General features: G+C 54.4%; 2 protein-coding genes across 2 annotated transcripts in view; one reads left to right on the top strand and one right to left on the bottom strand.

The window, feature by feature from the left end:
• The first annotated feature begins 13,993 nt into the window (after positions 1–13,993).
• Positions 13,994–51,387, top strand: SHISA4 (shisa family member 4). Its single transcript, XM_038380030.2, has 5 exons — positions 13,994–14,323; positions 32,655–32,826; positions 37,568–37,701; positions 44,041–44,220; positions 47,059–51,387. Exons 1-5 carry the CDS (start codon positions 14,251–14,253, stop codon positions 47,103–47,105), a joined length of 606 nt encoding a protein of 201 aa, XP_038235958.1. The 5' UTR covers positions 13,994–14,250; the 3' UTR covers positions 47,106–51,387.
• A 10,982-nt stretch (positions 51,388–62,369) lies between these two features.
• Positions 62,370–67,898, bottom strand: part of LOC119846561 (myb-related transcription factor, partner of profilin-like) — a 14,430-nt gene continuing 8,901 nt past the window's right edge. Inside the window, exon 2 of the mRNA XM_038380384.2 lies at positions 62,370–63,127. Within this exon, the coding sequence (XP_038236312.1) occupies positions 62,562–63,127 (566 nt within the window). The 3' untranslated portion in view covers positions 62,370–62,561. The remainder of the gene's footprint in view (positions 63,128–67,898) is intronic.

Below are 67,898 nucleotides of genomic sequence, written 5' to 3'. Positions count from 1 at the left end.
CACGCTAGGCAGGTACACACACATGGGGAGACACATTGGGCACACACACACACACACTGGGGAGACACACTGGGTTCACACACACATTAGGGGCACACACACACTGGGGGGACACTCGCTAGGCACCCACACACACACATAAGGGGCACACACACACACTGCGGGGACACATGCTAGGCATGCACACACACACTAGGGACTCACACACACATTAGGGGGACACATGCTACGCATGCACACACACACTAGGGGAGACACACTGGGCACACACAGACACAATGGGGGAGACATACTGGGTGCACACACACAATAGGGGCACACGCACACACACACACACTGGGGACAGACACTAGGAATGCACACACACACTAGGGGCTCACACACACACACTGGGGAGACAAACTGGGCACACACACATATTAGGGGCACACACACACACACTGGGGGAGATACACTGGGCGCGCACACACACATTAGGAGTGCACATACACACAAACACTGGGGGGACACATGCTAGACATGCACGCACACACTAGGGGTCACACAAACACACTGCGGGAGACACACTAGTCACACACATTGGGGCACACACATACACTGGGGGACACAAGGTAGGCATGCACACACACACTAAGGGCTCACACACACACATTAGGGGCACACACACACACACTGTGGGAGACACACTGGGTAGACACACATATTAGGGGCACAAACACACACTGCGGAGACACACTAGTCAGGCACACACACACAGGGGGAGACACACTGGGCACACACACACATACTAGGGAGATACACTGGGCGCACATACATACACAAACATTGGGGCACACACACACACTGCAGGGACACATGCTAGACATGCACGCACACACTACGGGTGACACACTGGGCACACAAACACAATAGGGCGCACACACACACTGTGGGGACATATACAAGGCATGCACGCACATACTGAGGGAGACACACTGGGCATATACACAAACATATTAGGGGCACACACACACACTGCGGGGACAAACGCTAGGCACACAAGCACATAACAGGGGAGACACCCTGGGCGCGCACACACACACACACTGTGGGAGACACACAGGGCACACACACACACTGCGGGGACACACGCTAGGCACGCAAGCACATAATAGGGGAGACACCCTGGGCTCACACACACACACTGTGGGAGACACACTGGGCACAAACACACACTGCTGGGACATACGCTAGGCACGCAAGCACACAATACGGGAGACACACTGGGCACACACACACACACTGAGGGGACACATGCTAGGCACGCACACACACAATAGGGGAGACACACTGGGCACACACACACACACTGTGGGAGACACACAGGGCACACACACAGATATTAGGGGCACACACACACCCTATGGGGACACAAGCTAGGCACGCATGCACACAATAGGGGAGACACACTGGGCACACACACACACACGGGCACACACACACACTGTGGGGACACATGCGAGGCATGCAAGCACATACTGAAGGAGACACACTGGGCACATACACAAACACATTAGGGGCACACACACACATTGCGGGGACACACGCTAGGCACTCAAGCACACAATAGGGGAGACACACTGGGCACACACACACACTGTGGGAGGCAAACACACACAAATTGGGGAACACACAAACACTGAGGGTACACATGCTAGGCACGCAAGCACACAATAGGAAAGACACACTGGGCACACACACACTGTGGGAGACAAACAGGGCACACACACACACCTTAGGGGCACACACACCCACACACTGCAGGGACACATGCTAGGCATGCACGCACACACCAGGGGTGACAAACTAGGCACACACACACATTGGGGCACACACACACTGTGGGGACACATGCGAGGCATGCATGCACACACTGAGGGAGACACACTGGGCACATACACAAACACATTAGGGGCACACACACACATTGTGGGGACACATGCTAGGCACGCAAGCACACAATAGGGGAGACACACTTCGGCACACACACGCTAGGCACGCAAGCACACAATAGGGGAGACACACTGGACACACACACACACAAGCTAGGCACACAAGCACACAATAGGGGAAACACACTGGGCACACACACACACTAGGCACACAAGCACACAATAGGCGAGACACACTGGGCACACACACACACTGTGGGAGACACACTGGGCACACACATGCACACGCTAGGCACACAAGCACACAATAGGCGAGACACACTGGGCACACACATGCACACTGTAGGAGACACACTGGGCACACACACACACGCTAGGCACACAAGCACACAATAGGCGAGACACACTGGGAACACACATACACTGTAGGAGACACTGGGCACACACACACACACTCTAGGCACACAGGCACAGAATAGGGGAGACACACTGGGCACACACACACACACGCTAGGCACACAAGCACAGAATAGGGGAGACACACTGGGGACACACACACACACACATTGTGGGAGACACACTGGGCACACATACACACACGCTAGGCACACAAGCACACAATAGGGGAGACACACTGGGCACACACACACCCACTGTGGGAGACACACTGGGCACACACGCAGACCCACACACACACTGGGCACACACACACTGTGGGAGACACACTGGGCACACACACCCACTCGCACACTGGTTACACACACCCACACACGCTAGGCACACAAGCACAGAATAGGGGAGACACACTGGACACACACACACACAAGCTAGGCACACAAGCACACAATAGGGGAAACACACTGGGCACACACACACACTAGGCACACACGCACTGTGGGAGACACACTGGGCACACACACCCGCTCACGCATACTGGGCACACACGCACTGTGGGAGACACACTGGGCACACCCACCCGCTCACGCACACTGGGCACACACACACTGTGGGAGACACACTGGGCACACACACCCGCTCACGCACACTAGGCACACACGCACTGTGGGAGACACACTGGGCACACACACCCGCTCACGCACACTGGGCACACACACACTGTGGGAGACACACTGGGCACACCCACCCGCTCACGCACACTGGGCACACACGCACACCCACACGCACACTGGGCACACACACACGCACTGTGGGAGACACACTGGGCACACACACCCACTCACGCACACTGGGCACACACGCACTGTGGGAGACACACTGGGCACACCCACCCACACGCACACTGGGCACACACGCACTGTGGGAGACACACTGGGCACACACACCCGCACTGTGGGAGACACACTGGGCACACACACCCGCTCACGCACACTGGGCACACACGCACTGTGGGAGACACACTGGGCACACCCACCCGCTCACGCACACTGGGCACACACCCACACGCACACTGGGCACACACACACGCACTGTGGGAGACACACTGGGCACACCCACCCGCTCACGCACACTGGGCACACACGCACTGTGGGAGACACACTGGGCATACCCACCCGCTCACGCACACTGGGCACACACGCACACCCACACGCACACTGGGCACACACACACGCACTGTGGGAGACACACTGGGCACACCCAGCCACACGCACACTGGGCACACACACACGCACTGTGGGAGACACACTGGGCACACCCACCCGCTCACGCACACTGGGCACACACGCACACCCACACGCACACTGGGCACACACACACGCACTGTGGGAGACACACTGGGCACACCCACCCGCTCACGCACACTGGGCACACACCCACACGCACACTGGGCACACACACACGCACTGTGGGAGACACACTGGGCACACCCACCCGCTCACGCACACTGGGCACACACGCACTGTGGGTGACACACTGGGCATACCCACCCGCTCACGCACACTGGGCACACACGCACACCCACACGCACACTGGGCACACACACACGCACTGTGGGAGACACACTGGGCACACCCAGCCACACGCACACTGGGCACACACACACGCACTGTGGGAGACACACTGGGCACACCCACCCGCTCACGCACACTGGGCACACACGCACACCCACACGCACAATGGGCACACACACACGCACTGTGGGAGACACACTGGGCACACACACCCGCTCACGCACACTGGGCACACACGCACTGTGGGAGACACTCTGGGCACACCCACCCACACGCACACTGGGCACACACGCACTGTGGGAGACACACTGGGCACACACACCCGCTCACGCACACTGGGCACACACACACGCACTGTGGGAGACACACTGGGCACACACACCCGCTCACGCACACTGGGCACACACGCACTGTGGGAGACACACTGGGCACACCCACCCGCTCACGCACACTGGGCACACACCCACACGCACACTGGGCACACACACACGCACTGTGGGAGACACACTGGGCACACCCACCCGCTCACGCACACTGGGCACACACGCACTGTGGGAGACACACTGGGCACACCCACCCGCTCACGCACACTGGGCACACACGCACTGTGGGAGACACACTGGGCATACCCACCCGCTCACGCACACTGGGCACACACGCACACCCACACGCACACTGGGCACACACACACGCACTGTGGGAGACACACTGGGCACACCCACCCACACGCACACTGGGCACACACACACACACTGTGGGAGACACACTGGGCACACCCACCCACACGCACACTGGGCACACACACACGCACTGTGGGAGACACACTGGGCACACACGCACTGTGGGAGACACACTGGGCACACCCACCCACACGCACACTGGGCACACACGCACTGTGGGAGACACACTGGGCACACCCACCCACACGCACACTGGGCACACACACACGCACTGTGGGAGACACACTGGGCACACCCACCCACACGCACACTGGGCACACACACACTGTGGGAGACACACTGGGCACACCCACCCACACGCACACTGGGCACACACACACGCACTGTGGGAGACACACTGGGCACACCCACCCGCTCACGCACACTGGGCACACACGCACACCCACAAGCACACTGGGCACACACACACGCACTGTGGGAGACACACTGGGCACACACACCCGCTCACGCACACTGGGCACACACGCACTGTGGGAGACACTCTGGGCACACCCACCCACACGCACACTGGGCACACACGCACTGTGGGAGACACACTGGGCACACCCACCCACACGCACACTGGGCACACACACACGCACTGTGGGAGACACACTGGGCACACACACCCGCTCACGCACACTGGGCACACACGCACTGTGGGAGACACACTGGGCACACCCACCCGCTCACGCACACTGGGCACACACCCACACGCACACTGGGCACACACACACGCACTGTGGGAGACACACTGGGCACACCCACCCGCTCACGCACACTGGGCACACACGCACTGTGGGAGACACACTGGGCACACCCACCCGCTCACGCACACTGGGCACACACGCACTGTGGGAGACACACTGGGCATACCCACCCGCTCATGCACACTGGGCACACACGCACACCCACACGCACACTGGGCACACACACACGCACTGTGGGAGACACACTGGGCACACCCACCCACACGCACACTGGGCACACACACACGCACTGTGGGAGACACACTGGGCACACCCACCCACACGCACACTGGGCACACACACACGCACTGTGGGAGACACACTGGGCACACACGCACTGTGGGAGACACACTGGGCACACCCACCCACACGCACACTGGGCACACACGCACTGTGGGAGACACACTGGGCACACCCACCCACACGCACACTGGGCACACACACACGCACTGTGGGAGACACACTGGGCACACCCACCCACACGCACACTGGGCACACACACACTGTGGGAGACACACTGGGCACACCCACCCACACGCACACTGGGCACACACACACGCACTGTGGGAGACACACTGGGCACACACGCAATGTGGGACACACACTGGGCACACCCTCCCACACGCACACTGGGCACACACGCACTGTGGGAGACACACTGGGCACACCCACCCACACGCACACTGGGCACACACACACGCACTGTGGGAGACACACTGGGCACACCCACCCACACGCACACTGGGCACACACACACTGTGGGAGAAACACTGGGCACACCCACCCACACGCACACTGGGCACACCCAACCACACGCACACTGGGCACACACACACGCACTGTGGGAGACACACTGGGCACACCCACCCACACGCACACTGGGCACACACACACGCACTGTGGGAGACACACTGGGCACACCCACCCACACGCACACTGGGCACACACACACGCACTGTGGGAGACACACTGGGCACACACGCACTGTGGGAGACACACTGGGCACACCCACCCACACGCACACTGGGCACACACACACGCACTGTGGGAGACACACTGGGCACACACACCCGCTCACGCACACTGGGCACACACGCACTGTGGGAGACACTCTGGGCACACCCACCCACACGCACACTGGGCACACACGCACTGTGGGAGACACACTGGGCACACACACCCGCTCACGCACACTGGGCACACACACACGCACTGTGGGAGACACACTGGGCACACACACCCGCTCACGCACACTGGGCACACACGCACTGTGGGAGACACACTGGGCACACCCACCCGCTCACGCACACTGGGCACACACCCACACGCACACTGGGCACACACACACGCACTGTGGGAGACACACTGGGCACACCCACCCGCTCACGCACACTGGGCACACACGCACTGTGGGAGACACACTGGGCACACCCACCCGCTCACGCACACTGGGCACACACGCACTGTGGGAGACACACTGGGCATACCCACCCGCTCACGCACACTGGGCACACACGCACACCCACACGCACACTGGGCACACCCACACGCACTGTGGGAGACACACTGGGCACACCCACCCACACGCACACTGGGCACACACACACGCACTGTGGGAGACACACTGGGCACACCCACCCACACGCACACTGGGCACACACACACGCACTGTGGGAGACACACTGGGCACACACGCACTGTGGGAGACACACTGGGCACACCCACCCACACGCACACTGGGCACACACGCACTGTGGGAGACACACTGGGCACACCCACCCACACGCACACTGGGCACACACACACGCACTGTGGGAGACACACTGGGCACACCCACCCACACGCACACTGGGCACACACACACTGTGGGAGACACACTGGGCACACCCACCCACACGCACACTGGGCACACACACACGCACTGTGGGAGACACACTGGGCACACACGCACTGTGGGAGACACACTGGGCACACCCACCCACACGCACACTGGGCACACACGCACTGTGGGAGACACACTGGGCACACCCACCCACACGCACACTGGGCACACACACACGCACTGTGGGAGACACACTGGGCACACCCACCCACACGCACACTGGGCACACACACACTGTGGGAGACACACTGGGCACACCCACCCACACGCACACTGGGCACACCCACCCACACGCACACTGGGCACACACACACGCACTGTGGGAGACACACTGGGCACACCCATCCACACGCACACTGGGCACACACACACGCACTGTGGGAGACACACTGGGCACACCCACCCACACGCACACTGGGCACACACACACGCACTGTGGGAGACACACTGGGCACACCCACCCGCTCACGCACACTGGGCACACACGCACTGTGGGAGACACACTGGGCATACCCACCCGCTCACGCACACTGGGCACACACGCACACCCACATGCACACTGGGCACACACACACGCACTGTGGGAGACACACTGGGCACACCCAGCCACACGCACACTGGGCACACACACACGCACTGTGGGAGACACACTGGGCACACCCACCCGCTCACGCACACTGGGCACACACGCACACCCACACGCACACTGGGCACACACACACGCACTGTGGGAGACACACTGGGCACACCCACCCGCTCACGCACACTGGGCACACACCCACACGCACACTGGGCACACACACACGCACTGTGGGAGACACACTGGGCACACCCACCCGCTCACGCACACTGGGCACACACGCACTGTGGGAGACACACTGGGCATACCCACCCGCTCACGCACACTGGGCACACACGCACACCCACACGCACACTGGGCACACACACACGCACTTTGGGAGACACACTGGGCACACCCAGCCACACGCACACTGGGCACACACACACGCACTGTGGGAGACACACTGGGCACACCCACCCACTCACGCACACTGGGCACACGCGCACACCCACATGCACACTGGGCACACACACACGCACTGTGGGAGACACACTGGGCACACACACCCGCTCACGCACACTGGGCACACACGCACTGTGGGAGACACTCTGGGCACACCCACCCACACGCACACTGGGCACACACGCACTGTGGGAGACACACTGGGCACACACACCCGCTCACGCACACTGGGCACACACACACGCACTGTGGGAGACACACTGGGCACACACACCCGCTCACGCACACTGGACACACACGCACTGTGGGAGACACACTGGGCACACCCACCCGCTCACGCACACTGGGCACACACGCCCTGTGGGAGACACACTGGGCACACCCACCCGCTCACGCACACTGGGCACACACGCACTGTGGGAGACACACTGGGCATACCCACCCGCTCACGCACACTGGGCACACACGCACACCCACACGCACACTGGGCACACACACACGCACTGTGGGAGACACACTGGGCACACCCACCCACACGCACACTGGGCACACACACACGCACTGTGGGAGACACACTGGGCACACCCACCCACACGCACACTGGGCACACACACACGCACTGTGGGAGACACACTGGGCACACACGCACTGTGGGAGACACACTGGGCACACCCACCCACACGCACACTGGGCACACACGCACTGTGGGAGACACACTGGGCACACCCACCCACACGCACACTGGGCACACACACACGCACTGTGGGAGACACACTGGGCACACCCACCCACACGCACACTGGGCACACACACACTGTGGGAGACACACTGGGCACACCCACCCACACGCACACTGGGCACACACACACGCACTGTGGGAGACACACTGGGCACACCCACCCGCTCACGCACACTGGGCACACACGCACACCCACACGCACACTGGGCACACACACACGCACTGTGGGAGACACACTGGGCACACACACCCGCTCACGCTCACTGGGCACACACGCACTGTGGGAGACACTCTGGGCACACCCACCCACACGCACACTGGGCACACACGCACTGTGGGAGACACACTGGGCACACACACCCGCTCACGCACACTGGGCACACACACACGCACTGTGGGAGACACACTGGGCACACCCACCCACACGCACACTGGGCACACACACACGCACTGTGGGAGACACACTGGGCACACCCACCCACACGCACACTGGGCACACACACACGCACTGTGGGAGACACACTGGGCACACACGCACTGTGGGAGACACACTGGGCACACCCACCCACACGCACACTGGGCACACACGCACTGTGAGAGACACACTGGGCAAACCCACCCACACGCACACTGGGCACACACACACGCACTGTGGGAGACACACTGGGCACACCCACCCACACGCACACTGGGCACACACACACTGTGGGAGACACACTGGGCACACCCACCCACATGCACACTGGGCACACACACACGCACTGTGGGAGACACACTGGGCACACACGCACTGTGGGAGACACACTGGGCACACCCTCCCACACGCACACTCGGCACACACGCACTGTGGGAGACACACTGGGCACACCCACCCACACGCACACTGGGCACACACACACGCACTGTGGGAGACACACTGGGCACACCCACCCACACGCACACTGGGCACACACACACTGTGGGAGACACACTGGGCACACCCACCCACACGCACACTGGGCACACCCACCCACACGCACACTGGGCACACACACACGCACTGTGGGAGACACACTGGGCACACCCACCCACACGCACACTGGGCACACACACACGCACTGTGGGAGACACACTGGGCACACACGCACTGTGGGAGACACACTGGGCACACCCACCCACACGCACACTGGGCACACACACACGCACTGTGGGAGACACACTGGGCACACACACCCGCTCACGCACACTGGGCACACACGCACTGTGGGAGACACTCTGGGCACACCCACCCACACGCACACTGGGCACACACGCACTGTGGGAGACACACTGGGCACACACACCCGCTCACGCACACTGGGCACACACACGCACTGTGGGAGACACACTGGGCACACACACCCGCTCACGCACACTGGGCACACACGCACTGTGGGAGACACACTGGGCACACCCACCCGCTCACGCACACTGGGCACACACCCACACGCACACTGGGCACACACACACGCACTGTGGGAGACACACTGGGCACACCCACCCGCTCACGCACACTGGGCACACACGCACTGTGGGAGACACACTGGGCACACCCACCCGCTCACGCACACTGGGCACACACGCACTGTGGGAGACACACTGGGCATACCCACCCGCTCACGCACACTGGGCACACACGCACACCCACATGCACACTGGGCACACACACACGCACTGTGGGAGACACACTGGGCACACCCACCCACACGCACACTGGGCACACACACACGCACTGTGGGAGACACACTGGGCACACCCACCCACACGCACACTGGGCACACACACACGCACTGTGGGAGACACACTGGGCACACACGCACTGTGGGAGACACACTGGGCACACCCACCCACACGCACACTGGGCACACATGCACTGTGGGAGACACACTGGGCACACCCACCCACACGCACACTGGGCACACACACACGCACTGTGGGAGACACACTGGGCACACCCACCCACACGCACACTGGGCACACACACACTGTGGGAGACACACTGGGCACACCCACCCACACGCACCCTGGGCACACACACACGCACTGTGGGAGACACACTGGGCACACACGCACTGTGGGAGACACACTGGGCACACCCACCCACACGCACACTGGGCACACACGCACTGTGGGAGACACACTGGGCACACCCACCCACACGCACACTGGGCACACACACACGCACTGTGGGAGACACACTGGGCACACCCACCCACACGCACACTGGGCACACACACACTGTGGGAGACACACTGGGCACACCCACCCACACGCACACTGAGCACACCCACCCACACGCACACTGGGCACACACACACGCACTGTGGGAGACACACTGGGCACACCCACCCACACGCACACTGGGCACACACACACGCACTGTGGGAGACACACTGGGCACACCCACCCACACGCACACTGGGCACACACACACGCACTGTGGGAGACACACTGGGCACACCCACCCACACGCACACTGGGCACACACACACGCACTGATGGAGACACACTGGGCACACCCACCCACACGCACACTGGGCACACACACACGCACTGTGGGAGACACACTGGGCACACCCACCCACACGCACACTGGGCACACACACCGCACTGGGGAGACACACTGGCACACCACTCACTGTGGAGACACACTGGTACCACCCACCCACACGCACACTGGCACACACGCACGCACTGTGGGGACACACTGGGCACACACGCACTGTGGGAGCACACTGGGCACACCACCCACACGCACACTGGCACACACACACGCACTGTGGAGACACACTGGGCACACCCCCCACGCACACCTGGGCCCACACACGCACTGTGTACCACTGGGCACACACCCTGTGGGAGACACACTGGGCACACCACCCCCCCGCACACTGGCACACACGCACTGTGGAGACACCTGGCACACCCACCCACACGCACACTGGGCACACACCACGCACTGTGGGAGACACCTGGCACACCCACCCACACGCACACTGGGCACACACGCACTGTGGGAGACACACTGGGCACACCCACCCACACGCACACTGGGCACACCCACCAACACGCACACTGGGCACACACACACGCACTGTGGGAGACACACTGGGCACACCCACCCACACGCACACTGGGCACACACACACGCACTGTGGGAGACACACTGGGCACACCCACCCACACGCACACTGGGTACACACACACGCACTGTGGGAGACACACTGGGCACACCCACCCACACGCACACTGGGCACACACACACGCACTGTGGGAGACACACTGGGCACACCCACCCACACGCACACTGGGCACACACACACGCACTGTGGGAGACACACTGGGCACACCCACCCACACGCACACTGGGCACACACACACTGTGGGAGACACACTGGGCACACCCACCCACACGCACCCTGGGCACACACACACGCACTGTGGGAGACACACTGGGCACACACGCACTGTGGGAGACACACTGGGCACACCCACCCACACGCACACTGGGCACACACGCACTGTGGGAGACACACTGGGCACACCCACCCACACGCACACTGGGCACACACACATGCACTGTGGGAGACACACTGGGCACACCCACCCACACGCACACTGGGCACACACACACTGTGGGAGACACACTGGGCACACCCACCCACACGCACACTGGGCACACCCAGCCACACGCACACTGGGCACACACACACGCACTGTGGGAGACACACTGGGCACACCCACCCACACGCACACTGGGCACACACACACGCACTGTGGGAGACACACTGGGCACACCCACCCACACGCACACTGGGCACACACACACGCACTGGGGAGACACACTGGGCACACCCACCCACACGCACACTGGGCACACACACACGCACTGTGGGAGACACACTGGGCACACCCACCCACACGCACACTGGGCACACACACACGCACTGTGGGAGACACACTGGGCACACCCACCCACACGCACACTGGGCACACACACACGCACTGTGGGAGACACACTGGGCACACACGCACTGTGGGAGACACACTGGGTACACCCACCCACACGCACACTGGGCACACACGCACGCACTGTGGGAGACACACTGGGCACACACGCACTGTGGGAGACACACTGGGCACACCCACCCACACGCACACTGGGCACACACACACGCACTGGGAGACACACTGGGCACACCCACCCACACGCACACTGGGCACACACACACGCACTGTGGGAGACACACTGGGCACACACGCACTGTGGGAGACACACTGGGCACACCCACCCACACGCACACTGGGCACACACGCACTGTGGGAGACACACTGGGCACACCCACCCACACGCACACTGGGCACACACACACGCACTGTGGGAGACACACTGGGCACACCCACCCACACGCACACTGGGCACACACACACTGTGGGAGACACACTGGGCACACCCACCCACACGCACACTGGGCACACCCACCCACACGCACACTGGGCACACACACACGCACTGTGGGAGACACACTGGGCACACCCACCCACACGCACACTGGGCACATACACACGCACTGTGGGAGACACACTGGGCACACCCACCCTCACGCACACTGGGTACACACACACGCACTGTGGGAGACACACTGGGCACACCCACCCACACGCACACTGGGCACACACACACGCACTGTGGGAGACACACTGGGCACACCCACCCACACGCACACTGGGCACACACACACACACTGTGGGAGACACACTGGGCACACCCACCCACACGCACACTGGGCACACACACACGCACTGTGGGAGACACACTGGGCACACACGCACTGTGGGAGACACACTGGGTACACCCACCCACACGCACACTGGGCACACACGCACGCACTGTGGGAGACACACTGGGCACACACGCACTGTGGGAGACACACTGGGCACACCCACCCACACGCACACTGGGCACACACACACGCACTGTGGGAGACACACTGGGCACACACGCACTGACAGCGACAGCTCGCTTTGTTCGGGGTCTGACTCGGGACCGGGCTCGGGCACCGCCCGCGCCGGACCCGGCTCCCGCCGCCCTGCCGCAGGGGCTGGGTCAAGCCGGCCCAGGAGGAGCGAGTGCCGGGCCCAGGGCGGTTCGCTGCGCCCGGCCGCCGCGGCTCTGGCCCCACCGGCCTCCTGGGGCTTCCAGCGGGGCGGCAGGAGGATGGGGAGTGGGGCCCCCCGAACCGCCCGGCCCCTGCTGGCCATGGTGCTCCTCAGCCTGACCGCCTCTCTGGGTAAGAGCCTGGGCTGGGCGTGGGGCGATCTCAGAGCCGGGTGTGGGGCGGCTGGGGCTGGCGATCGGGAGTGAATTCAGACCGGGCAATGGGGCGGGCAGAGCGTGGGGTGGGGGAGGCAATAGGAGGGAGAGTTCTGCGCTGAGTGCACGGAGCGTGGGGGGTGCTGAGGTAACTGGGGGGGCATGAAGCAGGGTGCAGGGGAGAGAGCATGTGGGGGATGCTGCGGTAACAGAGGGGGGTATGGGGCTGGGTGCAGGAGGAGCCTCTGGGGGGGTGCTGAGGTAAATTCGGTGCAGGGGCGGGGAGCGTGGGGGGTGCTGAGGTAACGTGGGAACATGGGGCTGGGTGCGGGGAGGAGTGAGTAGCAGTGGTGGATTAGCCAGTGGGCTAATAGGGCCTATGCCCTGGGGCCCTGGCCAATTGGGGGGTCCTGGAAAAATGGGCGCCCTACGCCCTGAACCAGCTCCCTGGCAGGAGCGCTGGGTGGGATGGGGCATGCCTCCGTGCCTCAACCCTATTTCCCTGGCAGGAGCGCTGGGTGGGGGGGTGGGACGGGGCATGCCTCTGTGCCTCAACCCCATTTCCCTGGCAGGAGTACGGGGCGGGACTGCAGGCAGAAGGGCTGGGGAGGGCCCCCACTCGCTCTGGCCCAGGGCCTCACAAAACTGTAATCACCCTGTGGTGTATGCAGGGGTGTTGTAGTAACGGGGGAGCATGGGGCTGGGTGTGGGGGGGAGCATGTGTGGGGTGCTGAGGTAATGGGGGAATGTGGGGCTGGGTGTGGGGGGAGCGAGGGTGGTGCTGAGGTAACGTGGGGCTGGTGGTGTGTGGGGGGGAATGTGGGGCTGGGTTTGGGGGGAGTGTGTGTGGGGTGCTGAGGTAATGGGGAATGTGGGGCTGGGTGCAGGGGGCAGTGTGTCGGGTGCTGCGATAACAGGGGAATATGGGGATGGGTGCGGGGGGGGGCGTGTGTGGGGTGCTGAGATAACAGGGAGCATGGGACTGGGTGTGGAGCTCCCAAAGGGTGCCAGAAGTGGTGCTTCCTAGGGGGAACTGTCCCTAGCATCACCATGAGGCTGTGTATTTATCTGGCTCCTGTGGATTCAGCGACCCTGTAGACACCAGCCACCCCAGTCTGGGTGTTGTGGACCCAGCCCAGCCATGCTGCCCACTGAGGCACAACACACGGAACAGACTGTCCCATTGATCACAGGAGGGGTGGTGGGAGCAATGACTAATCCTCCCATATAGGGAAGGTCTTGTACCCCAGTTTCAGTATAAAACAAATCTTCAGTTTAGCGCTGGATTCTGCCTCATCTTCTGTAAACAGCCAGTATGACTTACAGTAAGAAAACAGTTACATACAGGGGTGTGCACAGGAATAAAAATTTGGCCAGTTTTGGAGGGGGACTTTCTGTGTCCCGCACAGCTGGAGGAGCTGGCTCTTCCCTCCCCGCAGCCGGAGGAGTTGGCTCTCCCCACCGTGTCCCCAGAGGACCTGGTTCTCCCCACCGCAGCACTGGGACTGGTGGAGCTGGCTCTCCTGCCCTCCTCCAGCCAGTGGAGCTCACTGTCCCCCAGCAGCTGGAGGAGCTGGATCTAGGGTGACCAGATGTCCCGATTTTACAGGGACAGTCCCGATTTTTGGGTCTTTTTCTTATATAGGCTTCTATTACCACAGGCGCCGACTCCATGGGCTTTCTCATGGGGAAAAATTGGTGGGTGCTCTGCAGCTCCCCCCCAGCCCCAGCTCGCCTTCGCTCTGCTCCACCTCCTCCCCTGAGCGTGCCACTGGGTCCTGATTTTCCCCCCTCCCTCCCAGCGCTTGTGCCGCGAAACAGCTGTTTTGTGCGGCAAGTCTGGGAGGGAGGGGGCAGGAGGAGGAACGCAGCGTGCTTGGGGAAGGAGGTGGGGCTGGGGCTGGGATTTGGGGAGGGATCCAATGGGGCTGGGAGGGGCGGAGTTGGGGCGGGGGTCTGGGCATGCGAGCACCCACTGGTGCTGACAAAAGTTTGTGCCTGTGCCTATTACCGCTCACCCCCGTCCCAATTTTTCATACTTGCTGTCTTGTCACCCTAGCTGGATCTCCTCCCCCATAGCCCCAGGAGCTGTCATCTCTCATCCTGGCCTGGGGCAGCTTGCTCTCCGTGCCCTGGCCCTGGAGGAGTTCTGTGCTCCCACTGATCCAGGGGCCCATGCCCCTGCTTGCATGGTTGAGCCCAGAGCATTGTGTATTCCATGTCCAGAAACTTGGAATAATCTGATTCCTACAGTATTCTTTGTACCTGTATGTGCTATTGCAAACCAGGAACTGTCGTCAGTAAGCCTATCATTCTTGCTCCTTATTCCCTTCATCAGAGAGAGTAAACCTTTAGCATGGTACAAGCTCTAGTCCCTCCATGGTGATCTGTCTCTCTTTCCTAATGAGGAGAACCTGTGGTCGGGCTGAACCTGGGACCTCTGGACCTAAATGCATGGCCCTCTACTGAATGAGCTAAAAGCCGACTCATTCATCTCTAAGTAGTCTCGGTTCCACTAGAGCAGTGGTTTTCAAACTGCAACTCCCTGAGGGGTCCCAACCCCCAGTTTGAGAACCTGCTGCTAGACTAAACAAGCCAAGCTCATCCAGTCTTCTCTCATAAAAGAGGCCTTCCATTTCCCTGATCGTCCTCGTAGCTCTTCTTTGCACCTGTTCCACTTTAAATTCATCTTTCTTGAACATGGGTGATCAGAATTGCACTCAGTATTCCAAATGAGATCTTACCTGGGCTTTCTACAATGGCATTAATACTTCTTTGTGTCTACTGGAAATGCCTCACCTGATACATCCTGGGATAGCATTTGCCTTTTCATGGCTGCATCACATTTATGGCTCATAGTCATCCTGGGATCAACTAATACACCCAGGTCTCTCTCCTCCTCTGTCAGATCCAACTGATGAGGCCACAGCTTACAGCAGAAATTCTTGTTATTAGTCCCTAGATGCATAACCTTGCACTTTGTACTATTGAATTTCATCCCATTTCTATTGCTCCAGTCCTTTAAGTCATCCAATTCTTCCTGTACAATATTTCGATCCTCCTCTGTACTGATGATGCCTCCCAACTTTGTGTCACCAGCAAATTTCATTAGCTCACGTCCTCTTTTTGTGCCAAGGTCATTAATTAAACGATTAAATAATCATAGAATCATAGAATCTCAGGGTTGGAAGGGACCTCAGGAGGCCATTTAGCCCAACCCCCTGCTCAAAGCAGGACCAATAAGATCTGTCCTAACTCCCTGAGGACCTCCATTAGAAATTTCGCTGTACCTTGATAGTTCTTCCCTTTAGCCAGTTCCTTACCCACCTTACAATGCTTGTACTAAGCCCCATATTCTCCATCTTAATTAATAATTTCCCATATTGTACTATATCAAATGTTTTACTGAAGTCTCGATAGATCAGATTCACTGCATTTCCCTTGGCTAAGAAATCAGGTATCTTATCAAAGAAAGACAGCAAGTTAGTCTGGCGTGATCTACTTTTGGTAAACCCATGTTGTATTTTATTCCATTTTCCATTTACCTCCGTGTCTAATTCTTTTTTTCCTTCAGAATTTGTTCTAAAGCCTTGCATACTATTTAGATCAGAGCCTGTAGTTTTCTGGATTACTTTTTTCTCCTCTTTCTTAAATGTAGGTGTACAACATTTGCAATTCTCCAATCATATGGTACTACCCCTGATTTGATCATTTATTACAAATCCTTGCCACTGGACTTGCACTTTCATGTGTCACTTCTTTCTGTATTCTAGTCTGGAGATCCCTCCAACTTGAATGCATTAAACTGATGGTTCTCAAACTTTTGTACTGATGACCTCTTTCACACAGAAAGCCTCTGAGTGCTCCCCCCGTTATAAATTAAAAACACTTTTTAATGTATTTAACACCATTATGAATGCTGGAGGCGAAGCAGGGTTTGGGGTGGAGGCTGACAGCTCGTGACCCCCCCAAGTAAATACCTTGTGATCCCCTGAGGGGTCCAGATCCCCAGTTTGAGAACTCCTGCATTAAACTCTATTTTTTCCTTCCACCATGGACTTGGTAGTTTCCATTTCTATATACTCATTCCCATCAGCCATCCTGCCTTTGCCCCTATGTTTAGAGCCCTGCGCAGATGCATGCTCCTGTCCAAGAGTATGCAAGCTGCTTGCACACACTAGTGTGAGCAGGGACAGCTGCTGGGGAACTGGTGCCCACCCCAGTGGGCAGGCTTGAGGCAATACAGCCACGTCAGAGGAGCTGCCCGGGCTGGGCTCCTGTGAACGACGGCCCAACATGCTGCTGCTTTCGCCGCTGCAGTTCCTGGCCCAGTTGCTGGGCATGGCCCTGCTGGTCTTGCTCGTTGTCACTAGAGCCCTACAAATCCGCAGATATCCGCTTTATATCCATGAATATAAATTGTGAATCTGCACAGGGCTCTATCCATGTTCTACTTCACCATTATTATTGACAACTGTGGAAAATTATTCATTTAGTTTTGGAGCTGTACCTCAATTATCCTTACTTTCTACCCCATCCTCACTGCATAGCGGCCCCACTTCTTTTCCTATTCCATTTATTTTATATAGTTAAAGAACCTTTTACTATTTATTTTATTTTCCTTCTAATTCAGCTTCACTTCCAGCAGCTCTCTTTATCCCTACACTCTTTGACATCCAAAACAGAGCTTTCTTTGCTGATCAGTCCCTCCTTCCATTCTTTGTAAGCCCTCTGCTTACTCCTGATCTCCTTTCTGAAGCGTTTATTCATTCAGCTAGATCTGGAGCCCTTCCCTACAAATTTTATGCCCTTGTTTCGGATTAAAATTCCAGATGGAATTTCTTTAAGTCAAAGGTAGAGAAAGTAAGTCTCTTCCTCTTCCATTGTTCCATTGCTAGAAGTCAGGAAAGAATTGTTTAGTCTCCACACATGGTTTTAATATACAGGAATAGAAAAATAGGAATATATTAATGGATAAAGGAACTCCAGAAGATAGGCATATGGACAGCAAAAGGACTATGCCAAATCCTGTTAAGAAATTGAGTGAGGTCAGAGAGAAGACAATTGAGATGTTTTTGAGCTAATGCAAGGAGCCTCAGCAACAAAATGGAGGAACTACAACTATTGGTGCAGGACATTAGAGGGATAACAGAAACATGGTGGACTAGCACTAATAGCTGGAAGACAAGTGTTGAAGGTATGTGTTGTTCAGGAGAGAGAGAAATAAGTAAGTCTCCTCCACATTGAAGTCCCTGAGCTCTTCAGTCCAGTTGATTTCACTAACTAGTTCCCTTAATTTATCAAATTCTTCTCTTTTGCAATTGAAAACCTTAGTTATGACATGATTTTGATAATCAAAAGGACCGACTGGCTAAGCGACAGTTCTGCAGAAAAGGACCTGGGGATTACAGTAGACGAGAAGCTTGATATGAGTCAGCAGTGAGCCCTCGATGCCAAGAAGGCTAATGGCATATTGGGCTGCATTAGTAGGAGTATTGCCAGCAGATCGAGGGAAGTGATTATTCCCCTCTATTCGGCACTGATGAGGCCACAATTGCAGTATTGCATCCAGTTTTGGGGCCCCCACTACAGAAAGGATGTTGACAAATTGGAGAGAGTCCAGCGGAGGGCAATGAAAATGATCAGGGGGCTGGGGCACATGACTTACGGGAGGCTGAGGGAACTGGGCTTGTTTAGTCTGCAGAAGAGAAGAGTGAGGGGGGATTTGATAGCAGCCTTCAACTACCTGAAATGGGGTTCCAAAGAGGATGGAGCTAGACTGTTCTCAGTGGTGGCAGATGGCAGAACAAGGAGTAATGGTCTCAAGTTGCAGTGGGGGAGGTCTAGGTTGGATATTAGGAAACACTATTTCACTAGGAGGGTGGTGAAGCACTGGAATGGAGGGAGCACCTAGGGAGGTGGTGGAATCTCCCTCCTTAGAGGTTTTTAAGGTCAGGCTTGACAAAGCCCTACCTGGGATGATTTAGTTGGTGTTGGTCCTGCTTTGAGCAGGGGATTGGACTAGATGACCTCCTGAGGTCTCTTCCCACCCTAATCGTCCATGATTCTATGATTAGCAGAAGGCAACTGCCCATCTCCTGCCATTTACAGGTGGGTTATTACGTACTTCCAAGAGAGATTAAGACAATGATATTACCACATTCACAGTTCATCATATTAATATTCCCTTTTGATCTTTGAATCAATAGAACATAGTGACAGACAGGAACCATCTGATTACATTGTTAACCTCTAACAAGATATAGGTAAACATAGACTAGTACAATCACTATCTTTTTCCAATTCTTTAACAATACGAGTCTACATTTCAAAGCTCTAGTCCAGGGGTTCTCAAACTTCATTGCACCGTGGTCCCCTTTTGACAACAAAAATTATTACATGACCCAGGAGCGGGGACCGAAGACTGAGCCCCACTGCCCCGGGTGGGGGGAGGGGCACCAAAGCCTGAGCCCCACCGGTTGGATGGGAGGGGTCAAAGCCTGAGGGCTTCAGCCCCAGGCAGGGGGCTTGTATTCTGAGCCCCACTGCCCAGGACTGAAGCCCTTGGGCTTTGATTTTGGCCCTGGGCAGTGGGACTCGGGTTTCGGCTTCAGCCCTGAGCCCCAGCAAGTCTAAGCCAGCCCATGGGGTCACGACCCACTTTGGGGTCCTGACTCACAGTTTGAGAGCCACTGCTCTAGTCTATATAACATGGCTTTGCTAGCTATTTATAAGGAATAACCCTAATTGCCATTTATATACTTTCCTAATATGTCTTTGAAGGTAGAATTTGGGTCATTTAGTTTGCAAGTTGCTTAACCCTTTCTGGCTTAACGTCACAGCTATACTGATCAATCCCCCCATCTAGACAAGCCTTTACAGAGATGTTTCCCTTTGTACCTCACTGCTGTAGCTGTGGCCCACAGAGACACTTGGTCAAGAGTTGCCAACTTTCTACTAGCACAAAACACCCTTGCCCCACCCCTCCTCTGAGGCCCCGCCCCCCGCTCACTCCATCCCCCCTCGCTCTGTTGCTTGCTCTCCCCACCCTCACTCACTCGCTCATTTTCAGAGCTGGCTCAGGGGATTGGGGTACAGGAGGGGGTGTGGGCTCCGGCTGAGGGTGTGGGATTTGGGATGCAGGAGGGTGCTCTGGGCTGCAACTGAGGGGTTCAGAGGGTGGGAGGGGGATCGGGGCAGGATGCAGAGGGGATGGCTCTGGCTAGGGGTATGGACTCTAGGGTGGGTCCGGGGATGAAGGGTTTGGGGTGCAGGAGAGTGCTCTGGGCTTGGACCGAGGGATTTGGAGTGCAGGAGAGGGATCAGGGCTGGGGCAGGGGGTTGGGGCGTGGGGGCGGTCAGGGGTGCAGGCTCCGGGCAGCGTTACCTCAGGCTGCTCCCGGAAGCAGCGGCATGTCCCCCCTATGGCTACTACGCGGAGGTGCAGGCAGGTGGCTCTGTGTGCTGCCCCGTCCGCAGGAGCTGCAGAACTGGTGCTTGGGGCAGGGGCAGCACGTGGCACCCCCTGACTAACCCTATGCCTAGGAGCTGGAGGGAAGACATGCCATTGGTTCCGGGAGCTGCGCAGAGCCACATCAGGCAGGGAGCCTGCCTTAGCCCCGCTGGGCTGCCGACTGGACTTTTGACGGCCTGGTCAGCAGTTGAAAACCGGACACCTGGCAACCCTAGCCTGGTATGAAGGCCCTTCAGTGTAAGAAAGAGGGGGCAATGGGCCCTGGGCCTTTGTGACTTGCTCCCTTCTTCCACCAGAAGCCCATCATCACTGCCCAAGTTTGTCAGCCTTTATGGTGCTCTGGAAAGCCCACATTATCTTCAGGCTCATGAAAAAATGGGGACTGGGTAGGGTTGGGGTGGGATTCTGGGGGTCGACTCACTGCAGTCACATTTCTGTTGCCACTGTGTGTCAGAACTTACCTGGAAAGGAAAGATGGGTCTATTTATTTTAGTGTATTTTAAAAAAAACATCATCAAGGACACCAAAGCCTGAACAATAACTCTATTATTACACAGTATACATTTAAATGAATACACACCGCCCTGCCATCAGGCTCAGCCCTGCTTTGGGAGGCTTCTTCTGTGAGGGGCAGGCAGTTCAGTCTTTATGAACCATGAGTTCTTGGCCTTGAGTGAGTTTGCCAACAAGGGCTTGTTGTCATGAGGAAAAAGTGTGTTTTGAAAAGGTGATCACTGGCATGTTTCAAAATCCAAGCGTAGGCTTGGCCCCTTGTAGTTTCAAACTAGCTAATACCTTAAAATGACAGTTTGCCCTGTCTGCAGTAGGATTGAAAATGTGTTAGCTATCATGATCTCCAACAAACACATTTGTCAAGTGTGGACAAGCCCTTAGTGCAGAGTAAGATGGGGAGGTTGTGATGTAGAACCTGGAACTGATACCCCCTAATCATCTTTACTGAGTTGGGCTGGATTCATGCTAGCGACTTCTCAGCCAAGGCTCTGTAGTTCAATCCACTCCCTGTCCCCATCAGTGCTAGTGTGACACCTTCAGGAATGATGCTTGTTTGGGGGAAAGGGTGACTTGCCCTATGTAGGTGTACAAGACCTTAGTAAAAAGGATTGTGAAGTGCACAGGAATGTTACCACCAGTCAGTGGGAGACCTAGGGCTAGGGTTCATGGTCTGCCCGCCTGCAACTCTGTGCACTTTTCTGTAAGCTACAGGGCACCTCTGAGCACTCTTACTGAAACAGTGATGTTTTAAAGTAGGCTTGGCAGAATTTGATTTTTTAAATAACTTTGATGGATAATATCTGTTTTAAGCATTTTTTTAATCTGCATAGATTTAAATTTGCACAGCTGTGGGAAATTATAAATCAGAGAATTAATGACACCCGATATTTAATGATGATAGATGTTGATATTGAAAAAAGTTAAAGTTTTATAACTATTAAAACACAAATTGTCAACATTATATGTCAAAATATACAAAGTATATCCTTAAACCAACAAATTATACCTGTTTTTTCGATTCATTCATTGTAACAATCTTAATTCACAGTCTAAATCACTGGATTTTGACTACTAAGATCTCAGGTTGCATTTTCACATACTCTGACTTTCTGTACATTTATTTTATTATCGTAGAAATATTTGTTCATAGGTTTGTGTGTGTATGGTGAAATTGACATTTACCAATAAACATCTAAGCCTTCCAAGTTTATTTACAAGTTACGTGGGTAGGTGCGATGGCTCTTCCAAATGCACAAGGACCATGCCACGTGATTTGGAGGGGAAGCCCACCTACCCTCAGAGGCTGGGAGCCTTACCAGGGTGCTGCCTGTTGGTGCTGCTTGGGACTCCAACTTCCACATCTGCCTCTAGTGCCACATTGTCTAATAAACTGTAACTTCCCTCAGCCCTTTGGCTCCTGGAAGGGAGCAGGAACCTTACCTGCATCCCAGGGCCTCCTGACTGAAGGTGACAGGGGTCAGCAGGGATTGACAGCTGGGGGTATCCAGCACAGATGAGTGGATTTTTTTTGTTTGCAGCAGTCTCTAATAGTAATTGCTCTATTCACAGGAATAACCTTATCTCTTATCAGTCTCTTATCAACACTCAGCCTTTTATTTCACAGCCCTTAAAATGACCTGGACAGGGGAAAAGCTAGGCCCTGGGCTCTTGTTTGCTTCTTCACAAATCTGAAGAAAGCCTGGAAAGTTCTTCACCAAAGAGTCTATGTACTTTTCATTGTTTTTTTACATTTGAAATTCTAGTCTGGTACATAGGCAGTCTCTTGTGTGAAAAGAGAACCGGTCAGATTATTACATCACTGCACTGAGAAAGTGAAATCTCTGTGACAGTGAGGTGGTCAGCCTATTTAAAACTCCTATGTAGTATCAATGCCCAAGAAAGCCATGACTAAAAAATAGCTGTTAAGATTCAGCCTCTCTGGCCTTGCTGAGAAAGCTCACAGCCCATGATTCTGACACCTCCCATAAATCTTCAGCATAACCAGAGAAGTCCAGACTTGATACTAATGATATCTGTAACCTAAAATTAATAATAAAATTCCAAGCAGAAAAAAGTGAAAACGTAAATGTCTTCCTTCTATGTTATCTTTCTGTTGCAGAATGAAGCAAAACAACAAAACAGAACGGGCACAAACAATCTTATCTTTCCATTGTAGGTCATCAGTAGACAGGAAAATCAGGCTCTCCTTTAGCCTTCTGGGTAGCCCCTGCTACTTTTCAGATGTTGCTGTTTTAGATGCTCTGGTTCAATAACTTGCTGCACTGAGTTGTGTACCAAAACAAGGGCAATCAGTCAGTGCTGGCTTCTTTGCAGCCCATCAGGCTTTGCAATTATTTGTTGTTTGCTTGCTAGAGTGCAACTATTCTTATCATTATGGCTGAGCAGATATTTCAATTCCAACATCCTGTATGCAATGGTTTAGTCCCCCACGCAAGTGCTTCTGGGGCTGTATTGTCTTGGGCTAGCTCTCCTCTCCACAATGTGCTGTGTGAGCCACATGTGAGGGTAGTTGTTTGGAAAGTTCTGAGAAAACCCCCAAACAAATTCCACTGCTTACTGTGTTCAAATGTAGGTGCTTTTTCCTGGCTGAATATGTATTAGATATATTCTGCTTATGTAACACACACACCGCCTGGGTGTGGTGTTCTGTCCCATCTAGAGGCACCGAGACCATTTAGAGAGAGATTAATATGCCTGTTCTACAGCCTTAGCTAACAGCCATATGGCTTTTATCTGATGCAGTAGAAGCTCATGCACTAAGCTCCAGAGGTCTCAGGTTCGGTCCCCCCTGCTGATGACCAGGGTTTGTCGGTGTTACACTTAGTCTGTAAAGCTGGGTGTAGGCTCCTTAGCTGAGAACTTCCGAGCCTTTATGGTAACCCCCAGCTGCACAGGAATAAGGGTTTTCTGCAGGGGGATGATGTCATGCTGAAATGCAGTAGGCATCTGTGTGTACAGCAGCATGGTCCTTGTGAGGAGTCTATTGCATTCCCCACACTGTTCTGCAGCCTCCCTTTGCAGTGCTCCAGAAAGCTAGTAGGCCCTCCAGTGACTATTCAGAATGGGCTTCACTGTACATTGTGTTAGGCAGCATGTGACACTGCTGGGTGTTCTACCGCCCTGAGCTGCTCCTTCAGATTCCAGGGTCTAGCTGCCTCAGAAACACCGATGGGTTTGTCTCTCTTGCAACATGAGGGTGGATCAACCAATCTCAACCCAAGGCAGTGCAGCCACACTCACAGTGCACACAGGTTCAGTGGTGTTCTGCTATGCCTCATGCCCAGGTTGGGTTTGCAGTTATTCATCTCAGTTGAATAGCCTGTCCAGCTCCTGTGGTTGCTGAGCTGGCTGACATAGAAGTTAAGCCCACAAGGGACCGTTATGATCATATAGTCCAGAGGTGGACAAACTACGGCCCATGGGCCACATCCGGCCCGCAGGACCCTCCTGCCCAGCCCCTGAGCTCCTGGCCCCAGAGGTTAGCCCCTGGCCCCTCCCCTGCTGTCCCCCCTCACCCGCAGCCTCAGTTCACTGCGCCTCCGGCCCAATGCTCTGGGTGGCGCGGCTGTGAGCTCCCGCCAGCCAGCGTGGCTGGCTCCGGCCAGTTGCGGGACGGGGGAGGGGGGGCTTGGTTAAGGGGCAGAGGGTCCCGGGGGGCAGTCAGGGGAGAGGGAGCAGGGGTGGTTGGATGGGGCAGAGTTCTGGGGGGGCAGCTGTCAGGGGACAGGGAGCAGGGGGGGTTGGATAGGGAGTGGGGTCCTGGGGGGGTGGTTAGGGGTGGGGGGTCCCGAGAGGGGGCAGTCAGGGGACAAGGAGCAGGGGGTGTTGGATGGGTCGGGGGTTCTGAGGGGGGCAGGAAGTGGGAGGGGGCGGATGGGGGCAGTCTGTTTGGGGAGGAACAGTCTTCCCTACCCGGCCCTCCATACAGTTTGGCAGCCCCGATGTAGCACTCAGGCCCAAAAGTTTGTCCACCCCAATATAGTCTGACTTCCTGCCAGCCAGAGGCAGATGGCACAAAGAACATTGGTGCCCACCCCCCACACTCCCTGCCATGGGGCCCTGCCCCCTGCTCCTCACCTTCCCCCATGGCTCTGCCTCCTGGCCTGGCCAAAAGCTGGTTAGTGGTAAGAGCTGCCCAGGGAGTCTGAGCCACTGTGGGGAGCCTTGGACCCTCCACCTGCCCTGGGTGGCGCACCCTGGGGGACAGGGACGCTGGCATCCCAGCACCTCACCCAGGGCAGGCGGAGGGTCTGGGGCTCCCCACAGCTGCCCGAGCTACCTGGGTAGCTCTTACTGCAGCCTAGGGTGCCCATACATCCCATTTTGCCTGGAACAGTCCCCTTTTTAACCCTGCCACAGACCTCCCAACTTTTTTTGGCAAAACTGGGCATTTGTACTGTGTGCTCTTACCAGCTGATCATCAGTTGGCAAGAGCAAATGGGACAAATGCCCAGTTTTGTGAAAAAGGGTTTGGGGGGTAAGTGGTTGGGCTAGGGGTGTGAGTGGTGGGAGGGTTCAGGCCAGGTCTATGTAGGGCAGGGGCTCAGGAGAGGGGCTCAAGCCAGGTCCACGCAGGGTGGGCGTGGGGGCAGGACTGGCCTTAAGGGTGGGCCACCCCGGTGACTTTCCGGGGTGCCGTAATCAAGCAGGTGCCATGTGGCAGTGCAGAGGTGTGCATGGCTGGTGTAGAGTCAGAAACTGCTCCCAGCTAGCAGGAGAGTGCTGCATCGGGTAGTGCCCTGATTTCTCTGGGCTTCCTCCCAGAGGAGGAATATGGGGGGAGTGAGCGGTGACACACAGAAACTGCTCACCTGCAATGTTCCCTTGTGCCCCCTCTAGGGGGCTGGGGGGGGTGAAGAGCAACACCGTTCATTCAAGTCACTTTCCCCCACCTGGGCTGTGCTGGGAGGCGAGCATCAGGGCCTGCTGCTCTCTTCTCTCCCTTTATGCAGCCCAGGCGGGGTAAGTGACGTGGATGAAGGGAGCCCTGATGTTACTCTTCGCTCCCCCGCCACTCACATCCCCCTAGGGATGCATGAGGAGGAGCAAGCAGCAAAGCCAGCTGCTCCATGCATACAGGTCAGTTTCCCCACATGGGTGCAGGAGGATGGTGCAGGGGTTAGGGGCAAAGGGGGAACAGTGCAGGGATTAGGGGCACAGAAGGGGGTGGGGAGTCTGGGGAGCCCACAGGGGCCAGGGACAATGTGTGGGGGGGTACCCTGCCCACAGGGGCTAGGAGAGCTGTTTTTTTGAAGGCCAGCCCTGGGAGGGGGAGAGGGGCTCAGAACCAAGGGGACGGGGGAGAGTGGCTTGGGACCGGGCGGGGAGGGAGAGAGGGGCTTGGGCCACATCTGTGTGGGGGCGATCAGGGAGAGAGGCTCAGACCAGGTCCGTGCGTGGGAGAGGCAGGGGGTCCGGGGAGAGGGTTTGGGTGAGCAGCTCAGCCAGCTCCATGTGTGGCAAATATACTCACCCTACTACAGCCGGGCTCTGGCTTCCCTTCACGAGGGAAGAGGAGAAGTGGGGCCCCGGGAGGCTGAGGGGAGAGAAGGAGCAGGAGGGGAGGGTGGGAGTTCCAGCAATCGTGCTGGGGCTGCCAAATTGGTCAGGGCCCTTGGGCATGGGTCCCATTGGCCTGTGTGGTAATCTGCCACTGCTGCCAGCTCTTTAGGAGGTTCTCTTCCAAGCTCCATCACTGATCCCTTCCCAGACTCTTGCTCTCAGCAAGGCTCATGAGCCTTGGCAGGGCACAGAGGCGTCAGGGAGGGAAGTCATCCATGTGGCTTCCTGCAGCACAGCACTGGGCTGGGACATAGCTGCATGCTATAAAGCCCAGCACCTGTCTAGCATAGCAGCAAACTTCCTGGCTCCATTTCCCAGGGAGTACTATTTACAACCTCTGCTCCCAGATGGCTTCAGAAAGCACTGGTCAGCTGTGCTAGCTGCAGGCCATAAATAGAGCAGGCTCAGCAGCAGCGGTGGAGTTCCTGAAAGAGGAGCTGGTTCTGGCTCTGTGAGTGTCACTGGACACGCTGCAGCCTCAGCACAATGCAGGCTAAAGGGCACCTCCAGGAGCTCTGGGAAGGCCAAGGGCCGCAGAGTTGCCAGCCCCAAGTGTTCAGTCGTCAGCAGGCAGGCCCCCAAATCATCAGATTTCAGAACATCCTAGGCTGGGGTTCTTTGCCTTTGGTTCCTGAGCATTTAGGGTTGCCATCCTCAGGCCCCTGCAACTAGGGGGCTAGAAGCACACTTGGGAGATTGTAAGGCTTTAGGGTTGGGATAAAATCCCCCGGGTTGGCAGTGTTGCGTGGCTTTTTAACAGGAGCTGCACTGAGTATCTTGCTGCCTCTGGCCAGAAAAGGGCTCATACAGTAACTCATTCAAGGGCTTGAAGTGCAGTCACAGCCCCACCCCTACTCCACACACAGTGTATGGCACCCAGAGCCATAACCCCCAGCCCCCATAGAGTCATAGAAATGTAGGACTGTAAGGGACATTGGACCTTGAGAAGTCAAGTCCTGTCCCGTCCTCTTCGCTGAGGCAGGACCAAGTAAACCTAGACCACCCCGACAGGTGTGTGTATAACCTGTTCTTAAAAACCTCCCATGAGGGGATCCCAAGGGAGGTCACGGGAGCCTGTTCCAGTGCTGCTACGCCCACACCTTGAATACAGCATGCAGATGTGTTCACCCCATCTCAAAAAAGATATATCGGAATTGGAAAAGGTTCAGAAAAGGGCAACAAAAATGATCAGGGGTATAGAACGGCTTCCGTATGAGGAGAGATTAATAAAGCTGGGACTTTTCAGCTTGGAAAAGAGGCAACTAAGGGGGGATATGATAGAGGTCTATAAAATCATGAGTGGTACAAAGAAAGTAAATAAGGAAGTGTTATTTACTCCTTCTCACAATACAAAAACAAGGGGCCATCAAATGAAATTAATAGGTAGCAGGTTTAAAACAAACACAAGAAAGTATTTTTTCACGCAACACACTGTCAACCTCTGGAACTCCTTGCCAGAGGGTGTTGTAAAGGCCAATACTATAAGGGGGTTCAAAAGGGAGCTAGATAGATTCATGGAGGATAGGTCCATCAATGGCTACTAGCCAGGATAGGCAGGGATGGTGTCCCTAGCCTCTGTTTGCCAGAAGCTGGGATTGGGTGACAGGGCATGGATCACTTGATGATAACCTGTCTGTTCATTCCCTTTGGGGCACCTGCTATTGGTCACTGTCAGAGGTCAGGATACTGGGCTTGATGGACCTTTGGTCTGACCCAGTATGGCCGTTCTTATGTTCTTAAGCTATCTGTACAGTTAGAAATTTTTTCCTAATACCTAACCTAAATCTCCCTGGCTGCAGGTTAAGACCATTACTTCTTGTCCTATCTCCAGTGATCATGGAGAACAACTGATCACCATCCTCTTTATAACAGCCCTTAACATATTAATGCCCCCCACCCCATTAGTCTTCTTTTCTCAAGGGCTGGGTTCAATATCTAAGGGTTGTCTTAACATTACAAATCAGAATCAACTCCAGTCCTCACCCAGTAATCTGGGAAAACTAACCACCACCCCATGGCGCCTCTAAGAGACAATACTTCTCCACTCACTGGCAGTGAGTCTGTGTATAACAACAGAAAACTTTTATTAAAAAGGAAAGGGGACTCAGCATTAATTTGGGAAAACACCTTAATTCAAAAGTGTGCAAACAATAAGTCAACCCCTGCCCCCAGTATCTTGGGCAATACCCTTTGAGTGATTTTCTTCACCCACTTTTGCGGTGTGACATGTGAGGGATGAATGTCCCTTTAACACATCACTCTCCTTTTCTCTCCTCTGCACCACACTCAGCTGGTTGTCTGAGGTCAGTGAAATCCCAGTATTCTGGGTTGGGTGCCACTCACTGCCACCTCTGCCTCTACCTGCAATACTGTATTCTGAGATTTCACCACTTAGGCCAGTGAGTTCTTAGTGGTTTCACTGGGTAGTGGGGAACCTCATTGCTGCTGCAGGCTCTCCACTGTCTTTCACTGTAACAAGGACCCCACCCCATGTCTAAAGTTCAGTCCCCTATCTGTGTCAACAATGATTTCAGCTCTAGTAATCCCTGAGCAGAAACAAAGACTTTTACATGAGTGCATAGGTGGCAAGTAATGGAGGCCAGGGACTAAGCCTCACCAAACCTCGTGTCAATGTGGGGGGGGCAGTGGCGGATTTGGAGCCCCCTGAAAAGCTCCCACCATGGCCACAGGGCTGGAGGAGCTCTCGTTCTCCGCTGTGACTCCAGAGCCACGGCGGGGCACAGAGCTTATCCAGTCTTGGGTGTGGGGGGGAGGAGTGAGTGGGGGCAGGGCCTCGGAGCGGGGGGGGGGGAAGAGGTGAGTGGGTGTAGAATGGGGTAGGGCCATGGGTGGAACGGTGTGGGGCCATGGGAGAAGGGGTGGAAAGGGGGAGAGGCTCCAGGCTTGGCGCTCCAGCCAGGACAGAAAGTTCCGCTGCAGTCCCAGCCGAGGCTCAGAGCTTGACCCCAGCCGGGGCTGAACTCTCAGCACCCCCCTCCGGTTGGGACTATCGGGGGGTGCTGAGAGCAGCAAGTGGGAGCAGGTCCTCGGCCGGAAGAGGCAGGCAGGGGGCTAGCCTCCTCAAGGGGAAGCTTCACCCGCCGCCCATGCATGAGCAAGATCAGGTTTATCATTAACACTGTGTAAAGGAAAGTCAGACAGCTTCAGGAACTCCCCGTCACCAGAGAAGAACACCTGTTAGCATCTGTCTGACTTCTACTTTGATTTGGCAGCGGTACACACAACTTAGGGAGTGAAGCTACACTTAGGGTGATCCCCTCAATTAGGGCATAGTCAATGGAGTTCTGCTGCCCTTTAGTCATACAATAAGGATAATGGCATTCCAGACTAAAGTGAATTTTAACCCCAAACACCCACACTGGATCACTTTAGCAAAGCAGATCTGCTGATCACCTAGGGAAAGTTGGGGTGCAAATAGGGTCTGAAGTCCTGAAGTCTTTTCCTTCAGTGCATCAGTAGATGTCGGGGAGAGCTCATTCAGACCCTGATCACATAAACAAAACCAAGTCCTGTGCCAGGGAAATCCTGGAATCCTCATTCCTGTAAGCCAGGGCCTCCCCCTCTAGGAGCGAGGGGTGAGTGCCAATAGCCATGTCCCCAGCTCTCCTCAGTGAGTACCTTGCACTAGGAGCGAGGGTTAGGTTTGAGGCTTTAACCCCTTCACATATTTTTCAAGGTGACACCATATCCTTATGCCAGTAGAGTAATGTTGTTATGGTAACATGGCATCACACAGCCACCTCCTAAGATATCTCCCAGAGTGGGATGCTGGGAGAGGGCTGGCACAGCTTGTGTATGGGGAGGTGTGTGTTGGGTACCAGCCTGGCATCAAAACACATTGGTTTGAAATGAACCTTGCTGCCCACCCCTGGTTCAGCCACCAAACTGCAAAATCAGTTGTTCACTGAGTTGGAGTGGCTCTCTGCAGGGTGAGTGGGTCACCAGCACTTCCTGTCTAATGGATCTGTGCCCGTGAGGGGCCCAATCCGTCAGGCCGATGAGCACGTACTCACAACCCTGCTCCCTTTGGAAGGAGGAACCAGGCAGGCCCTTGCTTTTCTTTCCTGCCTGATGTCCTGATGCATTTTTACCTTGTGCTCTTCTCTGGTATGAGTAGGGGGGAAGGGGCAGAGCTTGCCTGGAGTCCCTGTTCCAATCCATATTCTATACACAAGGTGCCTGCTGCCATGTCTCATTGGCCATGCTTCCCAGGTGCTTCACCTCAGGAGCCCATCCAGGATGGATGTCCCAGTCTGACTCAAGGCAGCGAGAAAGGGACTGCTCCAGACGCTCTAGCCTTCAGAGAGGGCTGTTCATCCCCTGCTAGGCCTCTGAGCTGTGCCCCAATAACCATGCCATTAGCTGTGAACGTCTTGCTGCTGCCACCTTGAGTGGGCAGGGACTTTGCATGCACAGGTCCAGCTTGAGGGACTTGTCCTTGGAAAGCATGGCTGAACGCTTCCCCAGTTGGGAACATAGAAAAACCGGAGAATAGGCCATGGCAGTCTGCTGAAGCAAGAGCCACTGTTGTTCTGGACACCTCTTTGCAACCATCACTGAACTGGGAAAGGGGCAGCAGAAACACTGTACCTGGTGTAGAGCTCCCCAGACCCTGCCTGAATTCTAATTCCTGGGTTGGAGAGGTGGGGACCCTCCCCAGCTGGGGGCTCTGAAGGGTCTGGGGGGGGGGTCTGATATCTGGCTTCACTCTCCACAGGCTTGGCGGATGAAGACTGCTTGTGGTACCTGGACAGGAACGGTTCGTGGCACTCTGGCTTTGACTGCAACTTCTTCACCTTTTGCTGCGGCAATTGTTACCAGCGGTACTGCTGCATCGACCCCCTGAAGCTCATCACAGAGCGGCAGCAGAAGCACTGCCTTGCTTTCAGGTGAGAGGGGCACGGAGCCTGGCCAGAGCTCCTGCTTGGGCACGCTGGTCCCACTGGGAACGACTGTGTCCTAGCACAGGGAGGGAGTGTTGATAGGGTTATGGACAGGTGATTTGAGCCTGAGACTCCTGCCTTCAATTCCAGGAGCTGAAGACACATGCCCTTCCCTGCCTAGAGTTCGGGTATTGCGGCCTTTGACATCTCTCCTCTCACTGTGACCAACTCTCTGTCTAGCTGCTTGGCTGCTGCCCCCCCAGGATATGGACGCCTCCCTCCCACAGGTTAAAAATAGCAAACAGCAGCAATGTCTCTTCATCTCCCTTCCTTCCAAGTAGGAGCAGGTGCCTGGCCAGGAGTTGGTGCGTGTGTGTATGAGGAGCTCTGAGAGAAGGAGGCAAGTGCTGCAGGTAGTTCTGGATGTGTCGTTCTGGGAAGTAGCTGCACAGTCTGGGTCAGGCTGCCGTGGTAGTTCTGTCTCCTGCACTAATGAATCCCCACTGTTTGTTGATGGTATTATGGCTCCAGGGGCGTAGCTGTCGTGAGATGTGGGGGTTGCACTGGGGAAGTGTCTCAAGTGGTGAGGGCTGATACTATGGGGCTTTGTCTCCTGGGACAAAGACCTTGCCCTGGGCTTTATATTGGGTGGGGAGGCAGCACAGAGAGTGGAACCAGGGTACCATGCTTAAGGTAAATGCCTCTGATGAAGTGAGCTGTAGCTCACGAAAGCTTATGCTCAAATAAATTTGTTAGTCTCTAAGATGCTTAAGGTGGTCTGTGCTGCTGAACAGCTGGGTTGCTGCGTTTTGGAGCTTTTCCAGGCCCTGCGTTTTCATTCCCAGGTGCAGCAAGTTGTGATAATCAGGCCTGGGCATCACCTTGGCCAGCTTTGCCAAAAGAATGTGGGGAGTGGGGTGCAGGTGGGTGCATTTGCTGCTGTGATTCTTCAGGCACCCAGTGGCTTTGAGGAGCCCAGAAGGAGCCCAGGCCGCTGACTGATGTAACAACCTGCAGGCAGATGCCTTTAATAGCCAGGAGTCAGAGGAGGTGAGTTGTTCAAAGTGCATCCCACGAGCATCAGCTCTGCATGGGTTGGCGTCTGCTCCTCAGACAGTGCTGGACTCAGCCGGGCGCCGGGAGAGCGGGGCTGGCTGTCTCTGATGTGGACGGTGGGGCTGGCCATGTCCAGGACTGCTGCCCTTCAGACCATCCTGTGTCCCCAGCTCTCTCTGTGGCTCCACACAGATGCTGAGTAATGGGGGGAAGATTGAGCCCCAGGGCACTGCAAAGGTGAGGCCCTGGAGATGGAAGACTTTGCCCATAATGACTCTGTGAGTAGATAGAGAAGGAGTGGGTCTGAGCCACTTCCTGGCTAACATTCACCCCCGGGCCTTATGAGGCAGGACCACAATTGCTGATCGGGGGTAGCAGTGCTTGCCAAAGATGGCAGTTCCTTCCTCCGACTCTGGTGGATGGCCTTTTCCTGACAGAGTGCAGGGTGGTCTCTGTCCCTGCCTTGGTGCCTGACAGAGGGAAGCAGAGCACAGCAATGCTCTGGCTATGGTCCCTTAGAGCTGTGAGGGGCGAGTGCAGAGCCATTACACAGCCTTGCCTTCTACAGGGGCTTCCCTCCATGCCAGGGGAATTCCCCTGTGCCTGGTTTGCGGTGCTGCTGACTGGGATAGATGGTCACAGTGCAGTGCTGAATCAGGGCCTCTTTGCGGAGTGTCGTTGCCTTGACTTCCTCCATGTGCAAGAGAGAGATGAATATCTAGTGGTGAGTTTGTAACGGAGCTGCTATTGCAGCGGGTCTCTAATCGTATGATTACTGACACTAGTGGCCAGGGCACAACTGGAGCGTCACCTCCCATCCCGATGCTTTAGGCTCTACCCAGAGACAGCGTAAGGGGGAGAGATGGCTTGTAGGCATGGGGTGAGGGCACAAGCGCACACGATAGCTGATGGGGGTGAGAAGGTTGGTGTGATCAGTAGTGTCGACTCGACCAACTGGAGGGTAAGGCTGGAGGAGAGGCCACAGGGCTTCTGTCTGGCTCAGTACTGTCTCCTCCTTAGCACTGTGCTCACAACAGCTAATCCCCCCACAGGCTTCCTCCCCCCACCCCCTCAGAGTGCCAGGCTCCTTGGTTTGATTGTGGAAGAAGTGGCTGAGATTGGTGCTTGTTCTGATCTCTCCCAGCCTCCAGCCCTGTAGCCAAGCCCCCATCCCAACCCTGCTCTGTGAGCTTGGCATTTCTGTTGCTCCCATGACACGTGCTATGGTGGAGTGGTAGGTTCTGGCAGCGGGAGGGGGTACTTGGGCCAGTTCAGTGCAGGGCTTTGAAGATAAGGAGTGTGCCTTGTGTTTGGCCCCAGTGTTTAGCCAGGAGCCTGTGCAGAGCAGAGCGCAGGTGTGTTGTGCTGTGCACACCTGTGCTGTCAAGTAGCTTGGCTGCTGTGTCTTCATCATTCCTGCTGGATGCATTGCCCTGGGGCCTGGTGGCCAAGAGTGGGGGGATAGCCACAGCCCTGGGGCTCAGGCTGGGGCTCAGGTTGCTCACCAGCCACAGCTGGAAGAGGGCATGGTTTGCAGCCCTCACTGGTTGGCTACCCAGCCATGGTGACAAGCCCAGAAGGTCCCTAAGGCAAGCAAGTGTGTGTGAGTTGCCACAGTGGACAGGCTAGGGGGCGAGAGCAGTGGGAGGAGGCTGCCCATTCGGGGGTTGGGGTGGGAGATTCAAGGGGAGGATTTGTGCAGGGGAGAGGGCCACATGATAAAGGCAGAGCGAAAGGGGAGGGATGACTGAAGGATTCAGGTTGGAGATGGAGGATGGGAAGGAGCTGAAGGACGGGCTGAGGGAGGAGGGGAGGAGCTGGAGGGAAGGGGAGGGGAAGGGACTTGACACTTGATAGCACCCAGCACTGACGATCCCCTGCAGTCTGCTTGGTGTGTGTAGCCAGTGCTGGTGTGTGTGTGGCTGTGTATGGCCAAATGGAGGGTAGGGTGGGGCTCTGTTTGGGGAGGCGTCTTGGTGAGTGGCTGTAGTGCAGGGGGAGGGGGCAGCAGCACGTGTCCATTTAGGGGAAGGCAGCATTGGGGCAGGGCTCTGCATGGCCACAGGTATGTGGAGGGGGCAGCAGTGCCTGGCCATTTATGCTGGGGGGCAGGGAGCTATGTATGTGTGGGGGGCGGCAGTGCGTGGCCCTGTATATGGGGCGTGCAGTGATGCATGGCCATATACATGCGGGGGGGGGGAAGGAGGAGCAGGGCTGTGTATGTGAGTGGGGGCAGTGGTGTGTAGCCATGTACATGGTCATGCATGGCCATGTATGTGGGAGGAGGCAGTGGTGCGTGGCCGTGCGTGAAGGGGGTGGCGGTGCGTGGCATGCAGTATGCTCCAGTGCCCGGCTCACTCCCATGTGGGTTCCAAACTCCAGTGGCAGTGTGTCTCTCATCCCTGCAGTGGAGCCCTGAGTGGAATGAAGACCACTGTTCCCACAGAGCTGTGGCTGTAGCATGGCTGAGCTGCAGGGCAGAAAGATTGGGGAACTCTACAAAGCTTGCCTTTCTCTTGGGAGGATTTTGACTGTTGCTGTGATCCAGGTCTCCAGTGATTCATGGCACAGGCAGCCTGTCAGGGTTCCCTCCCTCCCACTGTGAACTCCAGGGGACAGATGAAAGACCCCCTAAGCTTATTTCTATCAGCTTAGGTTAAAAACCTCCCCAAGCACAAATCCTTCCCTGTCCTTGGATGGGTAATGCTGCTGCCACCACCAAGTGAGTTAGACAAAGATTCAGGAAAAGGAGCACTTGGAGTTCCTGTTTCCCTAAAATATCCCCCCAAGCCCCTTCACCCCCTTTCCTGGGGAGGCTTGAGAATAATCTACCAACCAAATAGGTAAACAAGGTGAGCACAGACCAGACCCTTGGTTGGATTCTTAAATCAGATTCTTAAAACACCGAACTTTATTACAAAGAAAAAAAAAAGTAAAAGAAACACCTCTGTAAAATCAGGATGAAAGATAATTTTATAGGGTAATAAGATTTAAAACATAGAGGATTCCTCTCTAGGCAAAACTTCAAAGTTACAAAAAACAGGGATAAACCTCCCTCTTAGCACAGGGAAAATTCACAAGCTAAAACAAAAGATCATCTAATGTATTTCCTTCCTATTACTTACAATTTGTAATCTTAGATGTTTAGTTCAGGTATGGCTTTAGATGTATTTTCCCTGCCCTGGTTCCTCGCTGACCTGGGAAAAACACAAAACAAAAACCTTCCCCCACAGATGTGAAAGTATCTTTTCCCCTTATTGGTCCTTTTGGTCAGGTGCCAACCAGGTTATCTGAGCTTCTTAACCCTTAACAGGTAAAGGAGGGATTTTATGCTACCCTTAGCTGTATGGCTATGACACAGCCTCTACTCGATCAAAGCACTGCCCAGAATGTCACATGGGGCATTCCCAGGGTTGGGGAAGGGGTCTCAAGTCCCAGCCATGCACAAACCCCAAGCCCACCCATTAATCCTTTCATCTCCACAGCCTTGGGGAGTGAGGGCAGGGTCCCAGGGTTCATCCATTGCAATGCACAGGGGTCAGGTGCTGCCTGTGGACTGCACATCTCTCTTTCTGCAGCATGTAGCCAGCTTGAGTCTGTGAAGGATCCACTTGATCTAGGGAAAGGCAGCACTGGGTGCTCAGGACAGTACTTGAGACTGCCCTGTAACCATGTCTCTTGTGTCCCACAGCCCAAAGACCATCGCTGGCATTGCCTCAGCCATCGTCCTCTTTGTGGCCATCGTTGCCACCATCATCTGCTGCTTCATGTGCTCCTGCTGCTACCTGTACCAGAGACGGCAGCACATGCGGACACCCTTCCAAGGTAGGGGTGGGCAGCACAGCTACCCTCTGTGCTGCCACAGCCTGGGAAGAGCGGGGTGGGCCCAGGAGGAGGGGCAGAGGGGCCCCAGAGCGGGCTCAGGCACAGGAAGTACTTGGTAAAGGTTGGTTGATTTCGTTCTCTTTGACTCTAGACTGGGGAGAGAGGGGAGGGATGTGATTAGGGTGACTGTAGTGTGTGTCCCCGGGAGGGAGGGAGGGGAGGAAAATAGTGACTAGCTGCTCATTAACTGAGCCCTGTCCATCCTGTGCGCTGAATGCGGCATGGGGAAAATACAGCATGATTGTGTATCATCATGCATATGCACAAGGGGGTGCTGAATTAAGGTTGCACAGGCAACCTTATTTCTGGTATTTCCTAACTTCTGTGTTTTTGACTTTGCAACCTTACCATAGTTTTTTGTGTGTCATTTTCTAGGTTTTTAAAATAGCAAACTGAAAAATCACAAATTACATAATGTGCCTCATATTGACACCCACAGGGGTCATCATCAGGTTTGGAACCTTTTGATCCACTGCACAGATCTCTACCACTTGAGCTAAGGAAGTAATTGATCACAGTAGTAGGTTGTCATCTTCTATATGGACCAGCACTAGAGAGACATTTTGCTAATGGGCTTCACAGATATTTTCTGACAGCAGAGGAATGGTGAGACCCAGGATTTGTGGGTCCAAGCTCTGCAGGAGAGTATTCTCTAGTGGTCACAGACACTTCTATCTGTTTCCCCCCCGCCATACACATGCATATTTCACCCCTTCTGCCCTGTCTCTTTCAACCTGTCCCTAACCCGTCCTGTCTTTTCCCCAACTTCAGCTCCTGGTCCCTGTTAAGCTGTCTGCAGTAGCTCAGGAGCATGAGTACCACCCTCAGGGCAGACTGTCAAGAAACAGGGCACACACCGCAAATTGGTTGTGAGTTCTATATTTGTATTTCACCAACCAATCAAGTGTGAACTCCTCAGACACTGCAACAGCCTCAACATGGAACCACAGACAGTCCCCTTGGGTACTCCTATCCATCTCTGGGGGTTATAGTAGATGAGCCTTATGGTCCCTTCTATCCCTATGATTCTATGATCTTGCCACCCAGAGAAGCTTGTCTTTGTGGTTGATGGTCCCTTACACTCAAAATCACAATAATATTCAGGTTACTCCCAGTCTCAGAGGATTTACCGCAGGTCACTTGCACCTCAGATCTTACACCAAAGACAACACTCGTAGCCAATACTATAATACATTAACTAAAGAGTTAATAACTAAGAAAAAGAAATGAGAGTTATTTACAAGGTTAAAGCAGGTAAACATACACATACAAATGAGTTACAGTCTTAGGTTCCAAAAGGTAACAGAGGCTGCTGTAATATGCAAGCCCTATATGTCCTCGAGGGCTAACCCAGGCTAAGCAGCTGGGGATCCCTTTCTTGTGATTAGAAATCTTGCCCTTACAAAGTCCAAGGAGATCCAGTTTCTTCCTGTCAGGGATTTTTATTCCTTTCCCCCAGAGTTCAAGCTGATGGACGAGTCCTTGTGCATGGCTCCTCTTCATTGGTATCGGGGGAGCAATCAACAAAGTATTTTGTTCTCTGATGTTCCACAACAATTCGTCTGGTCTCTAAATTCCCAACTATACATATAAAATGATGGGGTCTAATTAGCTGTTACTACTCAAGAAAGAGAACTTGGAGTCATTGTGGAGAGTTCTCTGAAAACATCCACTCAATGTGCAGCAGCAGTCAAAAAAGTGAACAGAAGGTTGTGAATCATTAAGAAAGGGATAGATAATAAGACTGAAAATATCATGTTGCCTCTATATAAATCCATGGTACGCCCACATCTTGAATATTGCGTGCAGATGTGGTCGCCCCATCTCAGAAAAGGAATTGGAAAAGGTTCAGAAAAGGATAACAAAAATTATCAGGGGTGTGGAACGGCTTCCGTATGAGGAGAGATTAATAAAGCTGGGACTTTTCAGCTTGGAAAAGAGGCAACTAAGGGGGGATATGATAGAGGTCTATAAAATCATGAGTGGTATAAAGAAAGTAAATAAGGAAGTGTTATTTACTCCTTCTCATAACACAAGAACGAGGGGTCACCAAATGAAATTAATAGGCAGCAGATTTAAAACAAAGAAAAGGAAGTATTTCTTCACACAAAGCACAGGCAACCTGTGGAACTCTTTGCCAGAGGATGTTGTGAAGGCCAACACTATAACAGGGTTCAAAAAAGAACAAGATAAATTCATAGAGGAAAGGTCCATCAATGGCTATTAGCCAGGATGGGCAGGGATGGTGTCTCTAGCCTCAGTTTGCCAGAAGCTGGGAATGGGCAACAGGCGCTGGATCACTTGATGATAACCTGTTCTGTTCATTCCCTTTGGTACTGGCCACTATTAGAAGACAAAAAAGAAAAGGAGTACTTGTGGCACCTTAGAGACTAACAAATTTATTTGAGCATAAGCTTTCGTGAGCTACAGCTCATGTAGCTCACGAAAGCTTATACTCAAATAAATGTGTTAGTCTCTAAGGTGCCACAAGTACTCCTTTTCTTTTTTGTGAATACAGACTAACACGGCGGCTACTCTGAAACCTGTTATCAGAAGACAGGATACTGGGCTAGATGGATCTTTGGTCTGAACCAGTATGGCCATTCTTATGTTCCTATGTTATTTTGTTGGGCAGGAGATAATACCTCCTGTGGTAAACTAGTATTTCACACTTGATAATGCTTCTCTCCTGTGCTTTTACAGGTTCAGAGCAAACACTTAAATATTACCTTGTAATATGGGTAAGGACACGATTTTGTCATGGAGGTCACATATTCCGTGACTTTCTGGGACATCCAGGACTTCTTTTGGGGCAGGACTGGAGCAGAGGCCCGCAGAACAGCTGACCAGTGGCCACCCCAGGACTGCTGGAGTGGGGGTGCAGGGCATGAGGTGGGGCACGGGGTGGCATGGCGCTGGAGCAGCAGATCGGCAGTCAGCCCTGGGGCTACCAGAGCAATGACCACTACAGTCAGCCCTAGGTTCACCAGAACAATGACTGTGGGGACTGGCAAACAGCTGACCGGCAGCCAGCCCTATGGACATGGAGCAACCACCGCCAGAATGGTGGCTGCAGTCAGCCCGGGACTGCCGGAGCAGCGATCAGGCTGGATCAGTAGCCCCTGGAACCACTGGCCAGTGGCTAGCTGGGGGGCCGCCAGAGTATAAAGGCTGGGGTGGGGCTGCCGGGATAGCTGACCAGCGGTCAACCCCAAGGGTGCCAAACAGCTGACCAGCAGCCAGCCTCTGGCCTGCCGGTGCAGCAGTTGGGGTTTGGTCAGCCCCCCTGGGGATGGAGCAGCAGCGGTCAGTCCCTGCTGCAGGAGCAGCATCATGGCTGGAGCAGATTCAAGCCCCAACAGTGCTCTGTTTGTTCACCGCCTCGCCCCAGGGTATTTTTAGTAAAAGTCAGGAACAGGTTGCAGGCTTCCGTGAATTGTTTATTGCCGGCAACCTGTCCCTTACTTATACTAAAAATACCCATGACAGAATCTTAACCTTAAACATAGGACACAGGTATTATAAGTGAGATTAATGCCGGCAGCAATTTACAAGCATTCCATAAAATCTAAACACCAAACGCATTTTCATAACCTTAATTCTTACTTTACAAATACTAAGAGACGGGGAGCCAGACTGGTTTCTAGCTATGCATTTGTCCATGCTAGGGGCCTGGCATGAGCTGGCACCTGGCTTGCGAGCATCACAGTCCTGGTCCCCTTCTCCACTCATCTATATAATAAGATTCCAGGATTGTCACTCTGACATCTAGAGTGTCTGTTGAGTACGCGTAAAGCAATGGAAACAGCTCCAGGCCTGGTTGAGGCCTTTTTTTGTTGAGAATATCATCAGATTTGCAGTCTGTTACCATCCAGTTTTAAAGTTCTCAGCCATATTCCTCATGATTTTGCAAACTACATCTCAGCAGAGACCAAGGGATGAATGGGCCCATGGGTAGCAGGTGAACCCCAGGCTCCGGGAGGCTAGCCCCCAATCTGGCCCACCCCACCCCTTCTGCCCAAGGCCCCACCCTTCCTGCTGGAGGCCAGAGCCCCCCTACCACCCTCACGGTTGCCAGCTCCCTTCCACAGTCCCGGGCTGCCCACAGCCCTGGAGTGCCAGGTGGTTGGGCAGGCGGCGCAGCCCCCCCCCCCCCAGCATGCCAGGCAGGTGGCAGGGGCCTCCTCTCCCAGCCCCGGAGCACTGGGCAGGAGGGCGGGTGGTGTGGGCCCCCCCTAGCCCCGGAATGCTCCCCCGCAGCAGAGCCCCCCACAGCACAGCACTGGGAAGCAGGAAGGGGCCTTGGGGCGGAGTGTGGGTGGGGCCATGCAAGGCTGTTTGGGGAGGCTCAGCCTTCCCCGCCCTTCAATACCTGAGGGCGTTCTGTGCCAAAAAAATTCTTCACACAATATTTTAAAATTCTGCAAATTTTATTTGTCAAATAAATGTAGAGGCTCCAGCATGGCATTGGGGAGCACAGGCCACTGGCCGCACAGAGGTGGAAGATCACCGTGCATCACTGTGCAGCTCTGTGCTGAACTCAGCAGTGAGGCTGCACCCAACCCTGACACAGTGCAAGGGCCGGGCCTGGCCCAGAAACACCCCAGGGCCCTGGTCCTCCGTGTGGGCAGGCAGGCTCAGCAAAGCATAATCCAAGTATGGAGGGGCTTAGTGTGGGGGGATCCAGGTGTGGGGTGAAAGAATTTTGTGTTGGGGATCCGGCTGCAGAGGGGATTTGGATACACAGGGGCTTGTTGGGGGTGGTGGTTCTGGATGCAATGGTAATGTGACTGCAGGGGGGTGAAGGTGGTTGGAGTTCAGCAGGGGGGTCTGGAAATTGAGGGGTTAGAGCTTGGCACAGGGTTATGGGTGTAGGGAGCTCAGTGAGGGGTCCAGATGCTGGGGAAGTGGGTGGGGATCCAGGAGCAGCTGATTGGGGCTTGGTGGGGTGGGGATCCGGGTGACGGTGGCTCATTGGGGTGGTTCAGGTGCAGGGGGAGTGGGGCTCATCGGGGGGGATTCTGAGTGTCTGGGAGTGAGGCTTGGTGGGAGGGTCTGGACATGAGGGGGCCTGGATGCACAGGGGTTGGACAGATGGGGATGCAGCTCCCTGTTTACGGATACCTCCTCGTACAGCTCAAGAGCGAAGGGTGCAGAAAATGGGCGGGATGTGTGTGGAGTTTACAGAGTTTCCTGTAGCCACGGAAGAAATCTGGGGGTGGGTCTGACCCAGCCCCAGATGCCATACAGGGGAAGAGGAAGTCCCATCCTAGCCGGGACTAGCAGCTGAGCCCAGTGCAGGGAAGGAGCCACCAGCCAGGTCTTCCCCAGTCCTGCCTCCTGCCCTACTGTGATTTACTTCTCTGCCGACTGCCCTGGGCACCCAAAATATACTGCTGGGGAGGGTTGCATGACTGCTTTTGTGGCTTCCCCATCAGAAAGTCATTTTTCTACAGGGAAGCAAAGAAATCTGCAGGGGACATAAATTCTGTGCATGTGCAGTGGCACAGAATTCCCCCAGGAGTAAATACCCTTTGCCCATGCATAGGCCCTAGAGACTGAGTGTCCCTCTCCTACCCCCACGACTCGATGGAGGGACATTCGCAGGGGGTGGGGGCACTGACTGTGCTCCTTCTGTACTTGTTCTGTGACTCTATCTCTGGGGCTTCCAGCCTAGCACTGCTTCCTGCCCTCTGGTCGCTGTACAATGTTGGGCTGGAAGGACGAACTATCTTTACTCTTTGCAGATAGTGAGTTTTGGGGGGGTGTACATGGTCCCTGTAGCATCTGAAGCAGGTTCCTGGGGCTCTCAGCAGAGAAGTTCACTCAGGATGTGGGTGTCCAGCCCAGCAGAGCTTGGGATGTCACAAGCAGAGGGCCCCACTGCTCAGGGGAGAGCACATACTTTTGAAAGTCCCACAGGGGGTTTGGAGCAGACACCTCCTCCGCTGGATGCCTGGCCGATCTGGTGGTGGAGCTTGAATCTTTGGTGCTTGAAAGGGAGCTTGAGTGTGTCAGGGAGCTGTTTGATGCAGAGTCTCTTGCAATGGTGGTGTCTGGGGTGGCCTGGTGGGATCTCTCTGTGGAGGAGTCTTGGGGTGGGGGTCTGCTGGAAGTTTGTCAGAGGGCTTGGTTTTTTGGAGGCTCTGAGGTGCTTTGGGGTCTGGCTTGGAGAAAGCCTGCTGGAGGTGTCTCAAAAGGGGATGGGGAGGGGGTATCACTGCAGAGTGGTGCTGCAACTCTGGGGCTTGAAGCACAAACCTTGTCTTTGTTGCACAGGCCAGGACATCCCATTGTCCAGCTACCCAGCTCAGTCGCCATGCACCTACCCTGTGGATCCCAAAGCTGGAGCTGCACCCCCCCAGCCAGGCTATGCCCCCATGGCCATGTATCCGCCTACTGCCCCAGCTGCACAGTATCCGATGTACCCAGCGGGCCTCCCACTGTACAACCCAACAGGTAAGAGCAGCAGGAACCACAACACTGCTTGAAGCTCTCTACAGAGCTGTGTCCCTCCAAAACTAGGAGCCCTGGGGTCTCCTCCAACACCAGTTGCTTAGGGGACAATCTGTATCCTCTGCCCTGAGATCCAGTATTCACAGTCACATTCTCAGAAGGGCTCAGCACCCAGCAGGTTCCCTAGGGAGTGGGGGTTCATTGTTCCCTGGGTTGGGAGGGGAGGGGGTGTTCGTATACACTGAGATGGAATAAAGGGTCCAAAGTGTCAAAGGTGTTAACATGGTCCTGTCACCATCCGACTTTACCCAGTGCTTACCGAGGCCCAGGGCTTGGTAGGTAGAGACCTCGGCCTGCTCAGTCCCACCGCAACCCACCATAACTCATTTCTTAACTCTTTACTAAAGAGACAGAACAGAAGGGAAACCAGTGAAAGGGTTGTGTTGTAACAGCCTCTCTCATTCCCTGTCCCTTTAGCTGGAGAGTCTTGAAAGGACAAAACCCCTTGTCTGACTCTGACAGTCTTTTAGATGGTATCAGAGTGGGTAGTAACCCTCTGTTTGGGTCAAAGAGAAGTTACTGGGCTGGAGATGTCGTTGCTGCTGCTGTTAGTCTGATCCCGCGTCCTCAGCAGGCGAACCAAGACAAACACAGAGAAGTGGGGAAAGAACAGAACAGCCAGAGAGGAAACACAGCTTCTGTCTCTGGGGTTGACTCTCAATTGCTACGACAGTGCTGGAAAACCCAGGCCCAGGTCACGGTCTGATCAGCCACTCTGGCTATGTCTACACAAACGCTGCAATCACACACCTATGGCTGGCCTGTGCCAGCTGACTGGGCTTGGGTTAAGGGGCTGTTTAATTGTGGCGTAGACATTCAGGCTTAGGCTGCAGCCCGAGCCCTGGAATCCTTTCATCTCACAGGGTCCTAGAGTCCGGGTTCCAGCCTGAACCCGAACATCTGTACTGCAGTTACAACCCCTCAGCCTGAGCTCCTTGAGCCTGAGCCAGTACTGGCGTCATCTGGGCCCCCCTCTCTGGCCTGGTCTGGTCAGGACGTCTCTCAAGGTTAGGCAGAAGAAGATCCGGGGTCCCTGGAGATGGTGGGGGTGGCAACTGTGACCCTTCCCCATCTCCTGTTTTTCAGTCCACAAGTGTTGCAGAAGGCAGCTTCCCCTGAAAATCCCTTTTTGAGGACCCCAAAAGGGGTGATGGGTGGAATAGCCCAGCCCCTCAGTATTTTATTTATGAATTTGGCCTGGTATTCAACATACTGATTGTGGTTAATTGATTTCCAGTCCCACCCTTCTCGTGTTTACCAGGCATGTTCTTAATACAGTCCGTTTTATATTGGAAGTCCCCTTTTGTTTGGATTAATTCTGTCTTCGGTCTCGCCTCTGTACCTTTTCCTATCTGTATTTGTTGTTATCAGTTCTTGGGACAGTTTATGAGCCTTCACTCATGTTTTACAGCTGAGTTTACAATTAGGGTAAATGTGTTGGCTCAGTTATCACAACGGGGGTGGGGGGCTCCATTGTTCCCCATTTTGGGAGGGCAGGGGAGGGAGTCTGGATGGTTCTCGATGTGGGGAGAAGGGGTTTGTGTCTTTCCCCACATGGGGAGGGGGGGTCTGTGTCATTCCCCACGGCACTTGCGTGCTTTGGAAAGCCTTACCCCATGTGCCCATGCTCGCGCCAGGGCTCTCTGGCAGTGCTGTCACTTGCACACGCTTCCCCATTCCTGCTCCCTGGGGCCTGAATTCACCCCTCAGCCTGTGAGCTCTACTCACCCAGGGCTGTGCTGGAGCCCCACTCTTCAGAGCTCATCTGCTTGCCCTTGTGTGGAGGCAGCAGCCCCAGGGGGCTTGTCTGTGGATTCCTGATGGCACCAGGTCCATCCAGTGGTGAGCTGGAGCCGGTTTGCATTGGTTCGCGTGAACTGGTTGTTAAATTTTGAAGCCGGTTCAGAACCAGTTGTTAAAGGGTTGGGCAAACTCCGACCCGCGGGCCACAACTGGCCCGCAGGACTGTCCTGTCCAGCCCGCCTGAGCTCCCGGCTGGGGAGGCTCCCCTGGCTGAGAATCCCTTTTTACTCACCCAGCGGCGCTCCGGGTCTTCTTCGGCACTTCGGCGACGGTCCCTCAGTGCTGCCAAAGACCCGGAGCGAGTGAAGCACATGCTGCCGAAGTGCCGCTGAAGACCCAGAACAAGTGAAGGAACCAGTTCTTCAGATTTTGGCAGCTCATCACTGGGTCCATCCCTAGCGAAGGCAAGGCTCTGGCATGTGTTCCCTGGCGAGTTAACTGGTGGTGTGGGCACTCCCCAGCCAAGCACATTCTAGGCTAGTATAGATAGGCCCTTGGTGATAGCATGAAGCTTGAAAAATGACCCTGTGGCTGCAGAGAGGGTGGGATTCTGGGTATGGGGTAGGAGAATGGTCTCCTGACCCTGATCTCCTCCTCAGGGAGCAGATGGCAGGTCCCCCGCTCAGTGCCAGAGGGAGAGTGCACTGTGGGCTGGCTTGTAGAACAGTGACAGCCTGTGTGTTCAATGGGCATGGGATGCCAATCGCTAATGAATCCCTGCAACAGACCCAGAATTGATGGCCCTTGCATACCGAGGGGAGCTGGGCTAGAGCCCCTGCCTTAAGCCCCAGAATGCCGGAGCTTGCCCTTAGCTGGCCATAGTAGCAGGTCCCTGAGTGTATTGGCTGGTTGTGCTGCAGCCTCCCCACTCACATTATCCCCAAACCCCCGGGACTGGGGCATGTGGGAACCTTCTCACCCCGGCACTTGCTGCACTTGGTTCTGCTGAATGACACTCTGCATCTCTTTCCTCCACAGCACCCCCACCCTATCTCCCACCACAGCCCACCTACCCTGGAGCCTGAGGAGACCCCAGAGAGACTGCAGAGTCAGCGCCTTGTGCCCTGGACTGTGAGCTTATGAGCCCCTGCTGTGGGCTTCTCTGCTGCATTGTGACTCCTGTGAACCTAGGATACCCCGTGCCTGGTCCCAGACTAGCCATTGCCACCTTCTCCCTCAGCAAAGCAGTGCAGCACATCCCTGCCCTCTCCTGCCTGCTTCACTGAGGAAGAATGCCGATTAGGGTCCCCCTGTGGTCCCCTGGGCATGCCAAGTGGGTCCCCCCAGGGTGTGCCAAATGGGGTCCCCCTGCAATCCTTTGGGCATGATAAGTGGGTCTCTCCAGGGTGTACTGAATGGGGTACCCCCACAAGCACCAGGGCATGCCAAGTGGGTCCCCCTGCAGTCCCCTGGGCATGCCAAGTGGGGTACCCCAGGATGTGCCGAGTGAGGTCCCACTGCAGTCCCTGGGCCATTTCCGAGGATCACAGCTCTGTCTGGCCTCAGTGAGGGAGGCTGCGTTCTGAGGGACCAGAATACACAGCCTGAGCACAAAGGAAGCTCTTGTGCAGCCAGACACTGGCTCCTTTGTGGGGCAAGTTCCCTCTGCTGAAGCTGCCTTTGTGAAGGCTCCACCTGAGCTCGGCGCTCACAGGCACCAGGATCTCAATAGCTCAATTGTGAGGGGGAGCAGAGCCCTGTTGCTGTGATCCTGGTGTGACCATGGGCCCTTTGTCCTCCTGGCAGAGGCCAGCCCTTCCCAAGGGGCAGGACAGCCTGCGAATGATTGCTATGGAACCAAGGTCTGGGGGGCACCTGGGCAGCACCTCCTGTGGCATGGTGCAATTTCTCCAAATCTAGCATGAGTGCCCTGTCCATGTGCAACTGCAGCAGGACAGGTGTGAGCCGCAGGCACTGGGGCAGGGCAGGGTGCCACTTGGCAGGCACCCACAGTCCTATTGCTCAGTGGTGCCTGGTACAGCTCGTTGCTCCCAGTGGGCTCCCACCCCAAGGAGAAACCTCACATTAGGAGCTGCCATTGCAGCCTGCATAGGGCCGGGCATAGCACACTAACAGCGGATGGCCTTGCACTGCACTTGGGTGTCCAGGACCAGTTGCCAAGCCCAGTGGAGCTCCTCTCATGGCCCCTGGATGGCAGGAGGCTCCTGTTTCCATCCGGCCTCTGGCCAGAATCACGCAGCTCAGCCCCACAAAGCAAGTGTGACTATTGCTCTCACAGGTAAGCTGCAGCCCCCTTGCTATCACATCCTCTGTTCATTGGCCAAGGGGGCCACCCCTAGCACCATGCTGCCCCCAGGGAGCAGTGGCAAGGTTAGGAGCTCATGAGTCCAGGTGGCTCATGGGAGTAGTGGCTGAGGAGCTTACACTCAAGCTTCACAGGAGTCCCCCAGAGCTGGAGTGGGAATTTCCCCGGAGAAACACCATCTCCCCACCACTGATCAGCGGTGCCCTTCCTGACCCTCAGACTAGAGATGCCCCCCACCCCCATGCACACTGCAGGGAAGAGGGAAACTCTCCGCCTCCTCCCCAGCAGGCCGGGTTGGCTTCCCAGCCTGTCTCTTCCTCTCCTGCTTTCCCTGCTCTACAAGTGGCTAAACCTGTGACTGACCCTTCCCCAGGCGCACTGGGGTCCCTGGAAATGGGTAACAGAGATAAGTTCTCACCTTGTCTGTAGTCCTAGGGCACTGATTCTGGGGTCCCTGCCCAGCTGGCCAGAGTCATTGGGGGTCATTGCTCCTTCTGGTTCACTTCAGTATAGTATTTGAGGCTGTTTACTGCCCTTTCCCTGTGGGAGACATGAGGGCCCTAGGACAGTTGGGCAGCCTGGATCCGTGGCTAGGTCACTGGGAAGCTAAGTCAGACCTGCTGGCCCCTCTGGCCTGTGCCCTGCCACCTCAGACCCAGCCTATCTAGGCTGCTGGCTCACCTCTGTCAACAGCTGATATTTGGTTTGTCAGAGGAAAGCACCCTGGCCAATTGTGTGATGCTGCCCTGGGGATTTCCCCTCCCTGACCCCTGCACTGAATCCCAGATTTTGCTTTTCCCCAAGAAGCAGGAGTAAGGCTTGGAGGCAGGAGGTGAGCTGCCTCATTACCCTATGTGTGGTGGCCCCCGGCTCCAGGCATGCACCCGCTCCTGCTGCTCAGAGCTGTGCAGCAGCCACTGCTGCGCTGTCATAGCTGGAATGACAAGTGTGTCCATCAGTGTGCACTAAAAACCTGATTAAACCTGTGCGTAGGTAAATGCCTTCTGTGTTCTGGGACTTAAAGGGTGCAGAATGAGGCCTGGCGGAGGCAGGGACCATATTCAGCCTGGCTTTGGGTATCATCAAATCTCCCAGGCACTGAGCAAGGAGCAGGGACAGACCCTTGGCCTTCAGGGCCCTCTGGCTCAGGGGAGGAGGCTGCACTATGGGGTGTAACCACAGCTTAGCTGGAAGGGTGAGTTTCCTTTACATAGGCCCTGACAACAAGCCCCCAGGGGGACACAGTCAGTGTCTCTTTCCCTCAGCTGCTCAGGAGGCAAATCCCACTGTGAGCATCCCGAGCAGGCAGAGTGCTCCTATACCTGCCTCCCTGTGCACCCCAGCACAGGGCGGCACCCCAGCGGGGCTAGGCATGGTACATCAGAGAGTCACCTCTCCTCAGCTCCCCTGTGGTGTGAGTGTGTGGGGGTGCTGTCAGGTTCTGGCAGAGTCAGCCAAGCTCCTGCTGCTGTCCCTGGGCCTCCGAGCTGGGCAGGAAAGCCCTCTTTCCTCCTCCCATAGCAATGGGGCTGATTCAAACACTTGAGGTTAGTCGTCTCAGGGAGCCTATTGTCTTGTTAACACAGTCACCTTGGGGGCACAGCAGGACCCCACTGATGGGAGACAACATGGTGTGGACAGGACACCACAGCACACCAGGGTTCTATTTCCAGCTCTGCCATTGCCTTGTTGTATGACCTTGAGCAAATCTCTATGCCTCTGTTTCCCCATCCCCGTTTGTCTTGTCTGTTGAGATGGTAAGCTCTTTGGGGCAGGCCCTGCTTCTCACTATAAGAACATAAAAAAGGCCATACTGGGTCAGACCAAAGGTCCATCTAGCCCAGTATCTTGTCTTCTGACAGTAACCAATGACAGGTGCTCCAGAGGGAATGAACAGAACAGGTAATCATCAAGTGATCCATCCCATCGCCCATTCCCAGCTTCTGGCAAACTGAGGCTAGAGACACCATCCCTGCCCATCCTGGCTAATAGCCATCGACGACCTATTCTCCATGAACTGTGAACCATGTGTCTGTGCAGCACCTGGCACTCTGCAGGGTTCCAGGGGCTACTGACAGATAATAACCCTAGTAGCCACTTATGTGAAAGCAAAAAAACCCACTTCATGCTGAATTTGGCAGATGTGTGTGGGGCTGATACCTGTCTGCCATGTGCCCTCCATGTACCACATGCTCCCAGAAGCAGCAGCATCGAGCTGGCTGGGTATGTGTGTCTGCACAACTACCTTCTGGGGAATGGGCTCACATCTGCATCACTGCCCCCTGCTGGGACAGGACCGACTTGCTCAACATGCATCCCTACAAGCTGACCCCGGCAGTTGGATGCAATGTAGGTCAGCAGTGACTGCATGTTTTCTGACCTCCTGCATAACTTGGACCACCGAATTTCACCCAGTAACTCCTGCAGTGAGACTCTATCTTGTGGAAGAGCTAGCAGTGGTTCCTCAACTGCACTGATTCTTAAAGATTGTTGTGAAGTGAATGGATGTCACATGGAGTTCACATCCCAGTTAGGGAGCCACTGAGCTAGAGCAGTTCTGTTAGACCAGTGGTTCTCAAACTTTTCTGCTGGTGACCCCTTTCACATACAAGCCTCCGAGTGTGACCCCCCTTATAAATTAAATACACTTTTAAAATATATGTAGCACCATTATAAATGCTGGAGGCAAAGCGGGGTTTGGGGTAGAGGCTGACAACTCACAACCCCCCATGTAATAACCTTGCAACCCCCTGAGGGGTCCCAACCCGCAGTTTGAGAACCTCTGTGTTAGAAAGACACCCACACCCTGTTGAGGAGAATCCACCACAGCATTAGGTGAGTTGTTCCAAAGACTAATTGCTCTCACTGTTGAAACATATGCCTCCTTTCCAGCTTCACCTTCCAGTGGGGCTTTGTGGGGCTTTGTGTGCTGGGTTGACCAGCGCTCCAGTGTCAGAAATCTCCCCATGCTGGCACTTACAGAAAGCAATCAAATCACCTCTTAAACTTCTCTTCAATAAACTAAATAGATCGAGCTCTAATTGTGATGCATGTTTTCCAGACCTGGAATTGTCCTTCGAGCTCTTTGCTGATCCCTTTCCAATTTGTCAACATTCTTTTGAAGGGTGAATGCAGTAAGGTCTCCCCATCACTGTACTGAGACACACCTTCCCACTCCTGCTCGGTATGCCCATGGACAAAAGCCCCGAGTCATGTGATTCCTTTTAGCCACAGCATTGCTCTGGCGGGTCGGGGTGTTCATGGTCTGCTGGTTTCCACCGGGACCCTTAAGCCCTTTGCATTTGTCTAACTTCAGCTTCCAGCCACTTAATTTTGTACTGCTTTTGCCCTCTATATTAAAGAGCCCTCTATCATCAGAATTCTACGGCCTATGTTGGACTGGGATCAACAAAGCCATAGGTAGGTGTCTAGGCTCCCTATGCAATCAATGGGGAGAGCTAGATGCCTTAGGATATGTCTACACTGCAGTTAGACACCCATGGCTGGCCCCTACCAGCTACCTCAGGCTTGCCGGGCTGAGCTAAGGGGCTGTGTAATTGCAGAGCAGATGTTTTAGGACCCCCACCTGTCAGGGTCCTAGAGCCCAGGCCCCAGCCCAAGCCTGAATGCCTACATCACAATGAAAGAGCCCCTTTGCCCAAGGCAGCTGGCAGGGGCCAGTCATGAGTGTCTAACTGTCGTGTAGACGTACCCTTAGAATGCCATGCACACAAGCCAGCACACTGACCACCTACGCTAGCCCCCAGGCGATCTGAGGATAAGGGGTGTGCTAAGCACCACCCCTTCTGGGAGTTTGGCATCTGAGTTCAGGCTGCAGGGAGGCATATAGCTGTGCCAGTGATTCTCGGCCAGGAACCAAGGGTGCCAGAACGGGGGGCCGGGGTGAGCAACTTGGGGGACGGGGCGGAGACGAGCGAGTGGTGGGCAGGGCCTTCGCGGGGGAAAAGGCGGAATGGTGGTAGGAAGAGGCAGAGTGTGGGGGCGGGTCTCGGGGGGGGGGGAGAGCCAGAGTAGGTGCAGGAAAAGGCGGAGTGGGGATGGAGCCTTGGGGGAAGAGGCCAAGCAGGAGCGGGTCCTCAGGGCAGAGCATGAGTGGACCATGGGTGTGGGGCCACGGTCCAGCCACCAGTGGCCCCCCACTTCTAGGGAGCTTCCAGTGCTCCTACCAGGAACCCTCTGCTGAAGCCAGGCATTTCTCGTGGGAATGTGCCAAGTGCCTGCCTCACACCGGAAGAGGTGGCTCCCATCTTAGAACTTTGAGACCAATGGCAGCCGCAGTCACCTGAGAGGAGTGGGAACCCCCTGTTCAAATCCTTTCCCCCCCTTAGATGGGGGGAGGGAGGCAATTGACCTTGGGTTTCCCACATCCCAGATGAGTGCTCTGATCACTGGACTAACAGTGATCAGCATCACCTCTTGCTGCCAGCTTTTGAATGGGGCCCAATCCATTAGGTGGTCTCTGAGCACACCTCCCTGTTCAGGCCCCACAGAAGAGTTAGATGGAGAAGCACCTGTCTTCCTGTGGGTCATGGATAGCACCGGGCCTTAGATGGGAGACAGACATCCAGATGCTTAGCCTTAGGCCTGGTCTACACTACAGTTAGGTTGACATAAGGCAGCTTTATGTCAATCTGATTATGGCAGTGTACACACTACAACCTTGCTCCTGCCAATTTAAGTGCCCTACTACACCGACATAATAGCACCACCTCTATGAGAGGTGTATGGCTTATGTTGCTGTAGTTAGGGTGACACAGTGACCATGTAAACAATGCGTTACATCAGCTGTTGGCTGTCTGCCAATTTCATGGCTCTATGCTGGAGCTGTGAAATTGACAAGAAAGCCCAGGCCAGTGGTGGGCTCCAGCTACAGCCCAGCTCGCCCCCATCTCAGTGCCTATTCAGGCCTAATTTGATGGTGTCGTTTGAAAATTAATTCCAGTTCTGCAGTTCTCGAGACTGGGAGTGGATGGGTCACTACAGAAATTAAATCAATTTGTTAGTCTCTAAGGTGCCACAAGTACTCCTCATTGTTTTTACAAAAACTAACTTCCCCTTGCTAAATACTCACACCTTCTTGTCAACTCTTTGAAATGGGCCACCTTGTTTACATTGGCCTCATTAACACTACAAAAGTGATTTCCACTCCTTCTTGTCTACTGTTGAGAATTGCCTACTTCCAACTTAAATTGAATTGGCTCGTTAGCACTGACCCCCCCACTTGGTAAGGCTACTCCCATCTTTTCATATGCTGTGTATTTATACCTCCCTACTGTATGTTCCACTCCATGCATCTGATGAAGTGGGTTTTTGCCCACGAAAGCTTATGCCCAAATATATTTGTTAGTCTCTAAAGTGCCACAAGGACTCCTCGCTGTTTTTGCTGATACAGACTAACATAGCTACCACTCTGAAACCAGTAATTACATAGGTCAATTTAAGTTTGTAGTGTAAACATGTCCTGAGGTAGCAGTGCACATGCCCACAGGCAAAAGCATAGGTGCCCACGGAACATTTACCTTGCAAATGTAGGTGCTGAGTTAGTTTAGATGTCTGTAGGGTTACATAGCAGCCGAGTGGGGGTTTTGTAGATCACAGTGGCATCTAAATCTGGGGTTTAGGGCCCAAATACAGAAAGGTATTTAGGGTCCAAAAACTTCCTGGATCTGGGCCCTCTTCACTTTCTCTTGGCTAAGTTAAATAGAGTGAACTCCTGGAGTCTCACTGTGAGGCAAGTTTTCCAGACCTTAAAAAGGGTGAACAAAATGACCTGTGTAATAAGGAGCCTATTAGCCTGAGATTGAGCCTGGCTAAAATAATTGATATGGGACTCCATCAATAAAGAGATGAAGGATAGAAATATTGGAGCCATATTGTTCCATAGAAAATAGGTCTTGTCAAATGAATTTGATATCATCCGATGAAGTGAGCTGTAGCTCACGAAAGCTTATGCTCTAATAAATTTGTTAGTCTCTAAGGTGCCACCGGTACTCCTTTTCTTTTTGCAAATACAGACTAACACGGCTGCTACTCTGAAACCATTGTTTGATAAGTTAGTCTGGTCGCTAAGGTAATTGGATGGCCTTCCATACCTGTAAGGAGCATGTCTTAGTACCACACAACAATCAGCAGTATTCAAAATCAATTTGGCCCATAGTTAATAGATTAAAAAAGTGGCTACTGAGAAGTCTCACACTCCAGTGATTGTTAATGGGGAATCAGCAATTAGTGAGGTCCCACAGGGTTTGGGTCTCAGCCCAATGCTAGTCAATGTTTGTATCTATGATCTGAAAGAAAATACGAAATCATTGGAGATAAATTTGCAGAAGAGACAAATTAATGGAGAGGTAAATAGCGATGGGGCCAGATCAGTTCTACAGAGCGAGGTGGATCACGTGGTCAGCTGGGCTCATTTGAACAACATGTGATTTCATACAGCCAAATGCAAGGCCGTAAATCTAGAAACAGTATGGGAAATGGTATTCTGGAATGCAGTGATTCTGGAAAAATCTTGGGATCCTGGGCCCAACTGACCTTGAGCTCTCAGGCCCACGCTGTGGCTAAGAGTGTCACATGAATCTTGGCTGGAGAAGCAGAGGAATGTAGAGTAGGAGCAGGGAATGGAATTTGACATTGGTGGATACTATGTCCACATTTCTAAAGGGATGTTGACAAATTGGAATGAGTTCAGAGTAGAGCTACAAGAGTGATTTAAGGTCAGAAAACTTGCCTTACTGTGAGAGAATCACAGAATATCAGGGTTGGAAGGGACCTCACGAGGTCATCTAGTCCAACCCCCTGCTCAAAGCAGGGCCAATCCCCAACTAAATCATCCCAGACAGGGCTTTGTCAAGCCTGACCTTAAAAACCTCTAAGAAAGGAGATTCCACCACCGCCCTAGGTAACCCATTCCAGTGCTTCACCACCCTCTTAGTGAAATAGTTTTTCCTAATATCCAACCTAAACCTCCCCCACTGCAACTTGAGACCATTGCTCCTTGTTCTGTCACAAGAGACAGAAGAGCAGACAGTCTATTCACTGGACTTGAGAAAAGCTTAGGAGTTAACTTGATGGGCTATGAAGGAGCTCCCATGGCTTCACTCCTGCTGCGACCAGGCGTTCCTTGTGGATGGCTGCTCACAGGCTGCTGTTAAGTGAGTCTCAGTTCAGTGTGCAGGGAACAGCTGGCCGCAGCAAAAAGCTATTGGAGCTCACAGACCTGGTGCAAAATCAGTCCCAGTTGGCAGCCTCAGCAGGTGAGGGGTAATGTTGCTGTGCAGACTGAACCCCAGATAAGGAGGGGGAGGCTTACCATGCCTTGTGCAATTAGGGTGACCAGATGTCCCGATTTTATAGGGACAGTCCTGATTTTTGGGTCTTTTTCTTACATAGGCTCCTATTACCCCCCACCCCCTGTCCCGATTTTTCACACTTGCTGTCTGGTCACCCTATGTGCAATGCAGATTTGGGGGTTTCTAGAGCCTTTCAGCTGTGCCATCCAAGCCATAAATCACCAAGAGCCATAATTTTAGGGAAGTTTAGATTCATGGATTCCAAGACTGGAAGGGATCATTGTGATCATCTAGTCTGCCCATCCCTGTAACACAGGCCAGAGAACAGCCCCAAACAATTCCTAGAGAAGAGCTGATAGAAAAACATCCCTTCTTGATTTAAACATGGTCAGTGATGGAGAAGCCACTACACCCTTGCAGCAAATTGTTGCACTGGTTAATTATGCTGTTACAAATGTAGATCTATTTCCACCCTGAATTTGTCTAGCTTAAACTTCCAGACATTGGACTGTGTTAGACCTTCCTCTGCTAGATCAAAGAGCCCATTTGTAAATAACTATGTATTTCGCAACTGTAATCAAGTCACTCCTTACCCTCGTTGTTAAGCTAAATAGATTGAGCTCCTTGAGTCTATCAAGTTTGCTGGTCTGTGCTATGCTGGAGGTCAGACTAGATGATCACAGTGTTCCCTTCTAGCCTTGGAATCTAGGAATTAGGCCACTGAGTTAGTGGGATTTCAGAGTAGCGGTGGCTTCTGGGATGCTTGGAGCTTGTGTAGCAGGTTCCCTATCTCCAAGCCCCCGGCAGGGCAGTTCCTGCAGGCACAAGGAAAGGGGAGAGCAGGAGGAAGAGGCTTGGCCAGGCCTATGGATTGTGTCAGGTAGGCCTGTGCGTGCCTTACGTTGCTTGGGTAGCCTGCAGTCCTTTCCATGACAGCATGGTCCAGGCCAAAATGTCAAGGGAACCTGCCTGGTGATGGTAGGCAGCTGGGGCTGTAGTATCAGGCTGAGAGCCAGAGTGAGTCCTGGGGCCTGTCTTTGACCTTGCACAAGAAGCCTGTTTATGTTCATTGGAGCCACGCCCTGTCCGCTGTGTTGGGCAGCCCAGCCTTGGAGTCTCCCAGGGGAGGAGGCAGGGGGATGCTGGGGTCTCTGCTCCCCATTGCACCCAAAGACACCACAGGAGCAGTGGAGCAGAATCTTGGTCCCAGGGCATCAGAGCAGGGCAGGTGTCCCACACTCTAGGGCTTTGTGCTCCCTCCACTACTTGCTGCTCCGTGTGTCCACCTGATGGCAGCACAGCCGTACATTACAGGCCTCCCTGCGGCTGTACCAAAGGATGGGAAGAAGGGATGGCATCAAATAGAGGGGCTTTGTGCCCCGAGAGGGCAGTGGTGCCCGGGTTCTCCGCTCCCAGAAGGTGAACAAGTGAGCAAGGGTTGGAGCCCAGGAGCAGACACAGTAGGGGATTCTTGCTCTCACACAGGGCTGAACACGGGATCAAGACACAATTTGTTCCAATGACAAGGCTCTTGCCTCAGTCTTTGTCCTCTTATGACTCGCTGTAGCAAATGGGAATGGTCTGTGAGCACTAATGGGGCAGGCTGCTATTGCACGTGGGAGGAGACTGGTCCATGGCCAGTCCTCCTGCACGAGCACTAACCCTAGCACTGACATGCAGAGAACTGTGCTGCCCCAGGTGCATGGTGCAGCAGCCCAGAATGCTCACTGGCCACCCGGAACAGGAGTTTCATTCCCACAAATCTAGTGTTGCAAATGCAGGAATTGCAGAGTTTGGGTGACCCCCCCCCAGCTGCCAGCACAGCCACACACGCAGAGTGCCAGTGCTACAGCCATTGCCAGCAACTCCAGGACTGACAGGCAACCGGTCCCACCATCCAACAGCCCCTCCATGGGCTTGCTGCGTTCTCAGGGCTGCTCCGGAAGGCTCACCCATTACTGCCTACCCAAGTTACCATCACCCTGCGGTGCAAGAGCAGACTGCAGCAGGTCCAGCCAGGGGCTGTGTGCGGTTCAGGCCCAATGCAGCTATGCTACCAGTGCTACCCGCTACCCACAGGTGGTGAAACCCATGGGCCCAGCTCGGCAGCTCCGGACCAGCAGGGCTGGAAGGCGTCACCTCTGGTTCCTGCTGGGGCACCAGCCCTGCAACCCCCTCCCCCCGTGTGAATTCCTGCTAACACCACAGTAGAGCTAGTGAGGGGCCCTCCCCACTCCTGGCTGCCCCGTGCCTCTGGAAGGGCTGAATTGGGCACAGCTACCAGCTAGAAGCAGCCCGGGGGGAAGGGGAGCCTGAGTTTTAGAGCCCAGAGATTGGAGAAGGGGGCTCCACGCTGCCCTGGCCCTCAGGAGCAGAAGATGCTGCTCCCCGCTCCATTGCAGCTCCCAGCAGGAGCAGAGCTGGACCTAGGGTTGCCAACAGTCCCTTATTACAAAGAACACCCCTGATTTTTTCATCTCTGTTGATGAAAACTTTCATCTCGGGAGTTGCTGAGTGCTGCTCAAAGCAGCAAGAAATACCCCTGGCTCATGCAGGTAGTTCCTGCTTGGTATTAATAATATGGGGAGGAGAGGTGGGGCAGGGGAGCTCAGAAAACAATCCCTTAATTTTGAAATACAATGTTGGCATCCCTGGAGCTGGGGTGGGGGCAGCTCTGTGGGCCAGGGCCCGGTCAGAGCAGGCAGAGTTGAGGCCAGGGATGGAGTGTAGTGGTTGCAGTAGTCCTCTGGAGACAGCTCCAGCACCAGCTCCCTGCCCTGAAGGCTCCCTGGTAGGTGCAAAAGGGGAAGCGCTGCTAAGTGGAGCAGCCCCAAGCGGGCCCCTGGCCTGGCACAGCACCCTTCAGACTGCTCCCACTGCAGCCCTGTTTGCAGAGGATTCAGCTTTGAGCTGCAGCCCTGCTGCACAGCCAGCCACACGGGATTCCCTACCCCTTCAGCCCTGGTAGGCACAGCACTGCCCCGTGCTCCCTGCAGGTGACCCAGCCGCCCCGGGCAGTGGGGGATTGGACTAGGGAGGTCACCTCCCTTCCTCTAAAGGCTTCTTGGCACCAAGGCAACCAGCCCTAGCTCCTAGTTAGGGCTGATAGGAAATTTTCCATCCAATCTTTCCCCAGATGGAAAATGGGGCCATTTGCCTTGCACAGGCAGGGTCCCTTTTCCCTCACAAGTTTTCAATTTTATCAAAAAAGTGAAAAATCCAAAAAAAATTGGGCCAAAAATTAAGTTTTTAGTGTTTGGCTGAAAAGGCTTGGTTTGCCAATGAAAATCAAAATTTTCCACGGGGGTAAAACCTGTTTTCCAGCCACTACTCTCCTAACTCTCAATGAGCAAAAAATGGGCCAGTCAGGCCTTTGAAAAGCACACTCTGCCGCTGGGGAAACTGAGGCACAGAATTAAGCAACTTGGGTAAGCTCAGCCGGAGAGTCTCTGCCAGTGCTAGGAATTTCTCCCTAGTCTGTTGCCTTAACTACAAGACCATCCTCCCCCAACATCTCATGGTGTGGGGGATAGAAGCATTGACTGCAAAGAGTGGCCAGTTCTGGCCCAAGGCCCAAATTTTAACAGTATTTAGGGGCCTAACATGCTGCCATGCCCAGCCCACAGCTCAGCCTCATCAACCAAGATGTTCACAGGTATTTAGGCTCCTAACTTCTGTTGATGTCAGCTGAAGTAGGAGCCTAGATACCTTTGTGGATCTGGACTATACTCCATTACCACAACCACTGCATTGTAACTCCAGCCAGTTCAGCACCATGCCCGTCAGCATAGATACACCTAGCACTGGCACCTTCATCGCCAAAAGCATGTGGGTGAGTGACTGAGACTTGTTTCTGCCCTAGTGGAGAGCTGGCTGCTACTGGCTGCTCTGGTACACATTATTCTTCTCTGCATACTGAGGGGTGGGGTGGGGCGATAGTTGCCTGCTTCTAGAGCAGCCAGAGGAGGGCTTGGTTACTAGAAAGGATTGTGAAGGTCACAGAAATATTAGCAGCCAACAGAAAGTAACACTCCAACTCGCAGCTTCCTGGCTTTCAGCCCAGAGCACCTCCTCTGAACTACAGGTGTCTGGGGTCTCTCCTGCTACATACAGTGCTGCCGCTTCAGGCAAGGAGTATGGCAGCCCAGGGAGCCACAGGATCAGAAAACAAGCCCAGATCACTAATAGGGTTTTGCATCCGATGAAATGAGCTGTAGCTCACGAAAGCTTATGCTCAAATAAATTTGTAAGTCTCTAAGGTGCCACAAGTCCTCCTTTTCTTTTTGCGAATACAGACCAACACGGCTGCTACTCTAATAGGGTTTTGGAACTACTCTTGGTACCAGACACTAGGTCTCAGAAGGAGCATGCCAGTGACAGCTGTTTCATGTTGATCCCACCTCCCACTCAAAGCGGGCTGTGGACAAAACCCATTCTACAAAGGGGAAATGTGACTGATTTGTTAAAAGGTCAGTTTTTAGATGGCTCCATCTCATAATGTCTGTTTTACCAAGGATAGGGCTTGGGGCAAATCTGTCCTGAATGGAAAAATACAGGTGAGTTTTGACAGAAGGAAGTAATTAAGAGCTTGTAAAACAACAGAATGGTGGGAAACATGAACATGTACAACTCCACTGGCTTAGATCCTATTGGGCTGGAGGGGGTTGAAGGAATTAGCTAACAAACCTCTGACAATTACTGTCAAAGTGTCAGGAGACTAGAACAAGAAAATTCAGTAGCATGTTTAAAAATGGGAAGGAATGCAATCCAGACCCAGCCAGTATGTCTAAATTTCAGCCTTACGTAAGAAAAGACATTAAAAACAAAAGCCAGCAAGGATGTAGATCAACATTTTCACCCCTAATTATGTGGGATGATTGAACATGCAACACCTCTCACTCTCTGTTGAAGCAGATGGCAGCCGCTGGTTCCCTGCCCCTCTGAAAGGGAAGGCACTTATTAGGGTGCCCAACGGTAGGGTCCCACAGGGGAACATTTTTGCCAACTGACCAATGTTCAGAACAGGAGCAAGAGGGGTACAGACTGTTGGGGAAGATCTCTGATTGCAATGCAGCAAGTACAGAAATAGCTGCATTTAGTGAAGTGTCTGAGACGGTCCCCCAAAGATCTTATAAACTGGTGAGTGAGCAAGAGCATCCAACAGGGACTGAAGGAACTGGTGTTGGGTCCTTCTCTATCACTTCCCCACTTCTCTGAGAGGGAGCCCGCTAATCAGCTAAAGATGACAGGAGCTGACAATGCCTGGGAAGACAGGGAAATAATACTAAAGGCCTGGAAAGGCTTCAAACATAATAGCCAATGCCGTTTTGCACGGCCTCTGCACAGAACGGAAGCAATAGGCCCTCCATGTGCAGGGCTCTGGGGCGCTGCCCCTGCAGTACATCCCTTTCAGGACTGGGCAGCACAGTCGCAGAGGGGGAGAAGCAACAGGGAGGGAAGTCAGAGAAAAGCAACACAACAAAGGGGCTGGAGTGATTGTCAGCTCATTAGGCCAGATCACAAGAGAGGTGCAAGCTCATGCCAACACAGAGTAGCTGCGCCAAGGGGAAAGCCCCAGACATGCTGTCAGCCATGGACATTGAGTTTATTTCTGCCTCTCTCAGAGGCAGGGTGCGTGTAACCCTGCTGCTTTGGGTTAGATTCTACCCCCTACCCCCGCAGCGAGAGTCCCCTGCTCTCCTAGTCCCACTTCCTACAGTAGGGCTGAGTAGTTCCCGAGGGTGGGCAGCATTGGGAAAGCACTTACCTGGTCTATGCTGGAAGAGCCCCACAAGGACTCACTGTCGGACCCCTCATGCTCTGAGCCTGGGGGCCTGGCCTGGCTGGGATCAAGGGCCCTTTCCACTTTTCTGGAGAAACAGCAGGGAAGGACTGGCCCGGTAGTGGGGCGTGCTCTCTCCCTGCACTTCGGTGCTGCAGCCCCACTTCAGAAACCCAGCAGGGTACAATGAGGGCACAGGCCAGGCTGCTGCCATGGAGAAGATGCTGCACTGGCCAGGCACGGCAGCCTGGGCTAGTCACCTCAGAGTATGCAGCACTTACCCATCGGCAGGCGAAGGAGGCTCTGGCCCGGGAGTGAGGGAGGGATAGGATTTAGTGTGAATAGGCATGTTAGTGTCACCCCAAGAGACTGACCTTCCCCAAACCATTCCCCGTCTCCCCTCAATAGCACTACAGTTCCGGAAGCACCTGCAGATCACAGCTGTCTTGTTTCCTAAAGCATCCAATGCCAGCCAGTGGGGCAGGGATCTCCAGAGGGCTGAGCACCCCCACAAGCCAGGGAGCCACCAGCGCCTCTAAAAACCTGGCCCTACGTATGGCAAGCTGGCGGCCCAGGAAATGGGTCACTCACGCAACCAACGGACGCAGCTGAACATTTCTGGCTTCATGCCTCCCTGCCCGAGGATCCCCTCCTCCAATTTCCTTCCCCCCCAGCCCTAGTGACAGCCCAGTCTGAGAGAGGTGGCCACATCCCAGTTCCACGCAGAGCTCTGGGGACTCTTTTGGTGTCCGTGCGACAGGGCAGGGCTGCAGCAGAAGAGACACAGGAGGGACAGGCAGCAGAAGCAGAGGGCAGCAAAAGCAGTTAAGTGTTTAGAAAGAAATGGCACCATGCCCCAGCTACTCTTAGTGGTGTGCAGCTCCCTGCACACGGCCTGCCTGGACAGATACTGACGGGGGAGCACATGGCCAGTTCAGAGTTTTATTGAAGTAGGGAAAGTGTGGGAGAACCATGTCCCCAACCCCAGATCTCTCTCTGGCTGAGGGGTCGTTCACGTCTCTGTTCCATGCAGCCCCTCTCAGCACTTCCCTCCCTGGCAGTGGGAGGTCCTGCCTGTGCCCCCGACCCCAGCTGCGTGATGATCCGGCCTAGTGGTCCCTCACTGCTTGGGGGTCACTTGCTGTCGGAGGTAGAGATCACGGATCTCACAGAGGCTGCTGCTCACGCTGCTGAGGGCCTTGGCGATGATGCGCAGGATGGAGGCAGTTTCCCTGCGGCTCTCCGCATATTCCCTGCGGAAGGCTCGCATCTCCTGCACCAGCTGCTCATTGGACTGGAGAATCCGCTTCTCCACGGAGCTGAGATGGCCACTCTCCAGCCCCCCCTCTTGCAGCGCCACAGTTACAGGGGTCACGCTCTCACTCGCGTTACAATCATTCAGGGGCTCTGCCTCTTGGTCAAAGATAATACTTGTGAAATCTGTGCCCAGGGGCTCCTGCTGCCCCCCCAGCTCGCTGATGGAGAGTTCGGTTTGTGAGGGATTCTGTGGGCTCCGGCTCCAGCCTTCACATGGATCGTCCGGCACATGGCCAGCGCTCCTGAGGAGCCGCCTCTCTCCTCCCCGCTTCACTTGCTGATGGATGGCCTCAGTGGAAGGTGCATGGAATGGCTCTGGCTTCACGTCCACCGGCTCCTCCTTCACCGGCTCCTCCTTCACACCCGTCCCTGGCGAAGAGGATAGATCAGATCAGACTGGAAAGAGAAAGCAGGCAGCAGGCCAGAACCAGGGTAAGCAACAGAGGGCAGCTTCCCACCTGGACATGGGCCACCAGGGAAAATACAGCCCCATGCTTCGGCTCTGGATAGCCAGGGTTACCGTTGAACCCAACCCCACCAAAGCAAGACCAGAAAAACCTTCTGCCTCCCACTCTCCTCCAACAGGAGGGCTGGGGGTCAGCCAGAGCACAGTCTTCCAGTCTCAGCTGCCATTAAATAAGGGTTTCCAGTCCTCCCAGTTGCAGGGAGAGCTGTGTCCCAGGCCTGCCCCCCTCTGCCGATTTCACCCCATGCCAGGACTGGCAGCATTGCACAGTGAAGCCATCTAGGCTACGTGGACAACAACATCCATGAAATGGATTTAATTTTTTCCCCCATTGCAATTTTAGTAACTAGCACATGAACTCCCTTGTGAAGCAGCTAGGGGTGCCACACACTCCCCTCCCATACCCAACACAAACCCCACAAATGCTTGAGCCATCTAACAGCACATGTCCTGGGTGGATCAAGAAATCTATTAATCCACAAAGAGATTAGCTGAGGATCGTATAGAATGGGCTACCATGGGTGGAAGCCTCCAGTAATGGAGATACCACAGAAAAGACTATTCCCCCTTCTCTCCCACTAGTAGTTGTGGATGGTGGTTGTGGTGGGAGGGGGCACTCTGGTAAAGGGGTGATTAACGGTAGCAGTGGAAGGCTGGTACCCAAGGGGACAGAGATAGACTGCACTGTGTGGCTTGTGGCAAGGATAAGGTGTGTGCTTGCAGATGGAGAAGCGGGGAGTGGTACATACTGTTTGTTAGGTGGCTTAATTTCATTTCCTTGCTTTTGTGTCAGGTACGTTGTGTGTGTAGCAACCGTAACTGCTTACCAGCAGAGCTGTGTGTATGAATTTCCAAGCATTTTGTAAGTGGTGTCGTGGGAGTGGAGGGTTACACGCAAAGAGGGATGGAGGAAAAAATGAAAGCAGATGATACGGGTGTTTGAAGTACAGCTGCTGAGAGAAAATACATTTTAAATCATTCAGCAGCTGCACACGAGCCCTTCTCAGCTGTAGGATATAATCTGACAGGAAAAACTAGTCAGTCAATCTAGTCTGGGTGCACTGTGCACAAGTTTTCAGTTCTAACATGAACAAACAGCTAAAACTGTCCCTCCAACACACCTCCATATTCCGCGCTGCACCAGCTGTGCCCACGACCCATCCCTCTACATTTTGTGGAGCCAGACAAGGTTTTATTGAAGAGACAGCATCAACAAAGTACCAAGGAAAAATTTCAACCAGAGCCCAAATAAAAAATATTTTGAGAGAGAAAAAAAACCCATGACAGCATGACGAAGAACATTCCAGTGGCCTGAAAGTAACCCCAGGTGAGCTGTCACACAAATGGGCCACCTACTTTTCTAGGAGAGGGAAAAAAACCCTCACAAACTTACAACCCCCAAGACAGGAAAGTGGTCCCATTTTAGAATGTAACCTCAACAATGGCGCTTGATCTGAAAGCACTCTTTGAATGCCCTTCACAAATGTCAGCTAATTAAGGCCCAATTCATGCAAGTCTTCACTAATGTGGAGTCCTATGTGAAGCCCTCATGAAATCAAAGGGGTTATGCAGGGTCTGTGCTAAAAGACTGCAGAGTGGCTCCCTAAGATCTCAGGGAGGTAGGGAGGCAGCTACCCCATATCACAGAAAAGCAGAGAGCAAAGAAGTTACGTGACTTGTGCAAGGCCGGAGGAGCAGTAAGGTGCTGTATAGCCAGCTGTAGAGCTAAATTCAGTACCGGTGTAAACACACCACTCCACTGGCGCTATTCCTGCATGTGCCAGTGCTGAATCTGGCCCATGAGTTAATGTATATGCTCCTCTGGATCTAAGCACTAATAAAAATATTGCGGAAAACTGAGCTGTCTGGATGGGTTTGTCTCACATGGGGCCAAGTGGTATTAATGATCTGGAGGATGGCATGGATTGCACCCTCAGCAAGTTTGAAGATGACACTAAACTGGGAGGAGAGGTAGGTACGCTGGAGGGTAGGGATAGGATACAGAGGGACCTAGACAAATTAGAGAATTGGGCCAAAAGAAATCTGATGAGGTTCAACAAGGACACGTGCACAGTCCTGCACTTAGGATGGAAGAATCCCATGCACCGCTACAGACTAGGCACCGAGTGGCTAGGCAGCAGTTCTGCAGAAAAGGACCTAGGGGTTACAGTGGACGAGAAGCTGGATATGAGACAACAGTGGGCCCTTGTTGCCAAGAAGGCTAACAGCATTTTGGGCTGTATAAGTAAGAGCATTGCTAGCAGATCGGGGGACATGATCATCCCCCTCTATTCGGCATTGGTGAGGCCTCATCTGAAGTACTGTGTCCAGTTTTGGGCCCCACACTACAAGAAGGATGTGGAAAAATTGGAAAGAGTCCAGCGGCGGGCAGCAAAAATGATTAGGGGGCTGGAGCACATGACTTATGAGGAGAGGCTGAGGGAACTGGGATTATTTAGTCTGCAGAAGAGAAGAAGGAGGGGGGATTTGATCGCTGCTTTCAACTACGTGAAAGGGGGTTCCAAAGAGGATGGATCTAGACTGTCCTCAGTGGTAGCAGATGACAGAACAAGGAGCAATGATCTCATGTTGCAGTGGGGGAGGTTTAGGTTAGATATTGGGAAAAACTATTTCACTAGGAGGGTGGTGAAGCACTGAAATGGGTTACCTAGGGAGGTGGTGGTATCTCCTTCCTTTGAGGTTTTTAAGGTCAGGCTTGACAAAGCCCTGGCTGGGATGATTTAATTGGGGATTGGTCCTGCTTTGAGCAGGGGGTTGGACTAGATGACCTCCTGAGGTCCCTTCCAACCCTGATATTCTATGATTCCGAAAGAAGTTGCCAGTTCTCACCATTCCCAGCCCTTTGGCGTTGCCAGCCCTACAGAGGCCAGAATGGGAAGAGATTTTTCCATGTTTAGGATAGCTCCAAAACTACACGTGCAGAGGAGAGGAGGCCAAGTGAGCTCACTTATCCCTTCATAAGAGAGGGCTAGGGATATTTTAATGCAAGTTAGAGGAATTCATCAGAGCAGGGTTGGCTCAGAAAACATCAGAGTGCCAAAGGAAGGAGGGCCAGCTGACGTCTTAGTTAGCAGTTCTATAGTCAATAGCTGTGTGGGGCAGTCTGGCATCCCAGCTTTTCAGAACCGCACAATATTGATGACATGTACGGGCTACTTAGAGCGCAGATTTCAGAGTAGCAGCCGTGTTAGTCTGTATTCACAAAAAGAAAAGGAGGACTTGTGGCACCTTAGAGACTAACAAATTTATTTGAGCACAAGCTTTCGTGAGCTACAGCTCACTTCATCGGATGCAGCTCACGAAAGCTTATGCTCAAATAAATTTGTTAATCTCTAAGGTGCCACAAGTATTCCTTTTCTTTTTAGAGCACAGAGTTGCTGAAGAACTGGGAGGAACTGAGGAATTTATCAGACAAGAGAAAAGCACGTTTTCCAGAGAGGAAAGGCGCGTAACCCAGCCGATCACTGCTCAGCCAATCTAGTTTCTTTCCCTAGGAAGCAATGGGGGCAGGGCAGGGAGTTGCCAGATAAGCTCAGGACCAATCGTCCCCCTCTCCCATTACCAACACTCCAGCACAGGCACCGACTTTCCAAAGTGCTGGGGGGTGCTTGACCCCCCAGCTCTGTCCCAGGCCCCATCCCCACTCCATCTCTTCGTACAAGGCCCCACCTCTTCCCCCCCTGCTCCGCCCAGTTCTGCCCCCTCCCCATGTGCACCGAATCCTCACTCCTCCCCCTCCCTCGCAGTCTTCCGCACACTGCAAAACAGCTGTTCGCGGCAGGTGGGAGGTGCTGGGGGGATGGGAGGAATTGATAGTAGGGCTGCCGACGGGTGCTCAGCACCCACCGATTTTACGCCGGGGGAGCTCCAGCCCTGGAGCAGCCACAGAGTCAGCGCATATGCACTCCAGTGACTTCCCTGTTCACCCTCCCACCCACTGGTGCCAGGGAATCAGCCCTGACTCCTGACCGCTTGCTCCCATCCTTCCGCTCCTGTCCTTCAACATGCAGATGTGCATGGCCTCTCAGATCATAAAAAGCTATCTTGACCCCAACTCCCCACAAGTTACTGCCCCATCCCCTCATTGAGAGCATAGTGCTACAGCCACTGTTTGAAACTCCTCCCCAATTCCATTCAGAGCCCTTCCAAGCCAGCACCTGCCCCCTGCATTGTCCTGAAATGACTCCTGCACGGTCGTCAAGAGCCATTTCCTGGCCTGATTTCGGGGCTGATGCCCTTCATGACCCATTGGCTGCTTTTGATACAATCATTCCTTCTCGTCTAAAAAAAATCCTGTCAGCCCAGGGCTTTCATGAGCGAGACCTTCTCTGGTTCTCCTAGGACCTCTCAGATTGCTGTCAGTGCCCTCCCTTCTCCCTCCATCTGCCCTTATGCCCAACCTGCACGGCCTCCTTCCTGGCCTTGTTGCCAATGTTCTCAGCTGCAAACTTGGCTTTGGCTACTATCTCTATGCTGCTAATAGAGACAAGTGGGTGAGGAAATATCCTTTACTGGATCAAATACAGCTGGTGAGAGAGAAAAGCATTCGGGCCACACAGAGCTCTTCTTCAGGCCTGGGAAAAGTACTCTGAGCATCACAGCTAAAGGCAAGGTAGAACAGATTGTTTAACCAAAGTAGTTAACACACACAGT

The sequence above is a fragment of the Dermochelys coriacea genome, chromosome 21 (assembly GCF_009764565.3).
Source record: "Dermochelys coriacea isolate rDerCor1 chromosome 21, rDerCor1.pri.v4, whole genome shotgun sequence".
Taxonomy (NCBI): domain Eukaryota; kingdom Metazoa; phylum Chordata; order Testudines; family Dermochelyidae; genus Dermochelys; species Dermochelys coriacea.
Note: the sequence above shows the minus strand (reverse complement) of the source record. Positions and strands in the feature narration are given on the sequence as shown.

What these genes read in the sequence shown, in the direction of transcription:
- SHISA4 (XM_038380030.2), top strand. Translation starts at nt 14,251, where the DNA reads ATGGGGAGTGGGGCCCCCCGAACCGCCCGGCCCCTGCTGGCCATGGTG. An exon ending in AAGCACTGCCTTGCTTTCAG is followed by an intron (nt 32,827 to 37,567) that starts GTGAGAGGGGCA and finishes TGTGTCCCACAG; the next exon opens with CCCAAAGACCATCGCTGGCA. An exon ending in CATGCGGACACCCTTCCAAG is followed by an intron (nt 37,702 to 44,040) that starts GTAGGGGTGGGC and finishes TTTGTTGCACAG; the next exon opens with GCCAGGACATCCCATTGTCC.